The 72,089-nt window shown below is 37.5% G+C and overlaps 1 protein-coding gene and 1 long non-coding RNA gene across 3 annotated transcripts; both read left to right on the top strand.

Moving 5' to 3' along the window:
- Nucleotides 1-21,177: 21,177 nt before the first annotated feature.
- On the top strand, nt 21,178-22,604 carry LOC140885420 (uncharacterized). The gene is made up of 3 exons (XR_012150931.1): nt 21,178-21,278; nt 21,428-21,501; nt 22,296-22,604. It is a non-coding gene; the product is annotated as an uncharacterized lncRNA (long non-coding RNA).
- A 16,472-nt stretch (nt 22,605-39,076) lies between these two features.
- On the top strand, nt 39,077-51,927 carry LOC140883940 (uncharacterized). Of its 2 annotated transcripts, none has more exons than XM_073290563.1 (6): nt 39,077-39,334; nt 42,935-43,196; nt 43,288-43,324; nt 50,066-50,174; nt 51,059-51,169; nt 51,556-51,927. In XM_073290563.1, the coding sequence occupies exons 1-6, from the start codon at nt 39,206-39,208 to the stop codon at nt 51,670-51,672; spliced, it is 765 nt and encodes a 254-aa protein (XP_073146664.1). In that variant the 5' UTR covers nt 39,077-39,205; the 3' UTR covers nt 51,673-51,927. The 2 variants fall into 2 exon arrangements, with proteins under 2 accessions (XP_073146664.1, XP_073146665.1); XM_073290564.1 differs by having other exon boundaries at nt 39,079-39,334; nt 42,938-43,196.
- Nucleotides 51,928-72,089: the final 20,162 nt, after the last annotated feature.

The following is a 72,089-nucleotide window of genomic DNA, read 5'->3' as shown; positions in this document are numbered from 1 at the left end:
TTTTGATGAGATGCGAGGAGACGAACTTGGTACTAAGCTAGGAAACGTGCCACTTCATGGTAACAAAAGGTATTGTATTAGGGCACCGAATATCTGAGCAGGGAATCTAGGTGGATAGGGCTAAGGTGCACGTTATTCAGAATTTACCTCCACCGACAACGATCAAGGGAGTCAGAAGTTTTCTAGGCCCATGTCGGTTTTTATCGGCGGTTCATTAAAGATTTTTCAAAAATTGCAAAACCTATGTCTTCTTTATTGATGAAAGATACACCTTTTAATTTTGATTCCCATTGTTTACAGGCATTTGAATCTCTGCAAGAAATATTGGTGACTGCACCAGTACTGACATCACCTAACTGCGATCTTCCATTTGAGGTCATGTGTGATGCCAGTGACTCAGTTGTTGGCGCGGTACTTGGCCAATGAATAGACAAGGTATTCCGGACTATTTACTATGCTAGCAAAACCTTGAATGAGACTCAATTGAATTATGCTACCACTGAAAAGGAATTGCTAGCTGTAGTCTTTGCACTTGACAAATTCCATTCATACCTTGTACTTTCGAAAATTACTGTATACACTGATCACTCTGCCATAAGACACCTATTGGCTAAGAAAGATGCAAAACCTATGTTGATTAGGTGGATCCTGCTCTTACAAGAATTTGATTTGGAAATAAAGGATAAGAAAGGAGTAGAAAATGTCGTAGCTGATCACTTGTCTAGACTAGAATGCATTCCTGAATGTGCACAGAATGATATTTAGGACATAGATTATTGGTTTCCTGATGAAAAGTTTTTTGACATAGAAAATTCTCCTTGGTATGCTAATTTTGCAAATTACGTGGTCACGGTCACACTTCCACATAACTTGTCTTTTCATCAAAAGAAAAAATTTCTGTCAGATGTAAAGCATTATTTTTGAGAAAAACCTTTCTTGTTTAAAATTTGTGCTGACTCGATGATCCGGAGATGTGTGGCGGAAGGAGAGATGAAAAGTATCCTCAGTCATTGTCATGACCGTGAGGTAGGCGGCCATGCTGGGCCAATCAAGACGGTAGCTAAGGTACTTGAATGTGGGTTCTATTGGCCCAATCTGTTTAAAGATGCACGATCTTTTGCCAGATTGCCAATGCTCTCCAAGATCTCAAACGGACCGATAAACTAGGGAGACAACTTTCCCTTAAGGCCAAATCTAATAATCCTGCGGAAAGGTGAAACTCTCAGAAACACTTTCTCCCCAACATCAAACTGCAAAGGTCTATGCTTAGTATTAGCATAGCTGGCCTGACGATCCTGGGCAGTCTTAATCCATTTCTTGATCTGATCAACAACATCTGCTGTCTGCTGGACTAACTCCGGTCCCTCAGCTTGTCTCTCCCCCACTTCTACCCAGAAGAGTGGATTACAACAACGTCGCCTGTACAACGCCTCAAAGGTGCCATCCCAATGCTACTATGATAACTGTTGTTGTACGCGAACTCAATCAATGGCAAATGATCTTGCCAGGTTGAACCAAAATCCATAGTGCAAGCTCGAAGCATATCCTCCAAAGTACGGATAGTACGCTCTGACTGTCCATCTATCTCCGGATGATAGGTAGTACTCAAACTGAGAGTAGTGTACATCGCACGCTAAATACTCCCCCAGAACCTTGAAGTAAACCTGGGGTCTCGATCGCTGACAATACTCACAGGCACTCCATGAAGTCGAACGATATCCTGAATGTACAATCGGGCCATAAGATCCACAGAGTACTCTCTGCTATAGGCAATGAAATGAACTGACTTGGTGAGTTGGTCCACCACAACCATAATAGCATCACAATTCCTTGAGGATACCGGCAAATGGGTCACAAAATCCATCATGATAAGCTTCCATTTCCACTCAGGAATAGGCAGACTGTGAAGCAAACCTCCAGGTCGTCGGTGTTTTGCCTTGACCTGCTGACAAACCAAACATTTCGAAATATACTGATACACGCTGCGTTTCATTCCCTTCCACCAAAACCGAGTACATAGATCCTTGTACATCTTGTTGCTCCCCAGATGAATACTCAACTTATTGCGATGTGCCTGAGACAAGATCTCCTCTCGCAACTCTTCATCATCCAGAATTACAAGTCTACCAAACAAACACAGAAAAGCATCTGACTGATAATGAAATCCAGACGTGCTAACCTCGTTGGCTAGACGAGCCAAACACTGGGTCTTTGAATCAGACATCCGAGCATCCCGAATCTGCAAATACAAAGTTGGCTCAGATAGTATTGCAAACATCTGGATACTCTGCATACCCTTCTTGTGCTTGAAGGTATACCCTGAAGAACAATAATCCTCGATCACACTAGACATCGAACAATTCTGATGTGCGGATATTCGCACCTTGCGACTCAAGGCATCAACAGTGAGATTAGCAGCTCCCGGATGGTACTTAATTTCGCAATCATAGTCCTTAAGCAAGTCCATCCAACATTTCTGCCTCAGGTTCAACTCCGTCTGAGTGTACAAATACTTAAGACTCTTGTGGTCGGTGAAGATCTTAAATTTCTCGCCATATAGATAATGACGCCAGATCTTCAAAGCGAACACAATAGCTGCCAACTCCAAATCATGAACTGGATAATTGTATTAGTGCAACTTCAACTGTCTAGAAGCGTATGCGATCACATGCCCATTCTGAGTCAGAACACAACCTAACCCCTGAAGAGAAGCATCCGTGTACACCACATACCCTCCAGATCCTGACGGTAATGTCAACACTGGCGCAGAAGTCAACCGTCATCGGAGCTCACAGAAATTCTCCTCACACTCGGAGGACCACTCAAAATCAACACCCTTGCGGGTAAGCTGCGTCAACGGTCGGGCTAGCTGTGAGAAGTTCAAAATGAAGCGGCGATAATAACCTGCTAGACCCAGAAAACTACGGATCTCAGCAACCGTCGTCGGATGCGACCAATTAAGCACAACCTCGATCTTGCTCGGATTAACAGAAATCCCCTCCCTGGATATAATGTGGCCAAGAAATACCACTCGATCCATCCAGAATTTGCACTTACTCAGTTTGGCATACAAATGCTCATCCCGAAGAGTCTGCAATACCAACCGCAAGTGAGAAACATGCTCGTCCCCATCACGCGAATACACCAGAATGTCGTCAATAAAAACCACGACAAACTTATCCATAAACAACCTGAAAGCGCGGTTCATTAGATCCATAAATATAGCCGGCGCATTAGTCAATCCAAATAGCATCACTAGAAACTCGTAATGCCCATAGCGATTACGGAATGCAGTCTTGGCTATGTCCTGGTCTCGGACTCTCATCTGATGATACCCAGATCTCAAGTCAATCTTGGAGTAAACCAAAGTACCCTGCAGCTGATCAAACAAGTCATCAATACGAGGCAAAGGATACTTGTTATTCACAGTAACTCAGTTCAACTGCCGATAGTCAATGCACAACTACATAGACCCATCCTTCTTTTTCACAAAGAGAACAGGAGCTCCCCAAAGAGATACACTAGGACGAATGTACCCCTTGTCCAAAATATCATGTAACTGATTCTTCAACTCTTGCATCTCTGACGGAGTCAGACGATATGGTGCTCGAGAAATAGGTGAAGTACCCGACATCAACTCTATGTCAAACTTGACTTCCATAGCAGGAGAAAAACCCAGAATCTCATCTGGAAATACATCTGTGAATTCATACACAACTGGAATACTCTCTATCCCAATGCTCTTAGCGGACAAATCAACTGCATAGATGAGGTAACCTTCCCCGCCAGACTCTAGAGCTCAACAGGCTCTCAAAGCTGATATCAATGGCATCGAGGGTCGCGCTCCCTCACCATAGAAAAACCAGCTATCACTCCCATCCGGATGAAAGCGTACAAATCTCTGATAGCAGTCCACTGAAGCTCAATACGTAGTCAACATGTCAATACCCAAAATACAATCGAATTCATCCATCGCAAGAACCATTAAATTCGCTATCAGAATGTTCCCTTCGAACTCTAAAGGGCAACCCACCACTAGACGCTTAGCCAAAGCAGATTGACCCGTCGGAGTAGAAACAGAAACTACTACGTCTAGTGCAATGCATGGTAACTTATGCCTCTTAACAAAACATGCAGAAATGAAGGAATGAGATGCACCAGTGTCAATGAGTACAAGAGCAAGTATACCATATAACATAAATGTACCTGCGATGACCATCTCATTCTCCTCCACTACCTGATCGTGCCTCAAGGAAATCACCTGGCCAGAAGCCCACGCCTTCAAGTGAGAACTCCCAGCAGACTGTCCCTGCAAACTCTGCTGAACGGTAGCCTGAGAACCCGATCCTAAACCAGAACCAGAACCGCCTCCCCCAGCTAATGGACAATCCCTCCGGAGATTACCAACCTCTCCACAACGGAAACATGCTCCAGAAGATCTACGGCATTTGTCTGACAGATGGTTCTTCCCACAATGGTCACACTTCTCCTTCTTCCCAAAACGAACAACACCACTGGAACTAGAGGAAGAAGAAGTAGATCCAAACTTCTTGAAATACTAAGCACGGGGACCCAAAGAACTCGCAGGCCTAGACTGAGAGAAAGATCTGTTATGCCGAACGCTATCCTTTGCCTGGTGACAACGGCTCACCAAACCCTCATAGTTCATATCATCACCGACCGCCACCCTGTCATGAATCTCTGGATTAAGACCCTGAAGGAACAGATTGTACTTCATCTCAGAGCTGTCAGCAATCTCGGGGCAATAGGATAACAGATCAAAGAACTTCTGCTGATACTCGTCAATAGACATGGATCCCTGTCGCAAACTCAATAACTCACCTGCCTTTTCCTGACGGAGTGCAGGAGGAAAATAAAGCTTCAGAAAAGCTGTGCGGAACTTGGCCCAAGTGGCAACTCCTCTTGCCGCAACAAAAGGTGCAGAAGTGAACCTCCACCACTTGCGGGCTCTCCCATCTAGAAGATAGCCAAGAGTCTCCATCTTCTGCTCCTCAGTACAGTGAAATGTATGAAAACAAGTCTCCATGCAATCTAGCCAGTTCTCCGCATCCTCCGGAGTCTTGCCTCCAACCAAGGGTTTAGGACCCATCTGCAAGAACCAGCGCACACTGAAACGGTTCTCATCGTGACAAAGATGATGGCATTCTCGACGACGCTCCCAATCGCCATCGCCCCAGCGTCCACCGATACTGCCATGACTACTCTGATCATCGTGATCTGCCATCTACAAAATTACCTCACGGTTATCTTATACAGAATCTAAATCCCAAGAATACTATGCATACTCTGATACCATAAATTTAGTGACCCTTACCGAGATCACCTACTAATCAAAACTTAGGCATGCAATTAACTTAATCAAACAGTAAACCAGAATTAAGCTGCGGAAACAATAAAACGATATACAATCCCAAGTAAAGGAATTTGCAAATACCCAAATAGTTTATACAACCAAATCAAATGTTATATCAACCCAATACAAAATAAAACCCTAGACGAAGCCCCAGCTGGCCATCCACTGCCTAGCCCCTCTTGGATCCACCCACCTCGTCCAATCGCAAACCTGCCCCATGGAATAGGGTGTCCAGAAACACAGAGTACGAGACGTGAGCATAAAATGATCATCACGAGAGTATGAGTATACATGCATGCAAGTGTACCGTCTACTGACTAAAGGCCAAGAAACAGATAACATAGACAGACCGGGCCCTGGTATGTAGCACGCTGTGCCGTCGATTCAGAAGGTGGCTCACATACCGAAAACCAGTGGATACTCCGGACCCAAATCGATGAAAGTCCATCCACTAACAAGATAGGGTAAAACCCTACTACCAGGCATCTCAAAAAGAGATAGCTCAATATGCAAATGTATGCAGCATATAATCATGTCATAAAAATCATGCAGTCACATAATACATGCATACTCAGTCAGGATATCTCGAACAGTACTTTCGAACCTCAAATACTAAGCAAGCTCTACCAACTCTAGGTCCATGCCTATAATCCGTACTACACTGCCAAATGATACTAATATCATTATAGTGCTCTAAAAGCCTTAACTAAGCTATTGCATACTCCCAAATATTTTTAGGAAGCAAAAGCTATATCTACGTCCATCGTCAGCCCATTGCTCTTGCTTACCTCAAAACTAGGCCACAGCTCCGCTACGATGCTTGGATCGCTACGCCACTTCCGGATTCCCAATGGAACACCTAGAACGCCCTAGATCTAAGCTAGAAGACTAAGGAATCGAGAGAAGAGAGGTGAATGGTGCATCTGAAAATGAATCTCGGCTCCTCTATTTATAGACAAAGTTTGGGTCGTTCGAACCGGCTTCGGAGCCTCCGAACACGTTCGGATTGTCCGAACTCGACTTTGGCGCGTCCGAAGTCCCATCAATGCGTCAGCAATGATGTCATCTTGCTGAATTAAGCAATGACATAATACTGGACTCCGATCGGGCCGTCCGAACCTGCCGACAAAGCGTTCGAACACGTTCGGAGCCTCCGATCCTGGCTTCGGATCGTCCAATCACGTTCGGAGCCTCCGTTCTCCTCTTCGAAGCATCCGAACTCAAGTTTAGTAAATGCAATTAGTTCCTTAATTTTTTTACTTGGTTACGGGCCACTACAAGACGATTCAATTTTGAAGACAAATCAAACTTTCAGACTGCAAGAGTTTACTTCGCGTGGGCGGCCGAGTTCTGGACCCGGTCAATATTCGAGGCACGCCCTGAAACCACCACCCGCTCGCCGCACCAGTAATGAGACGGTGAATGAACTATCTGTTTGGGCCCAGCATCATGAAGAGTGCCAGAATGTTGCATTTTCTTATATGGACTCGATGCATGCTATGATGAGAGGGTTGTGCGCCAATGCTGGCTTGGACCCTGCAAATTTTCCAGCACCACCACCGTATCCACCACCGTTTCGATTCAAATACACTGCACCCATTTGTGAGCTTTCTGATGATTCCGAGGAAGAGCCAGCTGGCGAAGAAGAAGATTAAGACCACTGATCAGGGGAGTTTTTGTTTTGTTTGTTTTGTTTTTTTTTCTTTGTTTTTAATTTTTTGTGTGTTTTGCATTGTTCGTTCTGTTTTTCTTTCTCCGTGTATTTAGGATTGCCTTATGGTTTCTTTAGCATTGGGGACCATGCTTGTTTTTTAGTTTGGGGAGGGTGTCTTTTATGTTTTCATGCATTTTGTTTTTTTTTTTTGTTTGTGTCGTGTAATGCGGATGAATTCATAAAAGCCAGTGATGACGCGTAGAAAATATTTTTAATTATAGCCTTGAAAAAAAACCTTTAGATTGATTGTGAACATTCATTTTGCACTATAGTTCACCCGTTGAAATGTACTAAGAAAGATTAACTTTTAGTGGCTAAATCATTGGACGGCACTAACGGCTTATCGAACTCGAAGGACTACTTTGTGATTTCAGTTAACTCTACTAATGCACTGATGAGTTTGAAAAATTAAATGATTCATAGCGCACCCGTTTTTTATTTATATGTTTAATCCTATCAAAGTTATAGCTAAGTCTACAGGTTAAATGGGGTATGCAAACAATTTTTGAAATTCCATCCGGGCTTGATTTAGAATTGAAATTCTAATTTCTAAATCATAGCTAAGTTGCGGACCAAATGGGATTAAAAATTTCACTGGATGTAAAATCCGGTGGTGCGTAATTATTTCTATGAATCATTCTTTGTCAACTAGTTCTGTAGAAAATTCTAAACGAGGTGAAAAGGTGGAGAACATAACTGAGAGAACAGGTGTTTAAGGGGTAGATTTACCTTGATGTGTCATTTAGATCTTATAGCTCAATTGAATTGAGTCTCTTTGAGGTGCATGACACTAGAACCACTATCCACACACTCACGTTCACATGAAATCTGAAGGGCACACTAAATTTTAATGAAGGGCAATGAAATGTCGGAGGCTTGGAAAATATGAGTTTATCCATTCTTGTTATTTTGTTTTTGTTTTGTGTTGTGTTTGCATTCCATATTGTCACCTATTTTGCTCGAGGGCAAGCAAAAGGTTAGTTTGGGGAGGTTGATAGGAGTCAGTTTGCGTGTTTTATTCTCGGTTTATTTGTGTTTTGTTTTCGTTTCATGTCTTGTTGTGTGTTTTTAATATAATATTTGTGTGTTTAGTGTTTTATCTTGCATTTCATTCACTCATCTGTTATTTGTGGTTGTTTAGCAGGAAAACAAGAAAAAGAAGAGTTTATTTTGGAAGAGCCAGAATGCAACAGAGAGCAGCATCAAAGGCAGCGGTTCACAGGGGGGTGGGCCCGTGCGGCCGTTTTCTACCGCCCGCGCGCGCACTCGATGAATAAAACAGTAGCAAGGAAGAAAGTCGGCGCGCGAGCGGTAATTTTATACCGCCCGCGCGCATGCTTGTTTGAACTAAAATTTGGGAGGCAGAAACCATGCGCCCGAGCGGCTGTTTTCTACCGCTCGAGCGCTCCCGCGTAATCTTGGAAATTTTTATTTTGGGTGTTTTGTAAGGAAAGGACTCTTGGGTCAGTATAAAAGAATATTTTCAGACTTTTTAAGGGTTGGACATACAGAAGATCGAGAGGAGGCGGCTGCTGAAGATAGAAGACTTCTTCTTCTCGTTGGGAGTTTTTCTTCTTCATAATTTCTGAATTTTTATGTTGAAAAACATTGTTAGATTGAATTTTATGATGAATTGTAGTAGCTAAATTCTATATTTTGTTGGAATTTAGGGGATCCGAACCCTGAAACAAGTTTGTGTGATTGAATATTTGGACGAATTGAGTTTGATTTATACTAGTATTTTATTTTATCATGGTTTATTATTTTATGTTGAGGAGTAGCTAACTTTAGCATTGATTCGTAAGTTGTTAATAGCAGTCGAGATATAGATTCATGATTAGGACGAATGATAAAATCCATGGACTTAAAATATGCATAGAGATATGATATTTAGTACATGTTGATAACCATAGATCACCAGGTTGAAAGTTTTAGGAATTCAAATAACGCAAAGCAATTCGTAATGATAAATAATTAAAGAGATTTAATTGTTTCTTTAACTCGAATTAGATTGGCATAAACTCGAGAGAGAGAGTCGATACTTTAGGAATTTCTGTCAAATTTATGTGTATTTTTAAATTAAGAATCAATCGTCCAGTTTAATTAGGGGTAAGGTGAACCGAAATTCCAACAAAATCCTTTCATATTATATTTTTCGATCTTGAAAATTTGGTTTCATTTTCTGCATTAATTCTAGTTATTTAAGTTGAGTTCTTTAGTTTTAAATTTTAGTTATAATCAAATTTCAAAATTTCGATACTTTGGGTAGAAAAGATAAGATAAATAAATCATTGTCGACATAGTCCCTGAGGACGATACTCGTACTCAGTACACTTTATTATAACTTGATTCGTGCACTTGCGATAATTTCGAGTTTAATAGAAAGATTTTTATATTGAATTTAAGTGTTAGTATTTGCTCGATCACTCGTGTTGGCAACACTAAGGATAACATCAACCTTAACACTTAGGAATTCTATAATTCATGTATTAGAGTATAAGTGGGGGTAGAAAAGCTTAGTCTAGTTAGAGCATAGTAGAACCATTTCTCAAATAAACACGATTATAAATATGAAAGGTTGTGTTCAATGATTCTGCCCAAAATATCTTGGAAATATTTTTTGAGCTCATCATCACCCTAGCAATTTCCAGCAACGTTCTATTCTTTCTCTCAGATATGCCATTCTGTTGAGGAGTTTTTGGAGCAGAGAACTCTTGAGATATGCCTTTCTTGTCACACAATGATGAAAAAGAAGAGTTCTCAAATTCTTTTCCATGATCAGTTCTGATCCTTGCTACTGTCAAGGCATGCAAGTTAGAGATCTTATTGAACAACTTCTTAAAACATCAAAAGTTTCTGATTTTTCTCTAATAAATCTTACCCATGTAAAACGAGAAAAATAATCAACACACACCAAAGAATATTTCTTATAGCTTTCAACATCCATAGGACCCATTAAGTCCATATGTAAAAGTTCAAGACACCGTTTTGTCCCACAATGTTGTAACATGGGGTGCGACACACGAGTTTCCTCACCTTTTTGGCATGCACCACAGATGTATGGAACACCAGACATTAAATTTGGTAGTCCTCTGACAGCCTCAAACTTATTCAAATTCTTTAAGTCTTGAAATTTACATGGCCAAGATTTTGGTGCTATAGATTAAAATCATCGACTTTTGAGTGTCTACAAGCTAGTTGCTCACCAAGTTGGTAGCAGTTATCTATTGGTGTTGTACCTGTCATAACACATCGGTAAGCATTATCAAAAACTTCACAAGTATTATTATCAAACTTCACTTGCAAGTCATCATCAGACAATTAAATAATCAAAATTAAATTTGCACTAAGTCCTTCGACATGAAACACATTGTGAAGATTTGGAAATCATTTCACATTGAGTGTTCCTTTGCCAACAATTCTTCCTTTAGAACCACCTCCATAGGTCACTCTACCACCTACTTGTTCAATGTAGTCTGTGAGGGACCCTTCAAACCTGTCATGTTATGGGAGCTTCCACTATCAAAATACCAGTTTCCTGCAGTGTTAGCTTTCAAGGAAGTATAAATAACAAAACACTTAAAATCAGACTTTGGTACCCAAATTTTCTTTGTTGCGGATCCTTTTTTGTTGGTGTTGCGTTTGGTGTTGTGCAACACGGGGGGCAACTTCTGCTTAGACTCCCACAGAAGATAGTCACTTTTGATTTTGCGACAAAATGGTCTGATGTGACCAGGTTTGAGACAATAATGACAAACAAAAGGACGCTTCCATTGTTTTGGTCTTGAAACAGGAACAGTTTTCTCAAAAATAGGTTTCTTACTTGGGGAAGCGACTGAAGGATGATTCAAAGTATTGCTACCTTCCTTCACAAACACTAGTGATTTAGAAGATTCACCAATTCCAAACACACTATTTTTAAAACCAAGTCCAAACTTATCATCTTTACCTATAGTCAAAATAGAATCAAGTTTGGTTGAGCTCGAATTATATCTGGAAAGAGTTGTTTTTGCTTTTTCAAGTTCACTATTCAGCAAACTCAATTCCAGATCTTTCTTGCTCATGAGAACTTCCAGTTTAGCTACAACAACTTTCAATTCAGCATTCTCTTTAGAGAGAGTTGTATTTAACTCGTTCCTCTTGATCCAGTCAGTATACAACTCCTCATAAAGTTTCTGGACACCTTCCAGAATAAACTCTTTGGCTACATGTTCTTCATGATTATTGGATTTATCAAAATTAGAAGACACAAAACATACAGATTTTTGAACTGTGTTGCATCTAGGTGTTGCAACACCGGAGCCAACACCAATTGGGTTTACCTGAAAATTTTTCTTACTTTCTAGAAAATCAGTAAAAGATATATATAAGGTCTACCTGTTTACCTTTTCCTGTTCTTCCTTAGAATCCTCATCACTCAGGGAGACATTCATACGTTTTTGAAGTCGATTGACACATTCATACGCATAATGTCCATACCCATGACACAACTTGCATTGAATACCATCAAAATTTTTACTAGAGGTCTGATTCTTATTGTCATACTTTTGACGAGGTCCTCGAGTAATCTCTTGTTTCTGAGATGCTCTCTTCTGAGATTTTTCCGACGTAAATAGACTAAGAAATTTTTAAGGTTGTCTACCTTTTTCACTTTTCTTCTTTTCTCTTATCACTTTAAGATAATCACCAAATTTCTTTGTGATCAAGGGAATAGAGTCATCTCCAAGATCGGATTCACCTACTTCCTGTTTCATCTCAGAAAAATCATTGTAAGAATAATTAGACACTTGAAAAGCATTGGACTTACCTTATAGTCATTTTGTTCTTCCATATCCATCTCATATGTGAGAAGAGAACTTATCAATTCATCCAATCCCATTATATATGTATCCTTGGTTTCATCTATAGCACATACTTTAGTGTTGAACCTTTTTGGAACAGAACAACGTACTTTACTCACAAGCCGTTCGTTGGAGATAGGATCACCGAGAATAGATGCTTCATTAGCTAGGCTTTTCAATCTAGCATTGTATTGCATGATGGTCTCATTTTCCTCCATTCTCATCTTTTCAAACTTTGAAGTTAGGAGACGCATCCTAGTTTTATTAACACTTGCCGAGCCTTCACAATGAGTCCAAAGTTTGTCCCAAGCATCCTGAGCAGATACACAAGTACAAATCAGATAAACATATTCATGTCAACAGAGATAAAAATAGCATTACTAGCTTTAGAATTAAAATTAGCCGAGAAAATTTCATCAGCCGTCCATTGTACTCTTGGTTTGGGTCCACCTATTTCATCATATTTAATTGGTGGTGACCAACCATCTAGAACACGTTTCCAGACCCTGGAATTAATGGATTATGTGTATATGCTCATCTTCAGTTTCCATGAGCCGTAATTTGTTCCATCAAAAATTGGTGGACAAATTGAAACATTGGAGTACGGAGTATCTATAACAAACCTGAAACAGTAACCAGGAACTCACTTAGTAAAGTCAAAAGTTGGCTTTGATTCCATGTGAAAGAAACAGTGTATGCAGTTTTTTATTTAAGACAGGAAGTGTTGTGCTTGGTGTTACAACACTAGAGATAACACAGTGCAGCGAAAATAAAAGCGTAAATAAATAACACAAGAAAATAATTTTGCACGAGTAAAGAATACTCGTGCGGGTGCCTTAGGGCTAATTATCACTAGAAAAGAGTATATCAGTCTTACAAACTAATACTTGTAGTAGCCCGTACCCAAAATCAGTGATTAAGTGTTAATAAATTCATTAATCCTAATAATTAAGAGTAAACGTGATTAAGGGAACTCTTAATGGGTTAACGGAGTCCGGAATTGGATTCAAAACACTTGAAAATGGTTTGAGGGTCATCGAGTTCGGAGGCTCCGAATTCAAGGTTCGGACGGTCCGAAGTCAGGATTCGGACGATCCGAAGAGTGGTTCGGACGCTCCGAACGTTCTGCCGACAGTCGTCATGGATGACGTCATCATGCTGATGTAAGCAATGACGTAATATCGGGTTCAGACGACCCGAAGCCCAGATCGGATGACCCAAAGTCCAATTCGGACGATCCGAACTCCGTCTATAAATAGGAGGGCCGAGATTCAGATTTAGACTCACCAATCACCTATTCTCTCTCGATTCCTTAGCCTTCTAACGCAGATCTAGGGAATTATAAGCATCCTATCGGGAATCCGGAAGTGGCATAGCGATCCAGGAATCGTAGCGGAGCTGTGGCCTAGTTTTGAGTCACTCGACAGCAAAGGGCTAACGACGGACGAAGGTATAGCTTTTGCTTTCTATAAATATTTAGGAGTATGCAATAGCTTAGTTAAGGCTTTTAGAGCGCTTTAATGATAGTAGTATCATTTGGCAGTGTAGAGCAGACTATAGGCGTGGACCTAGAGTTGGTAGAGCTTGCACTGATTTGAGGTACGAAAGTACTATTCAAGATATCCTGACTGAGCATGCATGTATTATGTGACTGCATGATTTATATGTCATTGATTTATGCTGCATTCATTTGCATACTGAGCTATCTCCTTCGAGATGTCTGTTAGTAGGGTTTTTCCCTATCCTATTAGTGTTTGGACTTCCATCGATTTGGGTCCTGTATATCCACTGGTATTATGGTATGGAAGCCACCTCCTAAAGCGACGGCACAGCGTGCTACATACCAGGGCCCGGTCTGTCTCTGTTATCTGATCCTTGACCTCGAGTTTATAGGGAGTTCACTTTGCATGTATGTATACTCATACTATCGTACTAAGCGTTTTATGCTCACGTCTCGTACTCTGTGTTTCTGGACACCCTATTCCATGGGGCAGGTTTGCGATTGGACGAGGCGAGTGGATTCAAGAGGGGCTAGTCAGTGGTTGGCCAGCTGGAGCTTCGTCTAGGTTTTATTTCTGTTGTTTTGGGTTGATACAGCTATTCGATTTTGTTGTATAATATTTGGATAAATTACAGATTCCTTTTCTTGGGATTGTTTATGTTTATGGTTTCCGCAAGTTTATTCTGATATCTATTTTATTAAGTTAATTGCATGCCTAAGTTCTGTTTAGTAGGTGATCCAGGTAAGGGTCACTACATTTATGGTATCAGAGCATGCAAAAGTATTCTTGGGATTTAGTCTCATCATGAGGTATTTTTGTAGATGGCAAACTATGATGATGAGAGTAGCCACGAAAGTGGAGGCGGTCGTTGGCGCGATGCCGACCGTGAGCGTCGTCGAGAACGGCGTCATCGTCATCAAGATGACGAGCGTTTCACTGTGCGTCAATTCTTAGCTATGGGTCCTAAGCCCTTAGTTGGAGGTGAGTCTCCGGAGGATGCGGAGAACTGGTTAGACCGCATGGAGATGACTTTTCAGACTTTCCACTGCACCGAGGAGCAGAAGATGGAGACCCTAGGTTATCTTCTGGATGGACGTGCATGCAGATGGTGGAGGTTTACTTCTGCACCTTTTGTTGCAGTGAGAGGAGTGGCCACCTGGGCCGAGTTCCGCACAGCTTTTCAGAAGCTGTATTTTCCTCCTGCACTCCATCAGTCAAAGGCAGGCGAGCTACTAAGTCTGCGACAGGGAGCCATGTCTATTGATGAGTATCAGCAGAAGTTCTTTGATCTGCTATCCTATTGCCCCGAGATTGCCGACAGCTCCGAGATGAAGTATAATCTGTTCCTTCAGGGCCTTAACCCTGAGATCCATGACCGTGTGGCGGTTGGCGACGACATGTCCTACGAGGGTTTGGTGAGCCGTTGTCACCAGGCGGAGGACAGCATGCGGCGAAACAGGTCTTTCTCTCAGTCGAGACCTGCTAGTTCTTTGGGTCCCCGTGCCCAATCTTTCAAGAAGTCTGGATCTACTTCTTCTTCCTCTGGCTCTGCTGGTGTTGTCCGTTTTGGAAAGAAGGACAAGTTTGATCACTATGGGAAGAACCATCCATCCGACAAGTGCCGTAGAGCTTCTGGGGCTTGTTTTAATTGTGGAGAGACTGGTCATATCCGGAGGGATTGTCCACTATCTGGGGGAGGCGGTTCAGGTTCAGGTTCAGGATCTGGTTCTCAGGCCACCGTTCAGCAGAGGTCGCAGGGACAGCCTGCTGGGAGTTTTCATTTGAGGCCACGAGCTTCTGGCAAGGTGTTTGCCCTGAGACATGATCAGGCAGTGGAAGAGAATGAGAAAGTCATCGCAGGTACATTTCTGCTTTATGGTATACCTGCTCTTGTACTTATTGACACTGGTGCATCTCATTCCTTCATCTCTGCACATTTTGTTAAGAGGTATAAGTTACCATGCATTGCACTAGACGTAGTAATGTCTGTTTCTACTCCGACGGGCCAATCTGCTTTGGCTAAGCGTCTAGTGATGGGTTGCCCTTTAGAGTTTGAAGGGAACATTCTGTTAGCGAATCTCATGGTCCTGGCGATGGACGACTTTGATTGCATTCTGGGAATAGATATGTTGACTACCTATCGAGCTTCAGTGGACTGCTATCAGAGATTAGTACGCTTTCATCCGGAGGGAAGTTAGAGCTGGTTTTTCTATGGAGAGGGAGCGCGACCCTCGATGCCTTTGGTATCAGCTTTGAGAGCTTGTCGAGCTCTAGAGTCTGGCGGGGAAGGCTACCTTATCTATGCAGTTGATTTTTCCGCTGAGAGCGTTGGGATAGAGAGTATTCCGGTCGTGGATGAATTTCCAGATGTTTTTCTTGATGAGATTCCGGGTTTTCCTCCTGCTAGGGAAGTAAAGTTTGGCATAGAGTTGATGCCAGGTACTTCGCCTATTTCTCGAGCACCGTATCGTTTGGCTCCGTCAGAGATGCGTGAGTTGAAGAATCAGCTAAAGGATCTTTTGGACAAGGGGTACATTTGTCCTAGTGTATCTCCTTGGGGAGCTCCTGCTCTTTTTTTAAAAAGGAAGGATGGGTCTATGCGGCTGTGCATTGACTATCGGCAGCTGAATCGAGTCACTGTGAAGAACAAGTATCCGTTGCCTCGTGTTGATGACTTGTTTGACCAGCTGCAGGGCACATCAATTTACTCCAAGATTGACTTGAGATCTGGGTATCATCAGTTGAGAGTCCGTGATCAGGACGTAGCCAAGACTGCATTCCGTACTCGCTATGGGCATTACGAGTTCCTAGTGATGCCATTTGGTTTGACCAATGCGCCGGCTATATTCATGGATCTGATGAACCGTGTCTTCAGGGAGTACTTGGACAAGTTTGTCGTGGTCTTCATTGACGACATCTTGGTGTATTCGCGTAATACGGAAGAGCATGTTTCTCACTTGCGGTTGGTACTACAGACTCTTCCGGATGAGCAGTTATACGCCAAGCTGAGCAAGTGTGAGTTCTGGATGGATCGAGTGGTCTTTCTTGGCCATATCATATCCAGGGAGTGGATTTCTGTTGATCCAAGCAAGATTGAGGCGGTGCTTAATTGGTCGCATCCGACGATGCTTGCTGAGATCCGTAGTTTTTTGGGTCTAGCAGGTTATTATCGTCACTTCATTTTGAACTTCTCTCAGTTAGCTCGACCTTTGATGCAGCTTACCCGCAAGGGTGTGGATTTCGAGTGGTCCTCCGAGTGTGAGGAGAATTTCTGTGAGCTTCGATGGCGGTTGACTTCTGCACCGGTGTTGGCATTACCGTCAGGATCTGGAGGGTATGTGGTATACACGGATGCTTCTCTTCAGGGGTTAGGTTGTGTCCTGACTCAGAATGGGCATGTGATCGCATACACTTCTAGACAGCTGAAGCTTCACGAGGACAACTACCCAGTCCATGATTTGGAGTTAGCAGTCATTGTGTTCGCTTTGAAGATCTGGCGTCATTATCTGTATGGCGAGAAATTTGAGATCTTCAGCGACCATAAGAGTCTCAAGTATTTGTTCACTCAGGCAGAGTTGAACATGAGGCAGAGACGTTGGATGGACTTGCTTAAGGACTATGATTGCGAGATTAAGTACCATCCGAGAGCTGCTAATCTCACTGCTGATGCTTTGAGTCGCAAGGTGCGACTATCCGCACTTCAGACTTGTTCGATGTCTAGTGCGATCAGTGACTGTTGTACTTCTGGATATACATTCAAGCATAAGAAAGGTATACAGAGTATCCAGATGTTTGCGATATTATCTGAGCCAGCTTTGTATTCGAGGATTCGAGATGCTCAGATGTCTGATTCAAAGACCCAGCGTTTAGCTCGTCTAGCTAACGAGGGTAGCTCGTCTGGATTTCATTATCAGTCAGATGGCTTTCTGTGTTTGTCTGGTAGGCTTGTGATTCCGCAGGATGAAGAGTTGCGAGAGAAGATTTTGTCTCAGGCACATCGCACTAAGTTGAGTATTCATCCTGGGAGCAACAAGATGTACAAAGATCTACGTACTCATTTCTGGTGTAAAGGAATGAAACGCAGTGTTTATCAGTTTGTTTCGAGATGTTTGGTGTGTCAACAGGTCAAGGCAGAGCACCGACGACCTGAAGGATTGCTTCACAGTCTGCCTATTCCTGAATGGAAATGGGAGTTTATCACAATGGACTTTGTGACCCATTTGCCGGTATCCCCGAGGAACTGTGATGCTATCTGGGTTGTGGTGGACCGACTCACCAAGTCAGCGCATTTCATTTCTTATAGCCGGGAGTACAATGTGGATCGTATGGCTCGGTTGTACATTCAGAAGATCGTTCGACTTCATGGAGTGCCTGTGAGCATTGCCAGCGATCGGGACCCCAGGTTTACTTCTAGATTCTGGGGGAGTGTTCAGTGTGCGATGGGTACTACTCTTAGTTTGAGTACTGCCTATCATCCGGAGACTGATGGTCAGTCAGAGTGCACTATCCGTACTTTGGAGGATATGCTTAGAGCGTGCGTCATGGATTTTGGTTCAGCCTGGCAGGATCATTTGCCATTGATCGAGTTTGCGTACAACAACATCTATCATACTAGTATTGGGATGGCACCTTTTGAAGCGTTGTACGGGTGATGTTGTCGTACTCCACTCTTCTGGGAAGAAGTGGGAGAGAGACAGGCTGAGGGATCGGAGCTTATCCAGCAGGCAGTAGACATTGTTGATCAGATCAAGAAACGGATTAAGACTGCACAGGATCGTCAGGCCAGCTATGCTAATACCAAGCGTAGGCCTTTGCAGTTCGATGTCGGGGAGAAAGTGATTCTGAGAGTGTCACCTTTCCGCAAGATTCTCAGATTTGGCCTTAAGGGCAAGTTGTCTCCCAGATTTATCGGTCCGTTTGAGATCTTGGAGAGTATTGGCGATTTGGCTTATCGACTAGCTTTGCCACCGCATCTTTCCAGTATTCACGACGTGTTTCACGTATCTCTGTTGCGACGGTATGTGGCGGATGAATCTCATATTTTGCAGCGGTCTGAGGTTCAGGTGAGCAAGGATTTGACTTATGTTGAGAAACCTATTCATATCCTGGATTATAAGGATAAGTTTTTGCAAAACAAAGTCATTCCTTTGGTTTTAGTTCAGTGGCAGCGCCGAGGCACTGAGGAAGCTACTTGGGAGCTTGAAGACAGGATGCGTGAAGACCATCCTGAGTTGTTTTGATTTCATTTTTGATTTGTATTCAGTTGTAAACTCTGTAAGCGTTTGACTGGAATATAGAATGTTTCTGATTTCTATTTTACATTCAGTACTTAAGATCTGTTTTCGAGGACGAAACATCTTAAGTGGGGGAGAATGTAGTAGCCCATACCCGAAATCAGCGATTAAGTGTTAATCAATTCATTAATCCTACTAATTAAGATTAAACATGATTAAGGGAACTCTTAATAGGTTAACGGAGTCCGGAATTGGATTCAGAACACTTGAAAATGGTTTGAGGATCATTGAGTTTGGAGGCTCCGAAGTCAAGGTTCGGACGGTCCGAAGTCAGGGTTCGGACGATCCGAAGAGTGGTTCGGACGCTCCGAACGTGCTGCCGATAGTCGTCATGGATGACATCATCATGCTGATGTAAGTAATGACGTAATATCGGGTTCGGACGACCCGAAGCCCGGTTCGGATGACCCGAACGTGTTCGGACGACCCGAAGTCCAGTTCGGACGATCCGAACTCCGTCTATAAATAGAAGGGCAGAGATTCAGATTTAGACGCACCAATCATCTCTTCTCTCTCGATTCCTTAGCCTTCTAACGCAGATCTAGGGAATTCTAGGCGTCCCATCGGGAATCCGGAATTGGCATAGCGATCCAGGTGTCGTAGCAGAGCTGTGGCCTAGTTTTGAGTTACTCGACAGCAAAGGGCTAACGACGGACGAAGGTATAGCTTTTGCTTTCTATAAATATTTAGGAGTATGCAATAGCTTAGTTAAGGCTTTTAGAGCGCTTTAATGATAGTAGTATCATTTGGCAGTGTAGAGCAGATTATAGGCGTGGACCTAGAGTTGGTAGAGCTTGCACTGATTTGAGGTACGAAAGTACTGTTCGAGATATCTTGACTGAGTATGCATGTATTATGTGACTGCATGATTTATATGTCATTGATTTATGTTGTATTCATTTGCATACTGAGCTATCTCCTTCGAGATATCTGTTAGTAGGGTTTTTCCCTATCCTGTTAGTGGTTGGACTTCCATCGATTTAGGTCCGACATATCCACTGGTATTATGGTATGGGAGCCACATCCTGAAGCAACGGCACAGCGTGCTACATACCAGGGCCCGGTCTGTCTCTGTTATCTGATCCTTGACCTCGAGTTTATAGGGAGTTCACTTTGCATGCATGTATACTCATACTCTCGTACTGAGCGTTTTATGCTCACGTCTCGTACTCTGTGTTTTTGGACACCCTATTCCATGGGGCAGGTTTACGATTGGACGAGGCAGGTGGATCCAAGAGGGGCTAGTCAGTGGTTGGCCAGCTGGAGCTTCGTCTAGGTTTTATTTCTGTTGTTTTGGTTTGATACAGCTATTCGATTTGGTTGTATAATATTTGGATAAATTACAGATTTCTTTCCTTGGGATTGTTTATGTTTATGGTTTCCACAAGTTTATTCTGATATCTGTTTTATTAAGTTAATTGCATGCCTAAGTTTTGTTTAGTAGGTAATCCAGGTAAGGGTCACTACAATACAAGTGATTTTACGAAAAATCAATAAATCCTAAACTTTTCAACAAGTTGAGAAATCAAACTTGCATCATAAATAATTAGAGTATAAAATAAATAGATGCAATTCCCGTAAGCCTAAATTTTAAGAGACATAAAAGATCTTCGAAAAACACTAAGCACTAAGTATTGTCTCCGATGTCTTCAACATCAACGACAACATGGGGACACACAATAACGATCTTTGCAAAATCGTCTTTATAAACCTTAAAATCTTCGATCGGAATTCTTCAAGGAATGCTACGTGAGTTGTCGTCTGAAGCTCTCTATGACTTGTGCGTGAAAATCCTCTTTTTATAGATTTGAATCCAAAGCTTATTGATTTTCATAAATAGAGTCCTACAAGCATAAGGAAACAATTTTAAGTAGGAATAAAACTCTATTAAGCATATCAAATCATATCTTGATAATATCATACAAAAATATATCTATAAATTTCCTTATCAAGATATATTTTAACACGAAAAATATATTTTGAATTATTCAAGGAATATTTACCAAATATATTAACTTGTCTAGAAAGCAAAATCAAATAATATTCAATATTCCCAAAGTCGAGAATTTTAAGAAATTAAAATTATTTTTAATGACTATGAAAACGTGATTTTGTAAATTTTGAAACAACAATAGATTATTAATAGATGGCATATAAATAAAAATCAAGCCCTATACTATAGGGCTGGAAAAAATCTCATAAATCCCGACCCGTCCCGTTTTCCAACCCGAGCCCGACCCGAATATTTCCCGACCCGAACATTTCCCGACCCGACAAGTCGGGATTTCTCCCCGTCCCGATCAGTATCGGGAGAGGGAACGGGTAAATAATTTTTTCCCGACGGAAATCCCGACCCGACCCGAATATTTTAATAATATTTTTTATATTAATATTTTTTATTTTAATTTTTTATTAGTCAAACTAGGGTTAAAGGAAAATGACTAGACGTTTACTTTCATGTCCATTCTCTCTTCCGCTGAGTTCCACCGCCCTCAACAAATAAATGAGAAAATGCTTTCTCCCTCAAGATTGAAAAATCCTTGTTGCTTTTGGGTAATTTATCTATTAAGATTCTCTATTTCTTGCTTATTTCAAATTTTTTTTGCTTAATTTACGACTTGATCCATTTAAGCAGTTTTTTAATTTCTTGTTTAATTTTTGGAATTGAATTACGATTTCAAAATAATTTTTGCTCTTGGCAGGTACTGATGAAATCATGAAAATAAGCTTCTTTCAGCCTCTGGACATTCCAAGGACCCTTCTGAAACACTACAAGGTTGGGAATTTGTTATGACTTATGACAGAGCATAATTATATGTTCGGTGTAAATTGTTGTTTTCATTTTTAAAATTTCACTAAATTAGCTGTTAAAAATTGCTTCTGAACTAATTTATGATGTTAATGTTGGAAACTTATAGTATATCATTATATCTCATGTCCATATTCTGATGTTTATTCGATTTATGGATTAATGATATGTTTAGCATTCAGTTCGACAATGTTGGAAATGGGTTTTAAATTTTTTATTTCCAATTTATATCTTACGTATCATATTTTTGTGTGTTTTTATAATATAAATATAACTATTGGTCTTCATTTTATTTTGATGATTTTATTATTTGATTTTTGATGTCGTTTGTTAATTAGATAGAAATAATCACAAATTTTATGTTATTTTACTTCTTATGATAGAGAATAGAAAATGAAATGCACTTTCTAATTTCAATGCATGTTATCACTGCTAATAACCATGAGAAATCTAGTTAAATACATTTGATGCATTGTACTTGTATCTGTGTAGATAGTGTAGTTTTGTTTTATCAAGACTCAAATGATTACTACTTCAAAATCAAATAATCTGTCTTGGAAGTGCCTTTCTGACTTTGATATGAGTTTATGCGTGTTTGAGAAAAATCCCTTACTGGAAAATTTCTTGCTTATTTTCAAGCTTTTTTTTTAATTACTAAGAAAGTCATGTTCCTAAGTACTAGGTTTTGTTACTTCTTATTCTGAAAATTCTTTCTTTTTTTGTTATTCCGCATAACTATATGTCATTTGTTTTTAATGAAGTGAACATGGATGCATCTAGCAGAAGCAGTAGTGTTCCTTCCACCACTGGACCTCAAACACAATCTTCATCCAAAACACCGACCATTCATGAGGAGGTAGTGTGTTGGAACACGGTTGTTCTCCGGATCGAAAAATAAAGTGATACCCGGTGCAGCGGAAGTTTTAAAATTTTATATTTAACGATTCCATATGGGTATCAAATTCCTATGATTAAAATTAATAACATATAATTTAAACAATATAAATTTTACCTTAAAATCTCGAAGCGAGATTATGGACACCAACAGATTAATCTGCTCTTGTTGTATATCCCAGGAACTGATGAACGAACGTTTCTTCAATCAGGTCCACGAACGGAAATTTAATCCCTCTGATAGACTGCACTAGAAAGTCTATCAGAAGTTTCTACGAAAAGAAAATTAACAGATTTGATCCGTTAAACCAGACTGCAAATTCGAAATTCACAGGCTGGATTTTTCGAACAGAGAGAAGAGAGGGGGCGGCCACACCTAGAGAGAAAAACTAGGGTTTTCGAAAATTTTGTGACCAGTTGTGTGTAATTTCTGTACTGCAATAATTTATTTATAATGTGGGCTGCTAACAGCTTAGGGCCCATTAGTCATAAGTTCAAGCCTGACAAGCAAAGCCCGCATGTTCAGAAATTAATATAAAATTTATCGTGACTCAGATTGATAAACCAATTTCACCAATGTGCACAGAAACCATTTCTGCATCTTTTAAAGTCAAGATAAATTTTCTGAATCCGAATTCAGTGGTTTCCAAAAATGTCCATCACTATGTCATTTTAAGAAATCTTACTCCCTCTAATTTTAAATAAGAAGTCCCACATCTTTATTCACTAAATTTAACTCTTTAAATTTAATTATCTCAACGAGGATTAAAAAATTCATTACTTGTGTGACCCTCAATGGTTCAGGGATACAGCTAGCCGTGGGCTCACAACTCCTTGTGACTCGGAACAACAATTTTTGACTTGCCCATCGAATCATGGTAAGAGCGCCTAGCAACATCGCCCCATGATTCCCTAGGTATCACTGATAGTGCCTGCAAGAACCAATAGATTTTGGTTAGCGTACAGTACGGTCCCTTCATCCATATATCCCGATCGAATCAACATCCATTGGTAAATCGAGAGTCGTTCGAGATTCGATAACTATGCAATGCATCTTGAAGATCAAATAGTGACATCGCATGTGCTACTAGGAAACCAAGTAACCTAAAACATATCATGTACTCTGGCCAGAGATTCGTCACACTAATATCTCCTCAGATTTCATAGGATATCCACACTCGCAAGTATGTGGTGAATCCTTGACAACAAAGCATCGACTCCTATATGTGTCGTAACAGTACCCAATCCCGACACCTGATGACCCCAATAGAGTCGGTAAACGAGTCAAAGTACAGTACTAGCATATAGAGTCTCAATGATGTTTCAAGTAGTAAGGACTAATGGTGTACAACAAAAAACGCGGACTTTATCCACTCGATAAGTGATAACCACTTGGAAAGTCCAGATAGGGTAGTTCGATCATTCATCATATGAATATCCATTTGCATTCTTTGAACATCTCTATGTTTCATACCAATGAAACGTGGTACTCGGCATCGCAAATGCTAGTCTCAATCTCGAGCGATCCTTATCCTTATTAACGGACGGCTCAATCGACTAGGAACTGTTTAGAATATACAGTGATTATAAGATGTGTTACATGATAGTCATCCCCATGTGCTACCACATCTTACATACACTATAGTATATTCAAGGTCTTTATCTAAACATCTTATAGTATGTCACAACATAATAATATGATAAAAGATAAAGTAAATGCCATTATAAAAGTGTAAATTATATTAAACAAAAGATTGTTTATACATAGAGTCATAAAAGCCCTTAGCCACAAGTTGGCTCACCAGGCACCCACTCTTTCAATCTCCCACTTGCCCTAAAGCCAACTAGTCATACTACGTAGTCCCATTGCTTCGCGATGTTTGTCAAATAATGGTCCTGGCAAGGGCTTAGTAAGTGGATCAGGGATATTGTCTGCAGAGGCCACTCTCTCGACAGTGATGTCTCCTCTTTCCACGATCTCCCGGATGATGTGGTATTTTCTCAGTACGTGTTTGGATCTTTGATGAGACCTTGGTTCCTTTGCCTGAGCAACGGCACCCGTGTTGTCTCAGTACAACGGGACTGGACCAACAGCTTCAGGAATTACACCCAACTCTTGGATGAATTTCCTTATCCAAACGGCCTCTTTAGCAGCAGCTGATGCTGCAATGTATTCTGCCTCAGTGGTGGAATCCGCTGTGGTGTCCTGCTTGGAACTCTTCCAAGAGACAGCACCGCCATTAATCATGAACACAAATCCAGAGGTTGACTTCGAGTCATCCACGTCACTTTGGAAGCTAGAGTCGGTATAGCCTTCCAATTTCAGTTCTTTTCCTTCATAAACCTTGAATACATTCTTAGTTCTTCTCAAGTACTTAAGAATATCCTTCACGGCTTTCCAATGCATTTGACCGGGATTGGCTTGATATCTGCTCGTGACACTCAGAACAAATGCCACATCCGGTCTGGTAGATATCATCCCACACATGATACTCCCTATGGCTGACGCATATGGTATGTGTGTCATTTTTTCTATCTCTTCGTCAGTCTTGGGACACATAGACTTGGATAGAGAGACTCCATGACACATTGGTAGATGTCCTCTCTTGGACTCATCCATTGAAAACCTTTTCAATATAGTGTCGATGTAGATAGCTTGAGTAAGTCCTATCATTCTCTTAGATCTATCTCTATAGATCTGTATCCCTAGAATATAGGACGCCTCACCCAAATCCTTCATCGAGAATCTACCTGACAACCATATCTTTGTTGACTGCAACATCCCTACATCATTCCCAATGAGTAAGATGTCATCAACATAAAGTACTAATAATGTCACAGCATCCTTAACTACTTTCTTGTACACGCACGGTTCCTCCGGGTTCTTGATGAAACCAAAATCCTTTATTGTTTCATCAAATTTCTGGTTCCAACTTCTTGATGCTTGTTTGAGACCATAAATTGATCTCTGAAGCTTACATACCTTATGCTCGCTTCCCATGGATGTGAATTCCTCAGGCTGCATCATATAGATCTCTTCCTTAATGTTTTCATTAAGGAATAAAGTCTTCACATCCATTTGCCATATCTCATAGTCATACCATGCAGCAATGTCAATAAGGATTCTTATAGACTTGAACATTGCGACTGGTGAAAAAGTTTCATCATAGTCAACTCCTTGTCTTTGAGTATAACCTTTTGCCACCAATCGTGCCTTGTAGGTCAGTACCTTTCCATCAGGCCCAAGTTTTCTCTTGTAGATCCATTTACACCCTATTGGAACAATTCCATCGGGAGGATCTACTAAAGACCAAACTTGGTTTGTATGCATCGAATCTATTTCCGACTGCATAGCTTCAAGCCATAAATTCGAATTCGCATCAGAAATTGCTTCCTTGAAGTTTCTTGGATCACATCCAATGTCGGGTTCACTTTGATCCCCTTCAAGAAGAAGACCATATCTAATAGGAGGCCTAGAAGTCCTCTCATATCTTCTAGTAATAGGCGTGTCTTGTGATGATTCTTGAGGTATAGGATCGTTGTTTTGTATCTCGGGTTCTTCTCGAATTTCTTTGAGTTCCATCATCTTGCCTTTCTTATCCAATAAGAACTCCTTCTCCAAGAAGGTGGCATTCCTTGAAACAAACACTTTTGTTTCAGTAGGATGATAGAAATAATATCCGATTGAATTCTTACAAAATAACATAAGGTGGATCGACTATCCAACTTATCTCCCACTGTCTGCTTCACGTAAGCAGGACATCCCCAAATCCTCAAGTACGAATACCTAGGAGCTTTGCCATTCCATAACTCGTATGGTGTTTTGTCCACTACTTTAGTGTGGACGTTGTTCAACAACAATACCGCCGTTTCAAGAGCATAGCCCCAAAACGAAGGTGGGAGCTCAGTGAAGCTCATCATAGATCGAACCATGTCCAACAAGGTTCGGTTGCGACGCTCCGAAACACCATTCAGCTGAGGTGTCATAGAAGGAGTCCACTGAGAGAGAATCTCATTCTCTTTTAGATAATCCAAGAACTCGGTACTTAAGTATTCTCCACCTCGATCTGATCGAAGTGCTTTAATACTCTTACCTAGTTTGTTTTCTACTTCAGCCTTGAATTCTTTGAACTTTTCAAATGATTCAGACTTATATTTCATCAAATATAAGTACCCATACCTAGAATAATCATCAGTAAAGGTAATGAAGTAGGTGTGACCAAATTTTGTACCAATACTAAATGGTCCGCAAACATCTGTATAGATCAAATCCAATAGATTTTGACTATGCTCTGGCTTCCCTTTGAAAGGAGATTGTCATTTTTCCTTTGAGGCAGGACTCACAAGTAGGTAGAGAGTTAATATCAGACATATCAAATATGCCCTCTCCCACTAGCTTGTTCATCTTCCTTGAAGAAATATGACCTAGCCTAGCATGCCAAAGGTTTGCTGGGTTTTGACTATCGATTTTTCTTTTATTTGTTGTTACCGGTTTATCAACATAATAATTGGAACGTCTTTTAATTTTAAGTTATATAGATCGTTTTCAAGTTGTCCACATCCAATTAAACATTCATTCTTGTAAATATTGCAAATTCCATTCACAAAATTGCAAGAAAAACCATCTCTATCAAGCATAGAAATAGAAATAATGTTTTTAACCAAATCTGGCACATATAAAACATCTCTCAAAAATAACTTAAAATCATTCTGCAAAATTAAACAAATGTCTCCCACAGATTTGGCTTCAACTCGAGAACCATTTTCGAGCCTCAGCTGGGTCTCACCCATCCTAAGCTTGCGACTTCTTATCATCACCTGCAAATCATTGCAAATGTGAGATCCACATCCGGTATCCAATACCCAAGAAGTAGTATTAAGTGAAACATTTATTTCAATATAAAACATATCCTTCGCAGTTCGCAACTGCTCGAGATATTCCTTGCAGTTACGTTTCCAATGACTGGGTTTCTTGCAGTGATGGCAAATATCCTTGGATTTTTCCATGTTTGAAGCCTTTGTCTTGTTCTTCTTCTCGGGTCCGGTTTTCTTGGATTGGGCAGAACGTTTCTTACCCTTTGTACTTGGCCCCTTCTTAGCAGAAGAAGATGAGCCCACCAAGAGAACCGGTTTATCCTTCTTTAAAGTGGCTTCATAAGTTACAAGCATATTGACCATCTCTTCAAGGGAAGCCTCTATCTTGTTCATATTGAAATTCACCACAAAACCGTCAAACGATGAAGGAAGAGAGAGAAGTAATAAGTCCACATTGAGTTCATGCTCCAATACCAATTCAAGCGTTACCAACTTCTGAATGAGCCAAATCACGTGTACCCCATGATCACGGACTGAAGTCCCTTCACGCATGCGACACGTCATTAACTCTTTTACAGTAGCGAACCTCTCAGCTCTCGATTGAGCCCCAAAAAGTTCTTTGAGTTGTGCGTGAATGTCAGCAGCATTCACGGTATCCTCAAATTGCCTCTGGAGTTCATCAGACATCGAAGCTTGCATATAGCATTTGGCATTGATATCATGGTCCCACCATTTATCAAGTTTGGCCAACTCTTCCGGACTTATATCAGCTGGTGCTTCCTTCGGAGGAGATTTTTCTAACACGTAGAACATCTTCTCCGAGGTCAAGACAATCTTCAACTTACGGAACCATTCTGTATAGTTTGCGCCAGTCAGTTTGTTTTGTTCGAGAATAGAGAATAGTGGATTGCGCGAATTCATCTTAATGAAATACTGAAAAGAAACAGACAATAATCAGTGATTGTTTAATTAATTTACTAAGACATAAAATAAGGCGAATTTATTTTATGAATCTCACTCCTACTATTTTAACGATTTCACTACCCTCTAGTGAAAACGAGAAATATTTTCTTTAGTGGGAACATGGAGTCCAATTGACAAACTATAGTCCCGAATAATATCAGCCAATCATAATTTTCAAATGGTAGAGCCCAATTGCTTCCAAAGCAACCTCCATGTTTTTACCTCATGTCCAATAAGGTCCCAATAATATGACGCCGTTTATTGTGACACGTCAAGATGACCCATCAATATTAAGTTGTGATGGACGGTCACCATGTGGATCCCCAATAATATGAGCCAATCCCATGGGAGTTCCATCCAACTTACAACATGTGTCGATTCAATGTACAGCTTTTCGACGAACGGGCCCCCCCAATAATATGAGTCGGACCGTATCCGCGGGTAGCATCTCATACATTGATCGTTGATGGAAGGTATGAACATTTAAACAATATTTAAATGCCCTTTTGTTTATCTTGATATTAATTTTAAATCATATTTAAAATGAGGGATTTTAATTTCGAAAATTTGTCTCATTATTTAAAATTTGTATGCTTGCGGGATTCATACAATTTAGTCTAAACATGCATACAACAATAATATCATATATTATTTTAGGATGATCGATTCCATTACTAATCGACCCGTGGTTGCCAATCACGAGTCTAAGTCCAATCCTAGGTGATATGCAAGTATGCAATGCAATCCTATTACATTGTGCTTCCAATTTACATTTTTTCAGTCTTTATCATTGCTTGCTGGGCCCACCTCCATCTTCAAAATCTCCCACTATTTTTAGTGAATTTACAATAAATTACTATGACAAATAAAGGGATACATTATAGGGGTGGGAACGGGCCATAAACCAGGCCCACTTTTATTACATATGACAATTCATATTGGGCCATAAACTAGGCCCATTAATAAATCCAACAACAATAATTAAAACCAAATATAAACAACCTAACATACACCTATAAAATTGGTCATGGAAATCGATCATCCTTATCCAATAATTTTTAATTCAAAAATTAATTTATTGGATATCATGCAATGGCAATAAATATAAATAGATAAAATCATATTTCATACATAAAATCTTATTTTATATATAAAATCATATTTTATCTAGTTTATCCATAAAATCATATTTTACATATAAAATACAATTTTATACATAAAATCATATTTTATTATCAATTGTACCAAAATTAATAATTAAAAATTTAATTTATTGGATTAAATTTATAAATTTCCAAAATTCAAAATTTATCCAAAAATTAATTTTCTTAAAAAATTTTGGGCTCAAACAATTTTGACTCATTGCCTCGTGGACCAACTGAAACAATTTTCAATCGGGCCAAAAACTAGGCCCAAAACCATTTTGGGCTAGAATTCATGATTCAAGGAAAAATTTATTTTTAATAAAAAAAAAAAATTCTGGGCAGCCCGGGTCGCTGGGCTGGACTCGTCCAGCGGCCCAGCTGCGCGGGCTAGGGCAACGCTTGCCCTAGCTCGCGCAGGGCTGCTGCGTGTAGCCCATCTGCGCGCAGCCAAGCTGCGCGCAGGGCTGCGCGCGGCGCTGTTTTCTGCCTTCGGGCAGCGGGCAGCCTCGAAAATATATTTTTTTTCTTTTCTTTTCCGTTTTATTTTTCTGAAAAATCGAGGCTTTGTACAATCGATAAAATTTTAATCGTAAAATCCGAGAACAACCTGGCTCTGATACCACTGTTGGAACACGCTTATTCTCCGGATCGAAAAAGAAAGTGATACCCAGTGCAGCGAAAGTTTTAAAATTTTATATGGAACGATTCCATATGGATATCAAATTCCTACGATTAAAATTAATAACATATAATTTAAACAATATAAATTTTACCTTAAAATCTCGAAGCGAGATTATGTACACCAATAGATTAATCTGCTCTTGTTGTATATCCCAAGAACTGATGAACGAACGTTTCTTCAATCAGGTCCACGAACAGAAATTTAATCCCTCTGATAGACTGCACTAGAAAGTCTATCAGAAGTTTCTACGAAGAAAAAATTAACAGATTTGATCCGTTAAACCAGACTGCAAATTCGAAATTCACAGGCTGGATTTTTCGAACAGAGAGAGGAGAGGGGGCGGCCACACCTAGAGAGAAAAACTAGGGTTTTCGAAAATTTTGTGACCAGTTGTGTGTAATTTTTGTACTGCAATAACTTATTTATAATGTGGGCTGCTAACAGCATAGGGCCCATTAGTCATAAGTTCAAGCCTGACAAGCAAAGCCGCATGTTCAGAAATTAATATAAAATTCATCGTGACTCAGATTGATAAACCAATTTCACCAATGTGCACAGAAACCATTTTTGCATCTTTTAAAGTCAAGATAAATTTTCTGAATCCGAATTCAGTGGTTTCCAAAAATGTCTATCACTATGTCATTTTAGGAAATTTTACTCCCTCTACTTTTAAATAAGAAGTCACACTTCTTTATTCACTAAATTTAACTCTTTAAATTTAATTATCTCAACGGGGATTAAAAAATTCATTACTTGTGTGACCCTCAATGGTTCAGGGATACAGCTAGCCATGGGCTCACAACTCCTTGTGACTCGGAACAACAATTTCCGACTTGCCCATCGAATCATGGTAAGAGCGCCTAGCAACATCGCCCCATGATTTCCTAGGTATCACTGATAGCGCCTGCAAGAACCAATAGATTTTGGTTAGCGTACAGTACGGTCCCTTCATTCATATATCCCGATCGAATCAACAATCATTGGTAAATCGAGAGTCGTTCGAGATTCGATAACTATGCAATGCATCTTGAAGATCAAATAGTGACATCGCATGTGCTACTAGGAAACAAAGTAACCTAAAACACATCATGTACTCTGGCCAGAGATTCGTCACACTAATATCTCCTCAGATTGCATAGGATATCCACAATCTCAAGTATGTGTTGAATCCTTGACAACAAAGCATCGACTCCTATATGTGTCATAACTGTACCCAATCCCGACACTTGATGACCTCAATAGAGTCGGTAAACAAGTCAAAGTACAGTACTAGCATATAGAGTCTCAATGATGTTTCAAGTAGTAAGGACTAATGGTGTACAACCAAAAACGCGGACTTTATCCACTCGATAAGTGATAACCACTTGGAAAATCCGGATAGGGTAGTTCGATCATTCATCATATGAATATCCATTTGCATGCTTTGAACATCTCTATGTTTCATACCAATGAAACGTGGTACTCGGCATCGCAAATGCTAGTCTCAATCTCGAGCGATCCTTATCCTTATTAACGGATGGCTCAATCGACTAGGAACTGTTTAGAATATACAGTGACTATAAGATGTATTTCATGATAGTCATCCCCATGTGCTACCACATCTTACATACACTATAGTATATTCAAGGTCTTCATCTAAACATCTTATAGTATGTCACAACATAATAATATGATAAAAGATAAAGTAAATGTCATTATAAAAGTGTAAATTATATTAAACAAAAGATTGTTTATGCATAGAGTCATAAAAGCCCTTAGCCACAAGTTGGCTCACTGGGCACCCACTCTTTCATAGTGGATGTCAGAGCCAAAAGAAAAAAGTAGCGGACGTGTGGTCACACGCCAAGAAAATTGTAAGGAAAAATGACAAAAATGAGGTAATCTCTATTGTTGCTGTTTGCAATTATTGTAACACTGAAGTTCCTGCTCATAGTAAAACCCATGGAAATAATGGTATTGATGGGCACGTGAAGAAATGCAAAAAAAATCCTCATAATGCGGTGAATTCGAGTTCTTCTAAACCGATCTTAGCACAGTTGTCTATGAATAATGCTTTGACACCTCACATCTTTAGCCAGAAGAAGCTTGAAGATAAAGTTGTTGCATTTGTTGTTAAAGATGAGATGCCATTTAGGGTAGTGGAAGGGGCAGGGTTTGTAGAGATGATGAAAGAGGCTCAACCTCGATTCAAGATTCCTAGCAGAAAGAATATTGCATCACTTGTGTGGGATTTATATGCAGTTGAAGTGGCTAAGATAAAGAGTGTCATAGGCTATCAAAGGGTAAGTATCACTACCGATACTTGGACCTCAATTCAGAATATCAACTATATGGTAATCACTGCTCATTTCTTAGACGATGATTGGAAATTGCATAAACGAATTATAAATTTTACCAAGATCACCTCTCACAAAGGAGATGACATTGGCAAAGTTTTAGAAACATGTTTGAGCGACTGGGGGATAGATAAAATTTTCACCATAACGGTTGATAATGCTAGCACGAACGATAAAGCGGTAGAGTACATGGGAAAGAGACTAAAGGAGATGGGAAATCTATTATTTGATGGTAAATACTTGCATTTGAGATGTTGTTGTCATATTATTAATTTAATTGTCAAGAGTGGGTTTAAATTTCTTAATGAATCAGTTGAGTCTATTAGAAATTGTGTGAAGTATATTCACTCTTCTGGGGCAAGGTTGGACCAATTTAGGGAGTGTGCTATCCTATTGAAGATGGATAAAATTTCAACCGTTCCAATGGATGTGCCTACGAGGTGGAATTCCACCTATTCAATGCTTTCTGTTGCATGCAAGTTCAAGAAAGTGTTTGGTAGGATGACAGAGAATGCACAATTTATTGAATACTTTGAGGAGGTTGATGGTTCAGAGAGAAAAAAGAGGGTGGGGCCGCCTTTGGAAAAGGATTGGGAGAATGCACGAGTCTTTGTCAAATTTCTCAAGAGGTTTTATGACTTTACATTGAAACTTAGTGCTAGAAAGACAACTACATCAACCTTGATTTGGGAAGAAATAGTTTCAATGCGGACAATCATTGACGAAACAATGCTTGACTCTACAGATCTTTCATTGCAAGAAGTTGCTTATAAAATGGAGGGTAAGTTCAAAAAGTATTGGGGTGATCTTGAGAAGGTTAACAAACTTGTTTTCTTAGGTCATATTCTAGATCCTCGTTATAAACTCCAAATGATTGCTATTCATGTGGGAGATATGAGATTGGATGCTACTAAAATACAATCATTTATCGATGGCTTAAAGAATTGTTTGTTGGAGTTGTATCATGCATATAAAGGGAATTCATATTTGGATACTTTTAACAGGATTGATGATGGTGATGTAGATAAAGAGTTGATGGAAATATATAAGAATGATCCTGTTAAACTGAACTACCATATGAAAATGGCTCAAGTAAGAAAAGCTCAAAATCAAGTTGAAATAACCAATGAAGTGGACAAGTACTTCTCAGATCCTTTTGTGAAATGGAGCTCAAGCTTTGATGTTTTGGAGTGGTGGAAAGGGAATACGACGGCATTTCCAGTCTTTTCAAAGATTGCCAAAGATGTTTTTTCGATCCCTGCATCTACTGTTGCTAGTGAGAATGCTTTTAGCCTTGGGAGGAGGGTTGTGGATCCATTTAGTGCATCATTGCAACCTAAAATAGTGGAGGCACTTGTGTGTACTAGTGACTGGCTTAGAGGTGAAGAATTTAATTTATACAAGGAGCCGACAAAGGAAGAATTCAACTTTTATAAGGATTGTGAAGAAGTTGTCACAAGTAAGTTAATATTTAATTTTTTTAGTAATTATTATGAATACTTTAAATTTTTGTCTATCATTATTTTTGTCTCAATTACCGATTATGTCCTCCTTCATTTGTCTCATATAAATTAGAGGTACTAAATATTATTCATCTACCCTAAAAAATATATTTATTATTCATCACTACCTTCAAGTATAGCATGCATTTTCTGTTTTCACTAGGATCTAGGTGATTGATGTTTCTTGAAAAATGTTCGGTTTGTAATATACGTGTGTAATAGTTGGTTGTTTTGGATAGTGCTATGTTGACAGTACATTATCGGTGCTTAAAACTGTTTAAGTGGTTGCAAATTGTTTAAGCCTCTGTATATGTGGAAGTAAGCAGAACAAACTCCATAAGGTGGAATAGTCTAGTACGGTTAACACACGTGTTTCTGGATAATATGAAAGTGCATCTATTTATTTTTGTCATTGATGTTCGTATTTAATATTCTAATGCAAGTATATGTTTGTAAATTTTAATCTTGTTAAAGATTATTATTACATGATATTTGTTGTTTGTAGGTACCCTCGTGCACAAGGAAAAGTAATGCATCATCCTAAAGTGTTAAGCTCAAATGGTTTCATGGTGGAAGCAAGCTCGTTGATGTAATGGTTTAATTATTAATTATACAATGACTTGATATGTTGTTTTTTGTTTTGGATTTGATTGGATTAACCAAGAAATTGTGTTTAGTTTATTTGTAATGTATTAAGATGTTTAGTTTTTAATTATTATGAACCGAAAAGTTGTTTTAATTTATTTGTATTGTACTAAGAATTTGTTTGGGAGTCTCCAAAAATTAAGAAAGTTTTTTTATTCGGGATATAGCTTCCCGACCCGACGGGATCCCGAATGTTTGGGATCCCGAACATTCGGGTCCCGACACTTGTCGGGAACGGGATCGGGAAAAAAAATATTTCCCAATTCTTATCGGGACGGAAAGTGGGTTGGAGGATTATGGGATGGGTTCCGACCCTATCCCACCCCTACTATACTATCATATGATAATTTTAAATAATTGGTTATATCCATTACACACCCAGGTAGTGTCCCCTTGTTAATACAACGATATATTGAAACTTGTTCACTGGATGGAATTCCCCAGAAACTTTAATCTGTCTCCATCTGAATTCTGATTAAGAAGAGACTGCCTAACAACAAATCGTGGTTAATAAAGATAAAATGTAAAATATAAGAATAAGAAGATTGAGTACTACATGCTGTAATTGAATGAAAAATATTAACTGATGCCAATTCATGGGATGCCTCATATCAGCTGAGGCAAGAAGAAGATGGTAATCTTAGAATGGCTGAAACTTATAATGACATGGTTCTGATCTTTATGTTCAAACACTTGAAAACATTAGGCACACATCTCTAATGCAATTTATATAAACCTATTGGGATGTGATTCTTGAAGTTTTGGATGATGATCAATCAGAGCCATTTCTGTCCTGAAGTCTCTCAACGGGGCCGAATAGTTTGGAAGAAAATTTAAGCCAACCGGAACAAGTTACCGGCACTGAAATCGGATTTTGGAAAAACACTAAGATACCGTTTGGTATCATGGATGAGATGTACGATAAATGAATACAAACATGATGAGATATGGATAAGCAAGACATAGTTATGAATAATATGTTGTTTTGCATGTTTTTGATTTTGTAGGATTATTGTGTTTATTCTCTTAATTACCATTGTCAATTGCACACAATTTCACTTATATGACATTCATCCTCTACTAAAACCATAGGTTGAGAGTTTTTGTCATCAAGCATACATCTAATCTTATACCGGGCCATGAGATATCATTGAGTTAGCAAAAAAAAAAATGAGAGAAACATGGGATGAATAAAAATTTGTGTCTCATCCCACTTTCATCTCATGTACCAAACGATACCTAATAGCTCAGAGAAAATGATAATCGAGGCACTGCTTGACAAAAAACTTTTTAAGGATAACGTACTTAACTCAAATGGTTGCAACAGTTCACTGAAACATTTTCCGATTATAATTGGCGTCAGATTTGATGATACCATTTTTACTGGTGAAAGGAAGTTGACAATGAAGATAGATCATAACCGAGAGATTCATCTACCGGAATCAATAGGATAATTAACAACTACTACCAAACTAATGCATATGTCAGTTTTAATTCTGCATGTTTCGATTTTTGGTAATTTCAGTCTTTTTTCTTCGAAAATGCTTATGTGACACACTATACACGTCAACTTCGCATCAGCACTGTATTAGTACCACATCAGATCCACGTCGGAAAAAAAGACTAAAATTACGAAAAAAATAAAAATAATAGACTAAAATTAAAATCTGAAAATATAGATGATCGAAATCGTAAAGTTACAAACATACAGGACCAAAAAAAAACAATTTGTTCTTAAATTTTAGAAAACGTGTTCAATTTTAACTGAATTTTTTTATTAAAAAAATCATTTAGAGAAGTTAGTGTATTTAATATCGATGGTAGATTGGTAAAATAATATTTTATTAGAGAGCATATCCAGTAATTAATTAACCTAGGAAATAGATTCATTTTTGTTAGATTTGATGTCACATCAAAAGTTTAAAATACATTACTTTTTTAAACATTGTTTTCTCAATCATAAACAAAAAAAAAAAAAAAAAAAAAACACCTTTGGGAGTCTCACTATCTAATCACACATTTATTCTTCATTTTAATTTACTAATTTTATTTTTAATTTTGCATTTAAATATTGAACTAAATATATATTTACAATAATAATTTTTATTTATATATTAATTAATTTATCATATATATTAATTTTTTTCATAATTCAATAAATTAAAATTTTAGGGACACTTCTCCCACTTAATCAATCGTTTTCACAGGCCCTTTGGTTATTGTAACATCCAACTGAACAAGGGATAAAACTGGATTATTTAGCAATTCAGCCTCTATCATGCCTATCAAACACAACCTTGTATAAGTGTTTGGTACAAGAGATGGAATTATTGAATAATTAATAAATGAATGATAAAAGATATGATTGGTAAAGATTGGTAGTTTAGGTGGAAAATAGTATTGTGTTTGGTTTGATTTTTAGAAATAAGATTAAGGAAGAGTTTATAATTATTGTATCAAAAATACCCTTTTATTTTTTTAAATTAAATTAATAACTAGTTTTTAGATCTTCCCCATATTTTCTCCTCATTCGTGTAAAAAAACCTAGCCAAGAGACACTATGTTCAAACTTCAAATCTCGCTGCGTCGATCTAAAAAAAGGGAGTTTGAAAACATAAAAATTATCAAACTGGATCAACCAATATTTTCACCCCTCCAACTTCCCACAACCAACTATTATTACCTTACTTGAGAAGAACCTAAAAAAAACACACACAGAACCCAAATCAAGAAATTTCAAACCCACCTCCAAATAAGTGAGTTTGACCTATCGAAAGAGTACAAAAACCAAAATACAAAATGCCCAAGTTGACGTAAGCCCGTTAAACTAAAGCTAAAATTTGGGAAAAATCGGATTCAAGAATAACTCCAGTTTGTCAATTCCCAGAACCAACATCACCAACACTCTATCTTCTGAAAATTTCTGCATCGATGTAATAAAATAGAACATCAGAAAACACAGTTTTCTTACCCCCACATCACAAACAACTTTCTCGTGAACTGATTTTTTGAGCGGATTTACCTGCTTTTGAAGGTTCACCGAGAAGAATAAAACCTAACGAACCCACTTTTCTTCTTCAATGTCGGCTAGAAGGACAATCTCAATTGGGGTTGAGTAGATGCTACCCGCAGGGTAGTGCCCTGCGGGTCACAGTGGCGGCTCATGATTGGTTAAAATCAGTGGGCCCCACGTAAAATCCACTAATTTTGACCAATCATAAAGTTACACATCACCCGCAGGATAATGCCCTGCGGGCGGCATGTACTAAACCCTCAAGTGGATATGTGGTTTATCGGTTTTAAAGGGGAAGGATGTAATTGTAATTTTTTGAGGTGATAAAGTCATGGTTAACTTATACTAGGGTGTGAGGATGGTTTATTTAACCAACTTTAATATCACTTTATCCTTCCATAAATGGATTGGCTTGTATTAGTAAACATGCTACCAAACAGTTGATTACAATATAACTCACCTACAATCTCACTTTATCATGGCTATCAAACGCAGTGTTTTACATATGTATACAAAATAAAATTAATTAGAGTTTGTAGTGAATTATATTTCATCGATATGCAATGATAGAACAAGAGGAGAAAAAAAAATTGTAATTTTCTTAATGCAATTATATATAATTTAGAAACCCCAATAAATATTAGTAAAAAAGGGTAGCTGTAGTTTAGTTATGACCATTAAATGCAACTCATGCCGCAATAGGTTCGCCCACCCACATCCCACTTCTCGCATGAGCTACCTATATCAGTTTTATAGTTGATGAGATGCTACTCTAGTCTTAATTCCGTCTTAAATCCAAAGGTTCGATTTTAATTTGACTAAGTGACATCAATATATTTTTATGGATCTTATATATTTAAATCAATTTTTTATTTTTGAATTTAGCATTAGAATACTTTATGCTAATATGAATTCGACGATTACGCCTTATCTTCAAAATATATTGAATATTTTGATTATATATATAGACAATTTTGTTATTCCTCACGTTATTGTATAAGGTGACATGCATGCTTGTTTTTTTTAAAAGAGTTTTTTTAGATATTTACATTAACATCTCAAATAATTTTTTTTTTCAAAATTTTAAAAAAACTAATACAAGTTGAGCTGATGCCCAGCATAACAACTAACCAAAGAATTTATAATTTTGCCCGCAGGGGTATAGGCGAGTTGGTAAGGCCTGAGGTGACGTGGAAAGAAATTCTCCAGCGTTGCGGGTTCGATCCTCGTGTGGAGCATATTTCCTGCTGAAATATTGTGGAGAGTATGCTCTGGAGATTGGGTCATGTCCTCCCTCCTTCAGGTCCCTGCCGCTCGTGCACATCCCTCAATTTACCCTCTGCATGAGCCAATGGGCCTCTGACTCATGTGAAATGGGGTCCCCTTCAGGGTCAACCTTTTTTTAAAAAAAAAGCATTTATAATTTTATATATAAATATATATATATATTATATATATATATATGCTAGAGTGCTACTATAAATAAATATCCGAACCGTGAAATTATGAATATGCCCCCCGTACTCAACATCTTCACCTTATTTAAGCCTGTAAATTCATGATGTATATAGAAGATTATTTAACGAAACACAACTCATAAAATAAATTTAATTAAATTTGAGAGACGAAGGAAGCCATTAATCCTACTGAAATTTGCTTCGAGTGAGAAAAGATTGATGACGTCGGAGAAAGAAGACATCAATGTTTGTTTCCGGCAAGAAATCGAAGAGATCAAAAATCATGAGGAGAAGACGAAGATTGGCTTGATCAGAAACATCGTTGAAAAACAAGATTCAGGTTGCAAGGTATATATATTTATATATATATATATTTATATATATATTAAAAAATATTGCTTATACAGATCTTTATCATTTATCGAATTATTAAACCGTTTGATGGAAAATGCTATAGCCTATGGCTATATACACATATACATATAGATTAGATTAGACACACACACACACACACACACACATATATATATGCACCTTAATTTGTTTAGCTATCCTTTTTCAAGAAAAATGAGTGGCGACACCCTCAAAAAATTCGATAAGACTGATATAGCTAGAAGAAAAACCCATTTCGAAATCGTTAAAAATATTCTAAAACTTGAGGAAATATAATTAAGATTAATTGGAACTTGTTTGAAAACATGATCAGTTGCATGTTTGATGTTTTAGAGATCAATATATTAATAGTTTTAATAGAATTTGGCTAGTTTAATTGGTTTGATTTATTAGTTAGATCATACGGTGTTTTAAAATCTTTCAAATTAATTATATTATATCTATACACACCCTCGCACATATATTACGCAAGATCTCAGGTGATTTTTGTGCAATGGGTGAAATGTATGTTCCCATAAAAAAATTTTGATTATAAAAAATAGAAAGAAAAAAAAATTAGAAATTTAGTGAGGGAAAAGTAGTAGCCAGTAGGTGCTAGACGCCGTATAATTTTGAATAGATTTTTTTGAATTAGATTACTAAAAAAGGGATACGTTTCTTTTCTGTCTTTTTTTTATTATTCACATTCCGTGCGTCAATATTATTGAAATTAATATTAATCTTATAATTAAAAAAGATATCTATTAAAATTCAAATATTTCGCGCATGTATCTTGTGACGCCTTACAGGTCACAAAATTACAGCCAAACTCGTCAACGATTTTAAAGCAAATCAAGTTTTGTTTTCCCATTTAATGCAAATATAAATTCAGCCAACAATATTTCTCGACATGAATTATTATTTTTATTTCCTGATTCACAAATAACTCTGATTTTTTTTTAATAATAATTGATTAATATAATCGAACCAGCAATATATATAAATCAATATGATCTTGTGTTATTTCGTGTGGGAATGTACAACACGTACAGATGAAATTACACATTGAGTTTCAAATTGCATTTAAAATTATAAATTTATCCAAAATGTATTTTTCAAAGATATTATTATTCAAATAAAATGCAAGGATAATTTTGTAATTTCAAATACACTTTGTAACTCAATTTGTAATCCTCGTTGTATATGTAACATTTTCTTTTCGGGTGTTCATCTATTGAGTTGGCACGTGCTTAATTTTGAATTAATTTTCGTTGTTCCAAATAATTCAAATAAATTCTAGCCATTTAATAGATACTGATAGAAACCGGTAGAAAGTTTTAAATATTGTACTTTCCTCCCTAGGGGTTTGCCTAACCTCACATTGATCAGGTCGACTATCATATTAATTATGCATAAATATATGATAGAGTAGTTACAATAACATTTGACGCTTTATCGAAAATTATATATAAATGTTGATATTGTTATAATTCAAATATTTTATATAATACAATAGCACAAACGTGATGTTTCGAATGTTGAACGTAAAAGAGATAATTATTGTATTCAACATAAATAATAGGTTTTCAATTTTTTTTTTTTTTAAAAAAGAGAGAGATCAAAAAGAGAAAGAGTGAGGGGAATGATGTGTAGAAAGATGACAATGAGTCGAGTTTGGATAAGATTCTATGCCTCCGTTTCCATCTCCATTTACTACATCCTCTCTCATACTCATTCTCGTCGAGTATTAACTTTCATCTCCATCTCATATTCATCGGAGGATCGGATATCTATATCCTACTCAAATACTCGATTACCATCTATAATTGTATTTTTTTTTTCAAATTTGAATTGTTTCGATAAAATTATACCTACTTACCAAATTCTTAAGAAACAATAAGATAAAAATAATAAACTAAACATCATATATGAAATAATAAAAAATTATAAATAATTTAATCCAATATCATTATCCTACAAAAAAAAAAAATAACACTTGCTTTATACAAATAATTTTTTTCCTTCTATCCAACTATCATCATTCAACAAAAGTAAATTATAATTAATATTTTTTTTAACATAAATGTATGTGTGTGCGCACACACACACACACATATATATATATATATATATATATATATATATATATATAATGAAGGTGGATGTATTAAAATCTTACTCATACCCTATTAAATATATATAATAATTTATTCCAATATCATTATCCTACAAAATTAACATTTGATTCATACGAAAAATTTTCTTCGTTCCATCTAACTACCATCATTCAACAAAAGTAAATTTCAATTAATATTTCTTCAACATAAATGTATGTGCATATATAAATATATATATATATATTTTATCGATTATACGGGTCTGGTATGGATGTAGGATTTTACTACATCCGCCTCCATTTAATCGGATCCAAACAATCCCTCCATACCCTCCTTCATTCAGGTCGGGTATCGAATTTTCCGTCAGATTCGGAAGAAATTGTCATCCTTAAAAGGAAGCTGGTTGTGAGAAGTTTATCCCACTGCTCCAAGAATAGATGTTCATCGTTTGCCTGATTTTGTTTATATTAGATGCATGAAGCCAGCCTCAAATGTCAAGATAAAATAAATAAATAAATATAACAGATTCATAATAAAAAGAAATATTAATGAAGTCTATATATATATTGATAAAAAAATCCAAAATCCATTTAAATTGAATAAACAACTTTTGTACTAAAAAATAGATTAACTGCTATTCATATGGAAATTGTGTAATTACATCATCTATAAATTGTGTTAAAACTGGAAAAGTTTGTTACTAAAAAATAATGGGTTTTTGGTTAGTGTATGTTATAAGTTATTGTGTTAGTCCGGAGTTTATGCAGTACAATAAAAAAATAACGACGGTGAATTTTTACGTCATAAAATAATAATAATAATAATAATAATAATAATGGGTTTCTATCTGTAGTCGATTGTGAATGAGTTGTCTATTACAGGTTTGGTTGGTAAACCGTAGCCTCAAATTTAAGCTGTTCTGGACAAAAATAATAATGTATTTTTTGACCAACTTCCAACGCCTTCATTAATTTAGACCGTGGACTCCCAAAAGGCCACCACCCTTTTACGAATAAAACAAAAATTTTATAACTTCTTTTTTTGTACGTCTAACTTTTCATCTCGAAGGTTTTTTAATTTTTTCTATTTTTAGGAAATCTGTTGACGAAGAGTTCGTTTTTTAAAAAATGCTTATTTATTTTATAATAATTTGTTGACAATAATTTTTCCCCCTTTACAAGATATTATGTTAACTTAAAGAATTAAAGTTTTTTTAGTTTGGAATTAAAATCAAAGAAAATTAAATACATGAAAAAAAATTTGTTACTGTATTTGAAATGCATGGGTGAGACCAAGTTCACGGCCTCTCGTGCATGCTAACAATTTGAAGTCCAACAAATTTTATAATACCAAAAAAAAATATAGATTTGATTAGCCGCATGAGTTGAAACCATAATTTGATGTTAAATCCAATTGCTTCACTTACTGTTGATGTATTTCTTGGCATGCATGCATTCAGCAGGATATAGATGATTCAACACTACGAAGATTTCTTCGTGCACGCGATCTGGACGTGGAGAAAGCCTCCGCGATGTTTTTGAAATACCTCAAATGGAAGCAAACCTTTGTTCCCAAGGGTTTCGTTTCGCCGTCGGAAGTTGGAAATGAAATAAGACAAAACAAGATGTTCATGCAAGGAACAGATAAGAAAGGCCAACCCATTGCAGTAGTTTTTGGTGAGAGGCATTTTATGTGCAAAGGAGGAACTGATGAATTCAAACGTAATTAGTTCTTGGAATTAAATTTAAATTATAGTTCTTGAATCCTTTTTTATTAATATTATTTTACTAATGTATTGCATAAATTGTTCAGGGTTTTTGGTGTTCGGTCTCGACAAATTGTGTTCAAGGTACATAACATCTTCTATCGTGTCACAAAAATCTTCTATTTTGTCATAACCATAGTAAATATAGACGAAGATCAAAATGGCAATCATACAGAATCAAAGTTACAATTTACTGCTAAAAATGGTGCGGCGCTATATATTATGCTCCATTAAGGCCAAATATATAATTGTTGGAAATATTGAATGAATTATGATTGTTGAAAGAAATGGACTTGAAAGGGTTTAAAATGATTGACCCAAATGGCTTGAAACACATGTCCCAAGTATTGAAAAATTCAAAAATTTGGTGAAATAAATTGGAGGGAAATGGGGAATTGGTTGTCCCACATTAGAACAACTCCAATTTGTTGTTCACCTTAAATAACCCATGTTTGGTTTATGGGATTGGGCCCTTAGGGCACCGGATGTTTTGTAAAGGGGCAAGACGCTAATCGATGCAACAAACACACACGAGCGTGGCCGGCCGGCGAGGCGAGGTCTTATGATAAATTATTTTTTTTGGATAAAATTTATTTAAAATAATCGCTCGAGCGCATCACCTCGTTTGCGGGACAGAAGTTGGGCGCCCGAGCGGGTAAAATATTACCGCCCGCGCGCAACACCTATTAGGTGCGAGACAGAAGATTGGCGCTCGAGCGGTAAAAAATTACCGCCCGAGCACACCTTTGTGTTCTGAAAAGTCACGACTCTTTCTGGGCTTTTTCTGTCATGGATTGCATCCTTACGCCTTCAAACGTATTGTTTCGTGTATAAGACTATATATACGTTGGTTATAACACAGAAAAGTGACACAGAAACATCTGATAACGTATATATCAGATTTCTGATTTCTGAAAAATCTCTTCCTCACTTTCTCAAAGAAAAGTTGAAACTTATTTTCGTTCGCTGAAATTCGTGATATTTGTAGTGCTGCTATATCACGATCGTTAGTCGTTGTATCTTAGAGACGATTGATGCCAATGTTGAGCACTGTTAATGGGCAATTTCGTCTTGCGGATAGAGATATTCTCTCGCCTCGACTAGTTGTTGTTGTCGTTGCTGCCGTTGTTGTACACGTTTTCAGAATTCGAAGTACACCTTTATAACAATCGCAAGACGAAATTTTTGTATTTCTCGGATTCTGAAGATGTCTACCGTTTCATTCACTCCGCTCGCTTCCGCCCCTGCACATGGAGAAAAGCCGCCAAAGTTTTATGGTGCCGACTTCAAACGTTGGCAGTATAAGATGCTGTTCTATCTGAAAACGCTCAATCTGTCTAGATTTCTAAAGGAGGATCCCCCTATCGTCGTTGATGGCGATTCTGACACCCAAAGAAGGACCGCTGTTGATGCATGGAACCACAGCGATTTTCTGTGCAGAAACTATATTCTGAATGGCCTTGATGACACTCTCTATAGTGTTTATTCATCAGTCAAGACGGCCAAGGAACTCTGGGATTCCTTGGAGAAGAAATAGAAAACGGAAGACGCGGGTATAAAGAAGTTCGTGGTTGGCAAATTTCTGGACTTCAAGATGATAGACTCAAAAACTGTAATGAGTCAAGTGCAAGAGATACAAACCATCTTGCATGACTTATTGGCCGAAGGGATGGAAATCAATGAACCATTCCAAGTCGCGTCTATCATTGAGAAGTTGCCTCCTATGTGGAAAGACTTCAAAAACTACCTTAAGCACAAACGTAAAGAGTTGAAACTTGAAGATCTTATAGTGCGACTTCGCATTGAGGAGGACAACAGAAATACCGAGGCCAAGTCACATAAAAAGATGGAAATCGAGGCCAAAGCAAATCTGGCGGAATCTAGTACGAGTCACAAGAGAAAGCGCCCCCATGATGGAAAGCAAAAGGGGAAAGCGAAGAAATTCCAAGGAAGTTGCTACAACTGTGGCAAACCGAATCATATGGCAAGGGATTGCCGAATTCCAAAGAAAAAGAACACAAATCAGAAACGAAATCAATCAAACTTGGTTGAACAAAGGTATGTACCTTTAGCAATTTCTTATATTGATTTAAGTGCCGTTATTTGTGAGACCAACATGGTGGATGATCCGAGAGGATGGTGGATTGATACCGGCTCTACGAGTCACATTTGTGCTGATAAAGATATGTATTCCACCTATGCCACCGTTGGGGATCGAAAGTTGTTCATGGGAAACTCCGCAACGTCTGAAGTTGTGGGAGTGGGAAATGTGGTGTTGAAGATGACCTCGGGTAAAGAGGTGACGCTCAAGAATGTGCTGCATGTGCCAGACATTCGGAAGAACTTAGTTTCTGGTTCACTCTTGAGCAAGGATGGATTTAGAATGGTATTTGAATCTGATAAATTTGTGTTAACTAAATCTGGTGTATTTGTTGGGAAAGGGTACCAAGATAATGGTCTCTTTAAGTTGAATGTACTGAATGTTTCCCGCCTTGAGGCGAAGAATAAAGTTATTGGTTCTGCTTACTTGACGGAAAGTTATGATATATGGCATGAACAATTAGGACATGTTAACTTCAACACGTTGCAAAAACTTGCAAATTTAAATGTAATACTTATGTTTAAAAGAAATTCACAACATAAGTGTGAGATTTGTGTTGAAGCGAAAATGGTTAAAACTCCATTTCATAATATCACGAGAAGTACTACGCCACTTGAATTAATACATACTGATGTATGTGATTTAAAAATGGTACAAACACGAGGTGAAAATAAGTACTTTATAACATTCATTGATGATTGCACCAGATTTTGTTACGTATATTTATTGAAAAGCAAAGATGAAGCAATTGAAGCTTTCAAGAAATATAAGACTGAGACTGAAAATCAACGAAGTTCGAAAATTAAAATGATTCGAAGTGATCGAGGTGGAGAGTATGTGGCTCCTTTTGAAGAATTTTGCTCAACTTTAGGCATCATTCATCAAACGATAGCCCCTTACTCACCTCAATCCAATGGCGTTGCAGAACGCAAAAATCGAACATTAAAGGAAATGATGAACGCGTTGTTAATAAATTCGGGCTTACCTTAAAATATGTGGAGTGAAGCGATTCTCTTAGCAACTCACATTCTAAACCGGATTCCAATCAAAGAAAAAGACGAAACACCATATGAACAGTGGAAAGGTCGTAAACCTTCTTACCAATACCTCAAAGTGTGGGGGTGTTTGGCTAAAGTAGAAGTACCTAAGCCAAAACAAATAAAAATTGGGCCTAAAACGGTTGACTGTATATTTATTGGTTATGCATACAATAGTAGGGCATATCGATTTTTAGTACATAAGTCAATGATTCCTGATGTACATGAAGGCACAATTATGGAGTCAAGGAATGCTGTATTCTTTGAAAATATCTTTCCATGTAAAGAAAGAAAAGAAATTAGTTCGAACAAGCGAACTCATGAAAACACAACTAAAACTCTACAAAACAACGAGGAACCACGACGCAGTAAGCGTGTAAGAGTTGAAAAGTCGTTTGGTCCTGATTTTCTAACATACATGTTAGATAATGAACCAAGAACTCTTCAAGAGGCTTTATCAAATCCTGAGGCTCATTTTTGGAAGGAAGCCATACAAAATAAAATATATTCCATCATGCACAATCATACGTGGGAGTTGGTTGATCTCCCTCCGGGATGTAAATCTTTAGGATCCAAGTGGATTTTTAAAAGAAAATACAAAGAAGATGGATCTATAGATAAATATAAAGCTCAATTAGTGGTTCAAGGTTTTAGACAAAAGGAGGGATATGATTTCTTCGATACCTACTCTCCTATTTCTAGAATAACATCCATTCGTGTTCTCATAGCTATTGCAGCATTGCATGATCTAGAGATACATCAAATGGATGTTAAAACAGCGTTTTTGAATGAAGAGTTGGACGAAAAAATATATATAAAACAACCAGAAGGGTTTATTGTATCCGAAAAAGAAGGAAAGGTGTGTAAACTTGTCAAGTCATTGTATGGACTCAAACAAGCACCTAAACAGTGGCATCAAAAGTTTGACACTGCAATGTTGTCAAATGGATTCACAATAAATGAATGTGACAAATGTGTCTACATCAAAGGTACTACAAATGCATATGTAATTGTTTGTCTTTATGTAGATAACATGTTAATCATGGGCAGCAACCGTGAATTGATTGTGAAAACCAAGAAAATGTTGAGACAACATTTTGACATGAAGGATTTGAGATTGTGTGATATTATTCTAGGGATTAAAGTCTCTAGACTTCCTATTGGAATTATGTTATCCCAAACTCATTATGTAGAAAAAGTTCTTAAACGATTTAATGCCACAAATCGTCCTCCGGCTAGAACATCTATGGAATTGGGTACACATTTAGCCAAAAATAGAGGAGAACCTGTTTCACAAGTGGAATATGCAAGGGTGATAGGAAGTTTAATGTACTTAACTAACTGTACTCGTCCTGATCTTGCATATACTGTAAACAAACTTAGTCGGTTCACAAGTAATCCAAGTGAGGATCATTGGAAAGCACTAATGAGAGTGCTTGGATATTTGAAATACACTTCTAGTTATGGAATAGTGTATACAAAATATCCTGCAGTCCTAGAAGGATATTGTGATGCAAATTGGATTTCTGACACGAAAGACTCCAAGTCTACGAGTGGATATGTGTTCACAATCGGTGGAAGAGCGGTGTCATGGAGATCCTCTAAACAAACTTGTATAGCTCGGTCGACTATGGAGTCCGATTTCATTGCTCTAGATAAAGCTGGAGAAGAAGCCGAGTGGCTTCGAAGCTTTCTAGAAGATATTCCATGTTGGAATAAACCGGTGCCTTCCATTACGATTTATTGTGACAGTCAGTCAGCAATAGAAAGAGCACAAAGTAGTATGTACAATGGTAAATCTCGACATATTCGTCGGAGACACAATACCATAAGACAATTGATCTCGAATGGGGTTATTTCGGTTGACTATGTGAAGTCAAAGGAAAACCTTGCAGATCCGCTTACAAAAAGTATAAATAGAGATCAAATGTACAAACTACTTGGAGGAATGGGTTTAAAATCCACAAATTAAAAATATTTATAGCGGTAACCCAACCTTGAGAATTGAAGATCCAAAACCTTGGTTCAATGAGACAACTAAGTTATAAATATTAGTCTGAGTGCTTGGAATTGTTACTTGCTCATTCCTGAAATATCCAAGTATAAATGACCTGCAAAATATGGTGAGGTTAAGTTTTCTTTTAATGATTCCTATACCTATGAGGTGGAGTAACGCAGGATACTCTTGATAGGAGATCACCTATATAAGTGCGAAGTATTGGCCGCTTTGATTGCAATACTTATGAATCTAAGATACGGTCCAGGGCCGAAATGGACACAACATGAGAACAAAATATGTTAGAGTATTGTTATGTAAGTACTATTGTCTTGGTTTACATAAACGGTTGACTAGTTCAAGATATCGCGTCACTATGCAACTAGTAAATCCGATAGTATTTTACTACGGTAGGTTCAAAGCCACAAGCTACCTATCCTGATGTAACAATAACTCAAAATGACTTTCTAGTGAGAATGCTAATTTACGTGAAATTCATTCATGTGGGGGATTGTTGAAAATATTGAATGCATTATGATTGTTGGAAGAAATGGGCTTGAAAGGGTTTGAAATGATTGACCCAAATGGCTTGAAACACTTGTCCCAAGTATTGAAAAATTCAAAAATTTGGTGAAATAAATTGGAGGAAAATGGGAAATTGGTTGTCCCACATTGAAACAACTCCAATTTGTTGTTCACCTTAAATAACCCATGTTTGGTTTATGGGATTGGGCCCTTAGGGCACCGGATGTTTTGTAAAGGGGCAAGACGCTAATCGATGCAACAAACAAGCGCGCGGCCGGTGCGGCGTGGCGTGGCGAGGTATTATGATAAATTATTCTTTTTGAATAAAATTTATTTAAAATAATATTTTATTATTTTATTTAGTGCGCTCGGGCGGTAAATAATTACCGCTTGAGCGCATTACCTCGTTTGCGGGACAGAAGTTGGGCGCCCGAGCGGTAATAAATGACCGCTCGAGCGCACCGTTCAAAGTAGGTGTGCGCCCGAGCGGTAAAATATTACCGCCCGCGCGCGACACCTATTAGGTGCGAGACAGAAGATTGGCGCTCGAGCGGTAGAAAATTACTGCCCGAGCGCACCTTCTGTATTCTGAAAAGTCACGACTCTTTCTGGGCTTTTTCTGTCATGGGTTGCATCCTTACACCTTCAAACGTGTTGTTTCGTGTATAAGACTATATATATGTTGGTTATAACACAAAAAAGTGACACAGAAACATCTGATAACGTATATATCAGATTTCTGATTTCTGAAAAATCTCTCCCTCACTTTCTCAAAGAAAAGTTGAAACTTATTTTCGTTCGCTGAAGTTCGTGATATTTGTAGTGCTGCTATATCACGATCGTTAGTCGTTGTATCTTAGAGACGATTGTCGCCAACGTTGAGCAATGTTAACGGGCAATTTCGTCTTGCGGATAGAGAGATTTTTTTGCCTCGACTAGTTGTTGTTGCCGTTGCTGCTATTGTTGTACACGTTTTCAGAATTCGAAGTACACTTTTGTAACAATAATTTGTCTTCCATTGCTTTAGCTCTTAATTATTTTTTCGTATAATTTAGATTTTAATTAGTGAGTGATTATTTCATCGTGTTAAATATTATATAAGTAATTAAAATATGATCATATATAAAAAAATTTGATTAAAATAATTGTGTTGAATACCTTTGCAGAATACCAGATAATGGACCGGAAAAGTTCACAATTATAGGAGATTTAAAAGGATATGGTTATCGTAACAGTGATGTTCGCGGTTACCTTGCAGCCCTTTCAATTCTCCAGGTTTGTTTTCGATTTATTTTTTTTAATAAAAAACTAATTAACCCTTGTAAATTTTAGAACCCGTTCCATGGTCGAAGTCTAGCTGCAGTATGATTTTAAAAAATGGATTTTCATACGATTTAATTAAAAGGATTGAGTTGCACTATCACCGCAAGTTATAATTGTAATAAAATAGTAGCCACCTAGCGTAGTTTGCAGACTATTACATTAGTCCGGGGTTTATTCACTGCGCACCGAAAGACAGCGGTTGCAAGTTTCCACATCATTAAAAAAAAGTAGTAATTTCATCCTAAGGAGGTGTCCAAGTTGATAAAGTAGGTAAACGCTTGTTCAGAGGTCATAAGTTTAATTCTCATGTCATTCCTTTAAGACTAGCCTATTAGACATAGTTTGCCTAGTGTAGTTTACATAACTAGCAGCTAGCTTGCAAGCTATTGCGTAAGTCCGAGAGTTTATCGAATGCACACCGAAAGTATCGGCTGCGAGTTACCACGTCATAAAAAAATAAAAATAAAGTAGTAACCACTCAATCCCAAAATGATACCGACGATTATATGAAAAATCTTCGACTTTGCTGTTAAAACTTCACCAAACCAAAAGTTCTTATTAACCAATCAGGCAATGTTTGAGCTAGAAAGCCTTTAGGAAGCAATTCTCAGATTTTTTTTCACAAAATTTAGAGAGCTTTTAGGAAGCAATTCTCAGATTTTTTTTCACAAAATTTTGAAATTTTGTAAAAATTTTGTGAAAAAAAAGTTGAGTAGTGCTTTCTAAAAGTTTTTCCAAACACTACCTTAATATATCAATGGAGCACATGGAATGAAAAATGGAGAAGCATGATCTCATAATTATGGTTTGTTTGGCTAATGATCCATTACTTGCAGGATTATTATCCGGAAAGACTTGGGAAAGTGTTTGTCATTAACGCACCCTACATATTTATGACACTGTGGAAGATCATTTACCAATTTATTGACAAAAATACGAGGAATAAGGTAAATACATTTATATATATAACGAGCATTGTGTGCTATCGCGAAATTAAAACCGGCGCTTACTACGCGGAATCAATCAGGGAGGTTTTCATCTCCTCCACAAACGGTTTAGGCCGCCTCCTATAATAGGGGATATTCTATGCTATATCAAGAGGAGTATTCTCTTTTTGTTTTTTTTTTTTTTTCATATGTTCGTGCGAATATCACGTAAAAACATGTGGACCTGATTAATGAGTATTTTTTTGTTTTTTAGTGCAATGTTTAGGTGAATATCTGGAAAAAAATGGATAATATTTTTCTTGGTGTAGCATAGAATCCTCTTGATGATAAGTGCCGCCTCCAATTCATCTCAGAAATGAATGTAACATAATTTTATTTTTATATAGATCGTATTTGTGGATAACAAGAGAATGAAGGCTACTCTTCTAGAGGAAATTGATGAATGCCAGCTTCCTGAGATTTATGGTGGAAAACTGCAGCTTGTTCCCATTCAAGATTGCTAGCTAATAGTGAATACATACATATGATCCATTAGGCAGTCAGCAAATAGAAAACTTGTACGTTCAAATATTATAAGTAGTGTCTACTTTTTGGTTATTCACGAGATAGTATGGTAATGTGATAAAATCTGAGGGGGAGCAATATATATAGGTCTGCTATAAACCTTAATCTGGGCATACGTATTACAAATTGAGTATTATATTTTGGTGCGAAAGATAATATATTAATGATTACGTGCATGTTTCGTCAAAAAATAAAAAAAGATTATGTGCATGCACGTTATTGTTTCATTTAATGTTTGGCTCAAATTCATGTATTATTATGTTATCTGCATGTATATAGCTATTTATTCCCATGTTATAGAGATTAGAGACTAGTACTTATCTATGTTTTAGTGAAAAATAAGAGCATATTCGATGGTGTGAGGACGTTGGTGAGATGCTGATGTCATATTGTTAACTTCATCTCATTGTGTATGATGCTGAAATATTAATTTTTTATTATAAAAATAAATCGATATTTTAAAACAAAATAAAATTGCTCATAATTGAAACAAATTAAAATTTAAAAGCTTACAAATAAATTAAAGAACATAATTAAAAAAATAACACATATAATTAAAAAAATTGCACACGTAAATAAAAACCACACTTCTTTGTTTTTTTAAAAACATTTTAATAATATTTTTAATTATTTTAAAAATAAAACAGATTAATCAGATTCTTGATATCCAACTGCCAAATTAACTAGCCATTGATTCATACTTTTTATAAAAAATATTAAAAATTAAAAATAAAACAGAAGAAGCATGCAAACTTCACCGCACGGAAGGAATTTGTGCGGTCCGCTTACAACATCGCACACGAACTAATTCTCTGATTAAGGGTGCTGTGGTGTGAAACGGCAGCACACTTTTCTTTTCCCTTTTTTTTTCATTTTTTTTTGTTTGTTATATATTTTAAATTCATTTTTTTTACTTCTATTTCCTTTTGTTTCCTTTTTACCTTTATTTTATACACTCTAAAATTTGTTTTATACTGTCAATTTTTTTTTTTGTTATAATTTGTCCTTCTATAATATATAACTAGTAATCGGAGTACACATTTTGTGTATGTTCTGAAAAATTAATTATCATTGAGTAAAATTTTATTTTTTTATTTTAAATATTTAGAATTTAAAATATAAATTAAAAGAGAAATCAATGTGAACAGGATAATTGTGAGAAAATATTTTGGTGTGTTCTTGACATATCAAAACAGTTTCTATGATATTATCATCTATTATAAAATAAAATAGATAATGCATCAACTGATTAAATATGTCGATATGAAAACAAAAATAAATAATTATATATTTTACTCCAAACAATTAGAAAAAAACTGAAATGTAAATGATCAAGAAAATTACATTTTTAACTAAAATTCTTATAATCCCAGTTATAATTTTTTTTAAATGAATAGAAGAGAAAAATAAAAATTTTGAAACGAAACAGGGAAACAAAATGCCAAAAAGGCGGAAAAAAAGTCCAAAAAATTGAAGAATATAAAATATATATAAAAATAGGCTAAAACATTTTTAAAAATGAAAATTTTGAAAGGAAATTAAAGATAGAAGGAAACCAAAGCTCAAAAAAACTGAAAAAAAATTAAAATATATGTAAAAAATACCACAAAAATTTTGTTTACAAAAAAATTATGTAGTTATGCTAAAAATTATCATTATAAATTATAACAATAAAATTACACAAAGAAAAATTTGAAAAGATGAAAAAAAACTAATATATATTTTTAAAAAATAAAAAAATTATGATAAATAAAAAAATAAAACAAAAAAGAAAAACAAAAAAATAAAAAGAATGAATTTAAAATATATAAAAAAACAAAAAAAGAAAAAAATAATAATAAAAAATGTGTTGTGGTGTGAAACGACACCACAACACCCTCTATTGTGGCAAAGGCCACAGTAGAGGATCCTAGTTTAGTTCGTGCACTTTCCTTGCCCATTGACGAGGAAGATCACTTCCACTTTCTCGCAAGGGCAAGATTCGATCTGGATCACTTATTAATTAACTTGTTAATCATGCAATTAAAGATAATCCTAAAAAATTAATCAAACAACGGAAGATAACGAGTTTACAACCAAAATCAGAAATATACAATCGGTGACTAAAACCCACCCAAAGTTGTAAGGTCCAAAAGTCCACTAGATCGATCATGAAAATTTTAAATGATTTAGATGATTTTATGCATGATATTTAATTGATATGTTTAATTTATATGATACTATGTTATGTCTGATATTTAATGTGTTGCAAGTCATTTTAATGTTTTAAGTTTGGAATTTAATTCTGGACTGAACGAACGAGTCTAGCTTTCGAACAAGTTAAGAGAAAATGTTTCATGTTTATATTTAAATTTTGAAGTTATGCAGTTTTATTTTATTAGTTGGGTACAATAAAACTTTAAAAGTTAGTGTTTGAAGCCAACGGACCAACTTTAAGCCCATTAATCACAAACTAATCAGACGTAAAAAAGATTACCTTTTTTCTCTCCCATAAACGCCACCTATTCCCCTTATCTAGGGATAGTAATGGGGAGGCTTCGGAAAAATCCGGGACCCACCCCGCCTTCCCGTGGACCCGACAAATTAAATATAATTTAAATTTTATTAAATAAAATTTTTAAATAAATTAAAAAATTAAAAAACCATCATTAAATTTATTTTAATAATATTTAGTACAAAAAAATATTCTTACAAGTTAAAATATATTATCTTTTATTTAATTAATAATTAATGACAAAATAAAAATTATAATAATATATTTTCATATTAAAAATATCATAACATATTAAAATTATTTAAATTCAAAAATATTATAAACTCAAATTAAGGATAAAGTATTGATTATGTAATATAAATAATATAATTATATATTATTAATATATATACATATATATTTTATATTTATATTTAAAATATATATATTTGGCGGGGTGGGTCTGGTCAAACCCGAGACCCGCCCCGGACCCGCATGTTGATCCTCTTGGTCAGGTCTAAATCGGTCCCGTTGGGCCGGGTTCAATGTAGGACCGGGTTTAGACCCGATCCATTGTCTTCCCTATCCTTATCACTTTCACATTCAAAATCTGAATTCAAAAGCTAGGGCAATTTCTTCAGATATTCGAGGCTAGATCGCTCCCAAAGTGCAAGTTAAATCTAAACTACTACGATCAAGCAAGTTTTTAATGTTTTGAAACCACCATTAAGGAGTATTATGTGTTTTGATATGAACCCTATGTGTATATGTAGTTTTTTTGCTTGATTTACAAGGATTTCATGAGTATGATGTAGAATTGTAAAGCATGATGCGTTCGTGATGTCTTTGATTAAAGTCTATTGAGGTTTATGAATTTAGACGGGCAAAAATCAGAATTTTTGGTGTGTGAGTGTTGGATGTGAAGTTTTGAATCAAAATATTGAAAGTTGGATCTCGTTGAAGTTTTTCATATGTTTAATCATAAGTTTCAATGGGTGAGTATGTTGATTTGACTTGGGACCGAAAAATACGTATTTGAATCGAGGTTTGTACCTCGTGCAGGCAGCAATCAGTCGCAGGGGTACCCATGCAGGGTGCCCGTGTTCTCTGTGTCCGCGCTTGGGCGGAAAGAGAGCGCAAATATTTCTGTCCAAAATTTTAATTTTCGCATTTGAATTTCAAAATTCAAATTTACGACCTTTTAAACTATTTTAAGTGTTTTAAAGATGTTCTATTGAAAAAAGTTTCAAATTCAAATGTTCGGGATGGACGGAACGACTCACATAACTCGGTTAAATTATGTATGCAACTATATGTGATATTGTTTTTCATGAAAGATATTTTGCCATGAAAGTCATGAAATAGTATGAAGTATTATGCGCATGTTTGAGTTTATATCAGTTTTAGCATGCATGACGTTTATCAAAAAATTTTTAAGGGCATGGAATGATAAAGTTATGAGATGTATGATGAAGTTATGATGTTGATGATGTATGAAAATATTTTGATGTTGCATGTGCTTTTTCGGTGGCAATATGTGACTGGTACTCCGGATTGAGCCTCGGAGGGACCTTTCCAAATATGTTCTCACGAGACGGAATGTTAGGACTGGCGCCCTGAAATGAGCCCCAAGGAGACCTTTCCAAAGAATGAAAATTTAATGGTCGGTTTCATATGGTAGTTGTACAACGAAGCCGTGATCACGGGAACCAATGATGTGCTCATAATGATAGTTGCCACAATTGCATGTATCTCATCACTAATAAATATCGAATTTTAGGTATATGTTCACATTAAGCCATTACTTTAAGTTTCAAGTTTTATATGAAATTTTGTATGCAATTCCCCGCTGAGTCTTTAGACTCACTATACTTAAATAGTGTAGGTAATAAAGCTCTTGATGATTTTATTGATGATTATGGAGTCGGACTTGAAGAGGAGCAGACAGTCGAGCCGGTGGGAGATGCATGAGCGCTATGTTTTATGAACAGTTTTATTGTGCACAGTTTATGTTATTTTAAAAGGAAGGAAAACAAGTTTCACTCATTTCAAATGTTTTCTTTTGGTGAGAACTATTTCTTTTAAGTGTTGGTGAATAAGTACTCTTTTTAAATAAAGATTTTAATTCCGCAAATTTTCTCAATCTTTAAGTTATGTATGTTTAGTAGCCTTTTCGAGTTTTGGGATATTATAGCTTGGCATCGGAGAGGTTTGCTATGGGAAACAGCGTGCATGCATACTCGCCACGACTCGAATGCTTCGTCTTCAAGTTGGTTTTAAGGTTTTGAATGAATGAATGAATTGCATGATAGCATGTTAGACTTACGAATGCATGTTAAATGTTACGTTTGATTATGTAAGAGTCATGACTAAGTGTTGTGGACGATGATGGACATCAGGATTATGGCTACCTGTAGAGGATAGACTAATGAGACCAATGATCAGAACAACCAGAATAATCAGTTCATGGAGGGACTAGCCATCTTACTGTAAGAACATAACTGTGCTCAAGGAGAGCAGATTCAGCAGTTGCTCCAAGCTCAGATGGCCAATGTAGGAAATAATTGCACTGGAGTTGTGACGAACCCCATATTCAAGAAGTTCAAAGATTTGGGGCCATCTAAATTCAAGCGAGGAGCCGATCCCATAGTGGCTGAGGAGTGGATTCAGTCCTTGGAGACTATCTTTGAAATAACAGTCTAAAGTATTGTTTAAGTTACAACCAAATCGAAAAACAGTGTTTCTAAAACCAAACCAAATTAACAACCACTAAACCAGATATGTGATAATCTCAATGGTGTTGCTGCTCGCCTCGAGGCTCACTCCTGCCTGTTTCATCCAACCCAAGGTCTGGCCCGTGGAATGGGATGACCAAGATGAAAACACAAGAACGTGAGCGCTAAAGCCTAACACAATAAATACGAGTATATAAAACTATATGTGCATGCAAAAATGACGTGGACCAGGTAATTGGATCAACAAAAAACTCATGCTCAGACTGAAGGTGCCAATGAGTCTAGTGTCACTCGGAATTACCACTGTGGACTACTAGCAAAACATCCGGATGTGGATTGAGAAATATCTTGGAAACATAACTACCCTCTGTGCCCGTTGGCCTTGTGACTCATGACATCCAATCGTCCAAAAAATAGGATGCATTTAAAAAATAAAGAAAAGTCATCTATTATTTTAGAAAATAATTCTTGTTGCACACATTTCCAAGGATGCATTTAGAAAAGTTAATTACTTTGTGTCATTCATGATTCTATACATGATAAGTTACAAAAAACTACAGTTGACTATTATACATTCCATAGTGCTTGAAACGGCTCTTACCATTTCTCCCACACTTACTTCTCCATATTATGATACTTTGTTATCTCAGGTGGACCGAGTTTTTAAAACTTGAGACCATTTTCTTGAAATAGCCTCCATTGTGATCCCCTCATATGCTTGGGAGTTTATCAGCGTCGGATGTGGGATATATCATGATAAATTTTTATTTGAAGCCATGCGTTTAATTAACACAATATTGTATTGGACTTATATCGCCTTTTACTTTTGTTTGGGTCTTTTTACAAATATCGGGCATGTAATCTCGCAGTAAGGCCCTATTCTATTACATCCATGGGCATGCAATCTCACATTAAGGTCCATTATACTATATCGGGCATGCAATCTCGCAGTAAGGCTCTATTCTATTACATCCATGGGCATGCAATCTTGCAGTAAGACCCTGTTATACTATATCGGGCATGAAATCTTGCTATAAAGCCCTATTTTAAATCCACGGGCATGCAATCTCACAGTAAGACCCAATTATATCATATCGAGCATGCAATTTAGCAATAAGGGCCAATCTACGACTTGACACTTTATAAGCCCACGCCACTCATGGCCTCGCTCAAAAGCTCAACCAGTTTTAAAATGTGTAAGCCCACACCACTCGTGACCTCTCTCAAAATCCCGACTAGTTCGGTAATGTGTAAGTCCATGCTACTCGTGGCCTCCCTCAAAAGCCCGACCAGTTCTACACAATGTAAACCCACGCCACTCGTGGTTATCTCAAAATCCCGACCAGATCGGCACTATGTAAACCCACGCCACTCGTGGTTGTCTCAAAAGCCCGATCAGCTCAGCACCGTGTAATCCCACGCAACTCGTGGCCACCATAAAAGCCCGACCAGCTCGGCACCATGTAAGCCCACACCAAACGTGGCCACCCAAAAAGCCCGATCCGTTCAGCACCGTGTAAGCCCATTAACTTGGCATTCTCAAAAGCCCAACCTGCTCGGCACTCTAAGCCCATTAACTTGGCATTCACAAAAACCCGACGATCTCGGCACCTAAAGTCCATAACTTGGCATATACATAAGACCGACCGCACACTCCACAACAAATTATTCTCTACAACTCTTTATTTGAGCGCGATTTCATCATATTGTCGTTTATTGCTCTTTATTTGAGCTCGGCTCCAACCATAATATTGTCTTGCATGCTCTAAATTATAAAGTCAACCACTTCAAAGTTACTCCTAATTTCACTCGTCGTCACTTCTTTCTAGGAGATAGTATTGATGATATGATAAAAATCATATCATATATTTATTTATATTTTATAGATATATCAGAATATTGCATGGATATGCATGGATTTAGTTGTCTTGTGCATTAAAATTCTATATGGGCTAGGATTCTCTTCCTATAAATAAAGGGTCTCTAACCCTTATAAAGGTAAATTCTTTCATGTATCATAGACACGTCTTAAATACTCCTTTTACCCGTTTTTACATGCTCTTACACATCTCATATATGACTTTTCTATACTCTTTTCATACATTTTCTATTGAATTCTATACTGATATGAATCTAGGAGGCGCTCGAAGATTCATATTGTTCCAAGATTTGTTCCATGATTTACAATCGAGAGTTGAAGGATTTGGAATACATGAAAACCGAGTCGAAATGCTTTAATATCATTTTGGAGGTTATTATAATTTCATTGAGGTCAAAAGGGGTCAAGAAAATAAAGAAAATGAAGGCCTAGTTCAAAGCCCAAGCGCACCCGCGCTCATCTAGACACGCGTCCGTGCTACCGAGTGGAGTTTTCACGGAAGATAATGCGAACATGTCGCGCGCCCGCGCTGCACGTGCGCAAGTCATGCGCGCCTGCGCCGACGTTCTCTTACACAAACTTTGGCGTGTAGTGTGTGTGTGCGGAATTTTGATTATTTTTTATATATTTTGATATATTTTGTTATTTGAGTCTTATAAGTCTATTAGGAAACTTCTAGATGATATCTTTGATATCTTTAGATATATTTTGCATTATATTTAGGATTTTGGAATTATAATCCAACTAGGAAATCTTTAGTCTAATTCTATTAGGATTCCTACTTTATTTCTTCTATATATTATAAACTTCTCATTCATGAGAGACCGTTAATTAATGAATTATTCAATTTATTGATTTTTATCAATTCTTAAAAATTCTCTCTAGAATTTTTCCAAAGCTTTGCTTTGTTTTTATCAAATCAAACTTATCAAAGTTTCATAAGCTTTGTGGCGTTTGTCAATTGATTATATTCGTGGATTGTCAGAGACAACTTCCTCTGAAGGTTCAGTTGTGATTAATTGTTTATCCTCGTGATTATCTATTGCTAGTTACGGGTTCAACTAGAGGTGGATATCCGAAACTTACTTGCTCAAAAAGGTCGGGACAAAATATTTGATTTCTTTTGTATTCGAATTGAGGGTGCGATTCGCTATAATCGTGCTTGCCTTTCATTCATAAGAATTCATATCATTTGGTATCAAAGCTTAAGGTTCCATTGATTCAATTAAGTCGTATCTTTCTATTTGTTCTTCTTATCTATTCTTCGTTCTTCTTAACTGTTCTTCGTTCATCGTTCCTTGTTCGTTGTTCTTCGTAAATCTCATATCAAATTTCTGTGTTGTTCCTTCAATCTTGTTGCCCAAATTTCGTTTCTTGTGCTACAAGTTATAAATTCAAAAAAAGAGAAAAATAAAAAAAGTAAAAAAAAAAAATCGGTCAAAAGAGAAAAAAAATATTGAAGGACCGAAAAAAAGGTTCCAAAAAAGGAGAAGCAAAATAACTTGTGGCAAAGTTCTTGTGTCTTGTGAGTTTTTGGGTAAAAAGTTATTTCAATTTTCATAAAGTCAATTCCTTGTTTTTGTGCAATATACGTGAGTTGATTGGCAAGTGTTTACAAGTTTTGAACTTATGAGTTTGATATACACAAAACAACAAAGAATAAAGCTATTCCATATTTTGAGTGAAAAAAATAGTTTTTGAGCGATTTCTTTGGAGTGACTTGTGAGATTTTGGGTGAGGAATATTTTATTACTAAAATTTTTCTTGCAGGTACAATGTTTGAAAGGAGATTCCATGGGTATGATAGTAGTATGGGAGAGAGAAGAGTTGATGGGTATGGAGATGAAAGGAGATATGATGAAGGAGATAGGAGAGATTTTGAATATTATTTGGATAGGTTGAAGAAAAATAAAATTCCGTCGTTCCATGGAGATATGGATCCGGAGTCGTATTTGAATTGAGAGAAAATGGTAGAGAATATATTTGAAGGTAGTGATGTTTCAGAATCCAAGAACGTTAAATTCGTTTTACGAGAATTTATCGACTATGCTTGCACTTAGTGGGATAAAGTGTTGGTGAATAGGAAAAGACATGAAATGAATCATATTTCTACATAGGATGAGATGAAGAGAGCTATGCAGAAACATTTTGCTCCTAATCACTGTGAAGCTTCCAAACGTGAACATCAAGGTACATCTAAACTTTCAAATTCTAGTACCTTTGATATTGCATGCTTATGGTGTCATAGAAAAGGTAAGCATGATATGAGCCAATGTTTTAAGGAGGCTATAATGAAAGTGGCGAATTCTTGTGTAGAGATTGAATCTAATGTTGTCGTAGAGGTTGAAGCAAAAGTTGAAGTTGAAGAAATTGAGAAAATTGATGTTGATAAAACTTCATTGATTGATGATGAGAGTGTTGAAATTTGTGCGGTGGAAGGTAAATGGCTTGATGAAATTTTTTTTATTGTACATGGTGTGGTTGATAGTGATGCAAGTGTTGGAGAATGTGAAGTGGTAGGTGAGTTTGTATGTGTTGAGGAGTCATCTAATATTTTTGTGGTAGATGAGAGTCCTATTGATGTTCATAGTGGGACTAGTAATTTGTTGGATGAGTCTTGTAATCTTGCTATTCAATTGAATCCAAATAAATTTCTTGAGGATCAATTGAAAGTTAAAAATTTGAGTGATATGGCTGAAAAAAAGAGGATAAAAAAAGTGAGATAGCCATTGAAAATAAAGAAAAAGAAAATTTTGAGGCCGAAAGAAAGAGAGTGCAAAAGAGTGAGATGGTCTTTGAGAGAAAAAAATAGAGGAAAGAAAAGAGAGGAAAAAGACCAATAAAAAAAGAAAATATTATGGTCCAAAATTGTGAGGATGAAAATTTTGTTCAAATGAATAAAATCCCTAAAGTACTTATGTATAAAGAGAATTTATCTCATTGTCATGATTTAGCCGGTTCAATCCCGAGCATCGTTTGTTCTTCTTTACAGGATTTTGGAGATGTGTTGGTAAAGAAGCAAAGGAGATACAATACTAAAAGGCTTAACATGTTGGATCCATATCAAGGTGAGGTTGGAGGTTTGAAGGTTGTTCCTTTTGTGAGGTATGAAGTAGATTTAATTCAAGGGTACAAATTCAATACCAACATTCAAAGATATGACCTCAATTCTCAATTGTGTGGATTTCAATACTTTGATGGGAGAATTGTGAATGTGCCATCTATGAAATGTGTTGTGATTTTTGATCTCAAGGTGTTTGAATCGTGGTATGTTATAAGATTAAATAAGTTGGTTTATGTTGTTGTGTGCGAGTGTGGCATGAATAGCATAGGTGGGAAGTCCAATTTTTTTGATTTGTTAGTGATGACTTTTGGGCTAGCTAATGTGCGTAATACTTTCATGGGATTGATGGATTATGTTTTGCATGCATCTATGGGTAACTTTGTTGTTGTATGCATTGATTATATCTTAGTTTATAACAAGAATTTTAAATGTGCATGTTGACCATTATAGAGTTGTGTTAATCATGTTGGATATGAAGTTTTTGAGTCATGATCATGTTATAAAGTTGAATGTGTTTCATGCAAGAGAACTTGTTGATTTTGGTGTAAGTTCTCAAGGATTTTGAATTGTTAGTGAAAAGTTGATCAAGTACCAACAAGGTAAGGAAAATGTGATAGTTACTACACTATCACCAAGGTCTAAATTCTTATCTCTTTTGGTTACATGGTTTTTATGGTTTAAAAATGTTAATAAATTGCATGAATGTGTTAATGATTTTGAAGATGTGTTTGAAAAATACTTGTGCAGTGTTCATGATAAATTTTATGTAAGCAAGTATTTGTTTAAAGAAAATAAGTTTTTCTTTATGTGTTCGTCATTGCATGATTTGCTTGATGAAAGGGTATGTGTCTTGAGATTGAAGTGTAATTTTGAGATATCCAAAAGAATGAGTCTAATGAATGAATATTTGTTATGGTTACACATGAAGAGATATATCGAGTGGAGTTGTGAGTGGCATAATGCATGTGAGTTGTTTCTTATTCCTAGAAAACAATGGTTGTACTTAACTATGAACATTATGTTGGTGTTAACTAGGTCTAAGAAGGGGGGGGGGGGGGGGGGGGAATTTAGTGTTTGTCTTGCTAAATGGAATATTAGTTATGTTTTTGCATGCTAATGATGTTGGTGTGTTTAATTTGTGCATGAAAAATTTCGTGTTTCTTGATATGGTTTTGAGTGTGCAAGGTATATTATTGCTTATGAGAAATATTTTTAAAGTTTCTAAGTCTTGCTTGGTTTTTGTAGACACGGGGAAAGATTTGAGCACAAATCTTTTTGAAGAAGGGGAGTTTGATATGAATCTAGGAGGCGCTCGAAGATTCATATTGTTCCAAGATTTGTTCCATGATTTATAATTGAGAGTTGAAGGGTTTGGAATACATGGAAACCGAGTCGGAATGCTTGAATATCATTTTGGAGGTTATTATAATTTCATTGAGGTCAAAAGAGGTCAAGAAAATAAAGAAAATGAAGGCCTAGTTCGAAGCCCAAGCGCGCCCGCGCTCATCCAGATGCGCGCCCGCGCTCATCCAGACGCGCGCCCGCGCTGCCGAGTAGAGTTTTCAAGGAAGATAATGTGAACACGGAGCGCGCCCGCGCTGCACATGCACAAGTCATGCACGCCCGCGCCGACGTTCTCTCACACACACTTTGGCGTGTAGTGTATGTGCGCGGAATTTTGAGTATTTTTGTTATATTTTGATATATTGTGTTATTTTGAGTCTTATAAGTCTATTAGGAAACTTCTAGATGATATTTTTGATATCTTTAGATATATTTTGCATTATCTTTAGGATTTTGGAATTATAATCTAACTAGAAAATTTTTAGTCTAATTCTATTGGGATTCCTAGTTTATTTCTTCTATATATTGTAAACTTCTCATTCATGAGAGACAATTAATTAATGAATTATTCAGTTTATTGATTTTTATCAATTCTTTAAAATTCTATCTAGAATTTTTCCAAAGATTTGCTTTGTTTTTATCAAATCAAACTTATCAAAGTTTCATAAGCTTTGTGGCGTTTGTCAATTGATTATCTTCGTGGATTTTCAGAGACAGGTTCCTCTGAAGGTTCAGTTGTGATTAATAGTTTATCCTCGTGATTATCTGTTGCTAGTTGCGGGTTCAACTAGAGGTGGATATCCAAAACTTACTTGTTCAAAAAGGTCGAGACAAAATATTTGATTTCTTTTGTATTCGAATTGAGAGTGTGATTCGCTATAATCGTGCTTGCCTTTCATTCATAAGAATTCATATCATATACTGACTTGAGCGTCGGAGTGGCTTCGCCTTCGGGCGATGTCATCTCAAATGTTTTTTTATACACAGAAATATTTTGGGATCATTCGGCTCGGTTTATTGAAGAAATTGGTTCATTGATTATCGGTTTGAGTTAATTTATTTGATGTGAAGTTTTGAACGCATCAAAAGTAATATCCAAAAAAACATGTTCATCAAATCCATAAATACATCAGGGGCATTCGTCAGGCATCACTAAAAACTCATAGTGATCGTACCTCGTACGAAGAGCTGTCTTCAGAATATCCTCGTCTCGTACCCGCAACTGTTGATACCCAGACCTTAGTTCAATCTTGGAGTACACGGAAGTCCCCTAAAACTAGTCAAACAAGTCTTCTATATGTGACAAAGGGTAATTGTTCTTAACGGTTACCTGATTCAACTATCTATAGTCAATGAAATGATGAATCGAACCATTCTTCTTCTTGACAAACAAGACTGGGGCTCCCTAAGGTAAAACACTCAGTCAGATATAACCCTTGTCTAGAAGATCCTACAACTGCTGCTTTAACTCTCTCATCTCTGTCTGTAGTGACCCGTATTCAGAATTAATTATTAATGAGTAATTAATCGTGCGATCATGTTTAGATTTAGTAAAACATGATTAAGTGGTTGCCAAAAGGGTCTAAGGAGTCCAAAATGGGTCCAGAACACTCGAAAATAGTCGGGAAGGTTCCGAGAGTTCGGAGGGTTCGGAGGCTCCGAACCAAGTTAAGAAGCTCCGAACGGGTTCGGAGGATCCGAACTCGGAACGGAGGCTCCGAAGATATTACGTCATGGGTGAGGTCACTGATGGGACTTTGGAGGATCCGAAGTCAGGATCGGAGGCTCCAAACAGGAACGGAGGCTCTGAAGTCAGGAACGAAGGATCCGAAGTCGAGTTCGGAGGCTCCAAACTATGGCTATAAATAGTGGGGCCAAGATTTCACTTTCAGCCACGCCAAATTCCTTTTCTCTCTCGATCCCTTAGCCTTCTAACTCAGATCTAGGGATTTCTAGCCATCCTATCGGGATTCCGGAAGTGGCATAGCAATCCCGGCATCGTAGCGGAGCTGTGGCCTAGTTTTGAGGCTATCGAAAACAAAGGACTGACGATGGATGCAGGTATAACTTTGGCTTCCTAAAAATATTTGGAAGTAGAGAATAGCATAGTTAAGGCTTTTAGAGCTTATTTAGTAATGCATGAGTAATCGCGTTGTAGGCTCAGTAGACTGGACTAGTAGGCTTGGAGTCTAGACCAGCAGAGCTAGGTTTTGACCATCAATGTTAGAGGTACGTAAGTACTGACCGAGATAGCCGGCATAATATATTTGCATGTATGTGGGATGAGTATGTGCTATATGTTTTATCATGTTTTAGCATGTTTTATCGCCTTAGCACATGCATGATTCTACGTATGACAATATCCCGAAAGATGTGAGTCATTGACAGTCTCCATAGGGAACAATGATCTCATGTTGGACTCGAGTCAGGTATGACAGCTTCCATATGGGACTTGTATCCTGTTTTGGATTCGGGTCAGGATGGGTTTGGCTCAGCCCTGATAGAGAATATATGAGTACCCCGCGGAGTTGCTCTCTAGCCGGTACTGTATATTCTTGGCACCATGAGCAAGTGTTTTACCTGGGGTTTTTGTAAGAGTGGGTGCCCAGTGAGCCAACTGTGTGGCTATGGGCTTTGTTGACTCTTTGTATAAACAATCTTTTGTTTAATATTATTTACACTTTTATGGCAATGACTTTATATTACTTCATATTGTTATATTGTGATATACTATTGTTGTTTTGATAAAGACCTTGAATATACTATAGTGTATGTAAGATGTGGTAGAACATGGAGATGTCTATCATGAAATACATCTTATAGTCACTGTATATTCTAAAACTGTTCCTAGTCGATTGAGCCGTCCGATAATAAGGATAAGGATCGCTCGAGTTTGAGACTAGCATTTGCGATGCGGAGTACCACGTTTCATTGGTAGGGAACATGGAGATGTTCGAAGCATGCAAATGGATATTCATAGGATGAATAGTCGAACTACCCTATCCGGACTTTCCAAGTGGTTATCACTTATCGAGTGGATAAAGTCCGCGGTTTTGGTTGTACACCATTAGTCCTTACGACTTGAAACATCATGGAGACTCTATATGCTAGTACTGTGCTTTGACTCGTTTACCGACTCTGAGGGGGTCATCAGGTGTCGAGATTGGGTACAGTTACGACACATATAGGAGTCAATGCATTGTTGTCAAGGATTCACCACATACTTGCGAGTGTGGATATCCTATGCGATCTGAGGAGATATTAGTGTGACAAATCTCTGGCCAGAGTACTTGATGTGATTTAAGAAATGGTTTCTTAGTAGCACATGCGATGTCACTAATTTGATCTTCAAGATGTATTGCATAGTTATCGAATCTTGAGCGACTCTCGATATACCAATGGTTGTTGATTCGATCGGGATATATGGATGAAGGGACCGTACTGTACGTTAACCAAAATCTACTGGTTCTTGTAGGCACTATCAGTGATACCTAGGGAATCATGGGGCGATGTTGCTAGGCGCTTTACCATGATTCGTTGGGCAAGTCGGAAAGTGTTGTTCCGAGTCACAAGGAGTTGTGAGCCCACGGCTAGCTGTATCCCTGAACCATTGAGGGTCACACAGTGTAATGGAGTTTTAATCCCCGTTGAGATAGTTAAATTTAAAGAGTTAAATTTAATGAACTAAGGAGTTGGACTTCTTAAATAAGAGTAAGGGAGTAGGATTTCCTAAAATGACATAGGGATGGACATTTTTGGAAACCACTGAATTCGGATTCATGAAAATTTATTTTGACTTTAAAACGTGCAGAAATGGTTTCTGTGCACATTGGTGAAATCGTTTCATCAATCGGAGTCACGATGAATTTTATATTAATTTCTGAACGAGCGGGCTTTGCTTGTCGGGCCCCAGCTTATGACTAATGGGCCCTAAGGTGTTAGTGGCCTGCATTATAAATAAGTTATTTCAGTACAGAAATTACACACAACAGCTCATAATTTTTGAGACAGGATTTTCGAAACCTAGCCCCTCTCAAAAACGTTTTCGGGCCGCCCCCTTGCTCTGTCACAGAGAAATTCCGGTCTGTGATTTTGAATCGCAGTAAGGAATAACGAATCAGATTCGTTTATTCTCTTCGCAGAAAACTTCTGATAGATTTTCTAGTGCAATCTATCAGAGGGATTAAACCTCTGTTCGTGGACCTGATTGAAGGCGTTCATCGGTTCCAGGGAGAGACAACAAGAGCAGAATTGTTCTGTTGGTGTCCATTAATCTCGTTGCGAGATTTGAGGTAAAATTTATTTAATTGTTATTTAAATTTTACACACACACGTAATTCAATTGATGAACGGTTGATACCCATACCATGGAAACGTTCCATGAAAAATTTTAAACTTCCGCTGCACCGGGTATCAATCGTAATTGGTCTGGGAACTCGCCAGTTTTCCAACAGTGGTATCAAAGCCAGGTTGCTCAGATCAATCGATTGAATTAATCAATTGTACAAAATTTTTGAGTCTCGGTTATTGAAACAAAATAAATATTTTTAATAAAAAAAAAAAAAATTTTTTTTTTCCGGGGGCGAAACCCGGGCAGCGATTGGATCGCTGCCCAGAGGGGGCAGCGATGGTCGCTGCCCCCAGGGGGCGGCGCCGTGGCGCACGGCGCCGCCCAGGGCGGCGACCGTCGCCGCCCAGGGCGGCGCGCGGCGCTGCCCAGGGCAGCGCTGTGCGCTGCCCAGCGCAGCGCTGGGCGCAGCGCTGGGCGCTGCGCTGGGCGCTGCGCAGGGCGCTGCGCAGGGCAGCGCTCGGCGCCGCCCAGGGCGGCGCACAGCGCCGCCCAAGGGCGGCGCTCGGCGCCGCCCAGCGCGGCGCCAGGCGCCGCCAGGGCAGCAAGCGTTGCTGCCCTAAGGGGGCAGCCAGGCTGCCCGGCCCGCGCCCCGGTGCGGGCCAACCCGGGAGTGTCCCGGGTGGCCCGCGGGAAAAATTAATATTTTATTAAAAATTAATTTTAATATGTTAAAATTTTATTTTTGGTCCGGTCAAAAATTGTTTTTGATTGGTTCACGAGATTTCGGATCGAATTGTTCGAGTCCGTAAATTTTAAAATTGATTTTGGATAAATTTGAATTTTTGGAAAATTTTAATATTTTATCCGTAAATTGAATTTTGAAATCAATTATTTTGGTACAATTGATGATAAGATATGATCTTATGATATATTAAGTAAAATATGATTTTATTTGTAAAATTGGATTTTATAGATAAAATATGTTTTTATTTGATATGGAGATAAAATATGATTTTATATGTGAAATGTGATTTTATATATAAAATATGATTTTATATTGTTTAAATTTGAATTGCCACAGCATGTTATCCAATAAATTAATTTTGAATTAAATGTTATTGGATAAGGATGATCGATTGCCATGACCAATTTTGTAGGTGTATGTTAGGAATTTACATTTTGTCTTTATTGTTGTTGGTTTTATTAATGGGCCTGGTTTATGGCCCGATATGAATGTCATATGTAATAAAAGTGGGCTTGGTTTATAGCCCGTTCCACCCCCTAAAAATGTATCCCTACTTGTCATTGTTATTTATTGTAAATACATTAGATTTAGTGGGAGATCAAGATTTGAAGATGGTGGGCCCAGCAGACAATGAAGAACTGAAGAAATGTAAATTGGAAGCATATGTAATAGGATTGCATTTGCATACTGCATATTACCTAGGATTGGACTAAGACCCGTGATTGGCAACCACGGGTCAATTAGAAATGGAATCGATCATCCTATATGATATGTGATATTATGATTGTATGCATGTTTAGACATAAATTGCGTGAATCCGGCAATGCATGCAATAAATTAAATATGATGAGACAAATATTTTTATAAATAAAATCCCTCATTTTAAATATGATTTAAAATTTATATCAAGATAAATAAAGGAAATTTAAATATTGTTTAAATGTTCCTACCTTCCATCAACGGTCAATGTATGTGATGCTACCCGCGGATACGGTCCGGCTCATATTATTGGGGGGCCCGTCCGTCGGAAAGCTTGTACATTGGATCGACAAATGTTGTAAGTTGGGTGGAACTCCCATGGGATCGGCTCATATTATTGGGGGATCCACATGGCGACCGTCCATCACAACTTAATATTGATGGGTCATCTTGACATGTCACTTTAAACGGCGTCATATTATTGGGCCCTTATTGGACATGAGGTAAATACATGGGGGTTGCTTTGGAAGCAATTGGGCTCTACCTTTTGAGAATTATGGTTGGCTGATATTATTCGGGACCATAAGTTTGTCAATTGGACTCCATGTTCTCACTAAGGAAAAGTTTCCCGTTTTCACTAGAGGGTGGTGAAATCGTTAAAATAGTGGGAGTGAGATTCATAAAATTAAATTCGCCTATTTTATGTCTTAGTAAATTGTTAAACAATCATTGATATATGTCTGTTTTTCCTTTTCAGTATTTCATACAATGAAATTCGCGAAATCCTTTATTCTCGATCCTCGAACAAAACAAGCTGACTGGCGCCAACTATACGGAATGGTTCCGGAAGTTGAAGATTGTCTTAACTTCGGAGAAAATGCTCTACGTGTTAGAGAAAGCACCTCCGAAGGAAGCACCAGCTGACATAAGTCCGGAGGAATTGGCCAAACTTGATGCATGGTGTGACCATGACATCAAGACCAAATGCTATATGCAAGCCTCGATGTCTGATGAACTCCAGAGGCGATTTGAGGACACGGTGAATGCTGCTGACATTCACGCGCAACTCAAGGAACTTTTTGGGGCTCAGTCGAGGGCTGAAAGGTTCTCTACTGTTAAGGAGTTGATGACGTGCCGCATGCGTGAAGGGACTTCGGTCCGTGATCATGGGGTACGAGTGATTTGGCTCATACAGAAGTTAGCGACCCTTGATTTGGTGTTGGAGCATGAACTCAATGTGGACTTGCTGCTTCTATCTCTTCCTTCTTCATTTGATGGATTCGTGATAAATTTTAATATGAACAAGATAGAGGCCACCCTTGAAGAGATGGTCAATATGCTCGTTACATATGAATCCACACTTAAGAAGGATAAGCCAGCTTTCTTGGTGGGCTCCTCATCTTCTGCTAAGAAGGGGCCAAGTATGAAGGGCAAGAAACGTTCTGCCCCACCCAAGAAAGTGGAACCCGAGAAGAAGCAAAAGACAAAGGCTTCAAACAATGGAAAATCCAAGGATGTTTGCCATTACTGCAAGAAGCCGGGTCATTGGAAGCGCAACTGCAAGGAGTATCTTGAGCAGTTGGGAACTGCAAAGGGTATGTTCTATATCGAAATAAACATGTCACTTAATACAACTTCTTGGGTATTGGATACCGGATGTGGATCTCACATTTGCAATGATTTGCAGGTGATGACAAGAAGTCGCAGGCTTAGAATGGGTGAGACCCAGCTGAGGCTCGGGAATGGTTCCAGAGTTGAAGCTACGGCCATTGGAGATGTTTGTTTGATTTTGCAGAATGGTTTTAAATTATTGTTGAGAGATGTTTTATTTGTGCCAGATTTAATTAAAAACATTATTTCTATTTCTATGCTTGATAGAGATGGTTATTCTTGTAATTTTGTGAATGGGATTTGCAATATTTACAAGAATGAATGTTTAATTGGAAATGGACAACTTGAAAACGATCTATACAATTTAAAACTAAAAGACGTTCCAGTAAATTGTATTGACAAACCGGCGACAACAAACAAAAGGAAAATCGATAGTCAAAACCCGGCAAACCTTTGGCACGCTAGACTAGGTCATATTTCCTCAAGGAGGATGAACAAGCTAGTGGGAGAGGGCATGTTTGATATGTCTGATATTAACTCTCTACCTACTTGTGAATCCTGCCTAAAAGGGAAAATGACTAAATCTCCTTTTAAGGGGAAGCCTGAACGTAGTCAAAATCTGTTGGATTTGATCCATACAGATGTTTGTGGTCCATTTAGAGTAGGGACTCAACATGGCCACACCTACTTCATTACCTTTACTGATGATTATTCTAGGTATGGGTATTTATATTTAATGAAATATAAGTCTGAAGCATTTGAAAAGTTCAAAGAATTCAAGGCTGAAGTAGAAAACAAGCTAGGAAAAAGTATTAAAGCACTTCGATCGGATCGAGGTGGAGAATACTTGAGTACCGAGTTTTTGGACTATCTAAAAGAGAATGGGATTCTCTCTCAGTGGACTCCTCCTATGACACCACAGCTTAATGGTGTATCGGAGCGTCGTAATCGAACTTTGTTGGACATGGTTCGATCTATGATGAGCTTCACTGAGCTTCACCTTCGTTTTGGGGCTATGCGCTTGAAACGGCGGTATTGTTGTTGAACAACGTCCACACTAAAGCAGTGGACAAAACACCATACGAGTTATGGAATGGCAAAGCTCCTAAGTATTCGTACTTGAGGATTTGGGGATGTCCTGCTTACGTGAAGCGGACAGTGGGAGATAAGTTGGATAGTCGATCCAGCTTATGTTATTTTGTAGGGTATCCGAAGAATTCAATCGGATATTATTTCTATTATCCTGCTGAAACAAAGGTGTTTGTTTCTAGGAATGCCACCTTCTTGGAGAAGGAGTTCTTATTGGATAAGAAAGGCGAGATGATGGAACTCGAAGAAGTTCGAGAAGAACCCAAAATACAAAATAACGATCCTACACCTCAGGAACCATTGCTGGACACGCCTGCACCTAGAAGATCCGAAAGGACTTCTAGACCTCCAGTTCGATATGGTCTTCTTCTTGAAGGGGATCAAGATGAACCCGACATTGGATGTGATCCAAGAAACTTCAAGGAA

This window comes from Henckelia pumila, chromosome 2, assembly GCF_033568475.1.
Source record: "Henckelia pumila isolate YLH828 chromosome 2, ASM3356847v2, whole genome shotgun sequence".
Lineage (NCBI taxonomy): Eukaryota > Viridiplantae > Streptophyta > Magnoliopsida > Lamiales > Gesneriaceae > Henckelia > Henckelia pumila.
This window is presented reverse-complemented; position numbering and strand designations above follow the sequence as displayed.

Bases quoted from the DNA above. Each gene is read 5' to 3' on its own strand.
- LOC140883940 (XM_073290563.1), top strand. From the start codon at position 39,206: ATGACGTCGGAGAAAGAAGACATCAATGTTTGTTTCCGGCAAGAAATC. The intron at 39,335-42,934 runs GTATATATATTT...GCATGCATTCAG, and splicing joins AACAAGATTCAGGTTGCAAG to CAGGATATAGATGATTCAAC. The intron at 43,197-43,287 runs GTAATTAGTTCT...TAAATTGTTCAG, and splicing joins AGGAACTGATGAATTCAAAC to GGTTTTTGGTGTTCGGTCTC.